This window comes from Phodopus roborovskii, unplaced genomic scaffold (assembly GCF_943737965.1).
Source record: "Phodopus roborovskii unplaced genomic scaffold, PHOROB, whole genome shotgun sequence".
Lineage (NCBI taxonomy): Eukaryota > Metazoa > Chordata > Mammalia > Rodentia > Cricetidae > Phodopus > Phodopus roborovskii.
Genome location: NW_026126407.1, coordinates 11,080,656 through 11,149,805, shown reverse-complemented (window position 1 = coordinate 11,149,805; position 69,150 = coordinate 11,080,656). Strand labels below are relative to the sequence as shown.

The 69,150-nt window shown below is 46.2% G+C and overlaps 5 protein-coding genes across 11 annotated transcripts in view; 3 read left to right on the top strand and 2 right to left on the bottom strand.

The window, feature by feature from the left end:
- Positions 1–1,648, bottom strand: part of Pelp1 (proline, glutamate and leucine rich protein 1) — a 15,093-nt gene extending 13,445 nt beyond the window's left edge. The window contains exon 1 of the mRNA XM_051180204.1: positions 1,361–1,648. Coding sequence (XP_051036161.1) covers positions 1,361–1,609 — 249 coding nt within the window. The 5' untranslated portion in view covers positions 1,610–1,648. The remainder of the gene's footprint in view (positions 1–1,360) is intronic.
- A 24,394-nt stretch (positions 1,649–26,042) lies between these two features.
- Positions 26,043–34,407, top strand: Arrb2 (arrestin beta 2). Of its 3 annotated transcripts, XM_051180182.1 has the most exons (17): positions 26,043–26,212; positions 29,159–29,189; positions 29,810–29,870; positions 29,974–30,018; positions 30,228–30,424; positions 30,528–30,587; positions 30,952–31,019; positions 31,161–31,299; positions 31,540–31,624; positions 31,920–31,992; positions 32,253–32,390; positions 32,672–32,764; positions 33,111–33,194; positions 33,279–33,358; positions 33,468–33,522; positions 33,783–33,894; positions 34,360–34,407. In XM_051180182.1, the coding sequence occupies exons 1-16, from the start codon at positions 26,190–26,192 to the stop codon at positions 33,874–33,876; spliced, it is 1,326 nt and encodes a 441-aa protein (XP_051036139.1). In that variant the 5' UTR covers positions 26,043–26,189; the 3' UTR covers positions 33,877–33,894; positions 34,360–34,407. The 3 variants fall into 3 exon arrangements, with proteins under 3 accessions (XP_051036139.1, XP_051036138.1, XP_051036140.1); XM_051180181.1 differs by lacking the exon at positions 34,360–34,407 and having other exon boundaries at positions 33,783–34,279; XM_051180183.1 differs by lacking the exons at positions 32,672–32,764; positions 34,360–34,407 and having other exon boundaries at positions 33,783–34,279.
- Positions 34,408–48,836: 14,429 nt separating this feature from the next.
- On the top strand, positions 48,837–50,445 carry Med11 (mediator complex subunit 11). The gene is made up of 3 exons (XM_051181505.1): positions 48,837–48,998; positions 49,132–49,262; positions 49,997–50,445. The coding sequence occupies exons 1-3, from the start codon at positions 48,914–48,916 to the stop codon at positions 50,132–50,134; spliced, it is 354 nt and encodes a 117-aa protein (XP_051037462.1). The 5' UTR covers positions 48,837–48,913; the 3' UTR covers positions 50,135–50,445.
- Positions 50,446–52,243: 1,798 nt separating this feature from the next.
- Positions 52,244–59,877, bottom strand: Cxcl16 (C-X-C motif chemokine ligand 16). Of its 2 annotated transcripts, none has more exons than XM_051180157.1 (6): positions 59,833–59,877; positions 59,469–59,624; positions 59,090–59,228; positions 58,775–58,857; positions 52,949–53,389; positions 52,244–52,684 (listed from the first exon to the last, which is right to left on the bottom strand). In XM_051180157.1, the coding sequence occupies exons 2-6, from the start codon at positions 59,536–59,538 to the stop codon at positions 52,638–52,640; spliced, it is 780 nt and encodes a 259-aa protein (XP_051036114.1). In that variant the 5' UTR covers positions 59,539–59,624; positions 59,833–59,877; the 3' UTR covers positions 52,244–52,637. The 2 variants fall into 2 exon arrangements, with proteins under 2 accessions (XP_051036114.1, XP_051036113.1); XM_051180156.1 differs by having other exon boundaries at positions 59,747–59,863.
- Positions 59,878–59,887: 10 nt separating this feature from the next.
- Zmynd15 (zinc finger MYND-type containing 15) lies at positions 59,888–66,218 on the top strand. 4 transcript variants are annotated; one of them, XM_051180155.1, is made up of 14 exons: positions 59,893–60,229; positions 60,682–61,285; positions 61,936–62,170; positions 62,259–62,414; positions 62,647–62,807; positions 63,577–63,729; positions 64,054–64,134; positions 64,290–64,406; positions 64,500–64,588; positions 64,676–64,774; positions 64,914–65,067; positions 65,149–65,207; positions 65,410–65,570; positions 65,930–66,218. In XM_051180155.1, exons 2-14 carry the CDS (start codon positions 60,712–60,714, stop codon positions 66,099–66,101), a joined length of 2,211 nt encoding a protein of 736 aa, XP_051036112.1. In that variant the 5' UTR covers positions 59,893–60,229; positions 60,682–60,711; the 3' UTR covers positions 66,102–66,218. The 4 variants fall into 4 exon arrangements, with proteins under 4 accessions (XP_051036108.1, XP_051036109.1, XP_051036112.1 ...); XM_051180151.1 differs by having other exon boundaries at positions 59,888–60,229; positions 64,914–65,207; XM_051180152.1 differs by having other exon boundaries at positions 59,888–60,262; positions 64,914–65,207.
- Positions 66,219–69,150: the final 2,932 nt, after the last annotated feature.

Here is a 69,150-nt window from a genome sequence, read left to right as displayed (position 1 = left end):
GAGGAAGGAAAAAGGCAGGTGGATCTCTGAGTTCAAGGCCAGTATGGTCTACAGAGCAAGATGTAGGCCACCCAGAAATACATAAACAAAGGCTAAAGACAGCTCAGTGGTTAAGAGTACTGTTGCTCTTCTAAAGGACACAGGCTCAAATGCCAGCACTCATGTAGTGGGTCACAACCATCTGCAACTCCAGTTCCAGCAGATCCAATGCCCTTCTGACCTCCATGGGCATTGAGTACATACATGATGCACATACAACCATGCAGGCAAACACACACACCTATGTAAAAGCCAGACATAATAGCAGTATAAGATCTGTGACCTCAGTGTCCCCTATGGAGAAATAGGCAAAAGCATCAACAGAAGCTCTTGGGGCTGTCTTGCGTGGCTTACACAATAGCCAAGAGACCTTGTCTACAAAAGGGAACTTAAGGACCTCACGGTTTTCCTATGGCTTTGATTTGTGCATCGTGCTACCCTCGTCCAAGTCCATCAACATGAACAAGCTCACACACCTGAGCAAGATAGCGTACAACTTTAATCCCAGCAATCCCAGGTGTGGGCAGTCACAGCTCAATGAGCTCCAGACCAATCAGGGCCACATAGTGAGACCCTGTCTCCAAAAGAAAACAAAAAAGGCAGAACTACACAGACTGCTTATAGAAGTCATCCACGTAATGAGGATGACAATGCCAGTCTACCTACCTCACCAGCCTCAACTCTACCATTCTCTTTCCTTCAACATGTAAACCCCTAATAAACAATGTCCTTATTTTCCGTTCCTTCCCACGTAAGTGTCCTCTAACATTATAACCACCCCTTCCACTTTCTTTCATTATCCAACCTCTGCTCATCTTAAACGCCAGGTCCTTTGGGGGCAATCTCAATACTCTATACCGGGTTAGGGGCTTCATACCAGATTCAATTTTGTGTCACACCATCTTGCTCATCGTCATCATGGCTGCAATTGAAGCGCCTAATAGTAGATTAGGTCCTAGGCTAAGAGCTACTAAATATTCATGTTCAATTAGTCCAGGGAACCCCCCCCAAAAAAAGTTTCACCAAAAGAAAAATGCTGAAAAACATTCAACTAGTTAAGTGACCTTGCATAGAACTGAGTCCTTTTATTCCTTTGTGCCTATCAATGACCGAACAGAAACAGGGCCTAATTTTTACCTGGAGAAACAGCAAATAATGAAACACGTGAATCTCATCCCGAATGTTAAGCGAGGACTAATCTCTACCCTCGGCTCTCCTCTCCTCCAGCTCACAGCTGCAGCTGCAGCTTCAAGAAGGCGTGATCACAGTCCTGGCTGCCTCGCCAGCCTTCCCACGGTGACCAAGCGAGCCACGGACTTACCTGAGCCCCACCCACTGTCCCATGCAGCCGCAATAAGCACATGAGCCCAGGCAAATGCGGGGCCCAGTGAATTGGGGGATGCACAGGGGCAACGGGGGACCCCGTTCGCGGCTGTAACAACCCAGAAACGCTCTCCAACAGCAGCAGACGCAGTCGTGGGCCCGACCCCACCGTAGAGAGACCCCCAGTCCCGCCAGGAGCCCCAGCCGGGGAGCCCGCGGAGGGCCCACTGAGAACGGCAGCCGCCATCTTCCCGGGCTCGAGCAATGGCGTAGCGTGATGACGCAAACATGGCGCGACGCACACCGCTCGGGGAGGGGTCTTGAGGAGGGGGCTGTGACTGCCTGAACTGGATAAATGGGGGCTGACGCCCTTGCTGCAGGAGGGAGCATGCGCAATGTATGGGGATTGCGGGCGCCAAGACAACCCCGGAGCCACTTGCCCAGGACCAGGCGCCGGAGGGCGGGGCGGAGGTGGAGCTCCGCTGGCCAGACACGTGGTCACCAGGAAAGGCGCGGAATCTGAAAGGCTTCCATCCAATTCGGTTTCTGGTCATCTTCGCCCGGGTCTCAGTAATCCTTTCTAAAGAGTCAACTCCCAAGTCTGAACTGCATTTCCAACAAAGGAAAAACAAGGTCAAACTGCACATGCCGTGAAGTAAAAAGAGAAGTGCCATTCTGTCCCCCAGGCACTCACTCCCACAGTAATGTGTGTATTTATATTAGTCTACACACAAACATAGTTTGTTTTTGCAAGAGTAGAGTTTGCCTTTGGCTTTGACCACTCACATAGGGTGGGCCTCTGCATTAATTTCATTGGCTGTGCCATGATTTAGTCATTGCATTCTTGAATACTTAACTACTGCCCCCACCTTTCTCTAATATCCTAGCCATAGACATCCTTATAACTGTGCACTTAAGTAATTGTTAGATTCAGATTCAATAGCCGTGTATGTTCTTGATTTCCTACCCAATTCTCAAGTCCTGCGATTCTGCTTTCAAAATACATTAGCTTGGACTGAGGATATAACCCAGTTGTAGTGTTTACTTCATGAGGGAATCCTTCTGTTCAATCCTCAACACCAGTTAAAACAACACACACACACACACACACACACACACACACACACACACACCCCAAATAGGGTTTTGGGTTTTTTTTTTTCCATTTTCAATTTCTAACACCACCCTTGTCTATATCATCACCCTCTCTCATGACCTCTTACAACCTCTGTAAGACCCTCAGAATGAGGAGTCTTCCAGGTTCGGTCGATACCCCAAGAACTCAATGTCCAGTCCAGTTGCTGCAAAAACGCAAGAGGCTTTAATGAACAGGAAACGTTTGCGCAAACGGGCTCCTCCAGCATGCAGGCTAGGGAGAAGCCCCCTCCCCTGGGCCCAGGTGTTTTTAAAGGCAAACCCACAAGCTTAGGGAGAGGGTGGGACCCTCTGTCCATTGAGTACCTGACCCTTGGAGGCCGGATGGTCTCGCTATTAGGGTCAGCAGATCTTAGGGCTTCAGGTGTGCTAATTCATCTTGTCTGGGCAAACCAGAGTTACAGCTATCTCTTGACTCACAGGAAAGGAGGGGCAGTGTGAATTCTTATCTCAGGGCCTTGTGAGAGGAAGCTAGCAAATTCCAAGGAACAGATATTGGTTTCTAGGTTAGTCCATCATTAACATTACTTTTTAGGTCTTTCACCTCTTCTTGCCTTCTTATCTCCCTTAGTAGTGGGCACACCACACAACAACCAAATTAGGCTTTTCTAATACAAATCATTAGTTTTTATTGTTGTTGTTGTTGTTGTTGCTTTTTGACAGGCTGGCATTAGAACTGTGGCAGTTCAAGTGCTGGAATTATAGGCAGGAGCCATCACAGCTTACTATAAATCAGTTCTTGTCATTCCCTGCTTAGAGCCCTTCAGTGGCTTCTAAATGTCAGAAGAAAATTCTGTTTTCTTACACATACAAGAATCTATATGATCTGACCTCAACGTATACAAGTATCATTTCTCCTTTCTTCCTCTAGTCTTTTGTTCGTGTTTTTTTGGCAGGGAGATGCTTTTTTTTGTTTTCTCCCCCCCCCCTTTTTTTTTCATCCTCCAGCCTTCTTTTTAAGTAGCCTCAAGCCAATCCCCATCACCAAGACTCACTTTTTTTTTTTTTTTTTTTTTTTTTTTTTTTTTGAGACAGGGTTTCTTTGTGGCTTTGGAGCCTGTCCTGGAACAAGCTCTGGTAGACCAGACAGGTCTCAAACTCAGAGATTCAGAGATCCTCCTGCTTCTGCCTCTGGAGTGCTGGGACTAACGGCGTGTACCACTATGGCCCGGCTCAGACTCACAATTTTTAAAGGCAAGGTCTTAGGTAGCCTAGGCTGCTGAACTCCCTAATTCGTTAAGGATGGCATTAAACTCCTGAATCTTCTGCCTCTACCTGCCAAGTGCTGGGATTCCAAACCTGTACTACCATGCCTAATTCATTCGGTGCTGGGGATTGAACCCAGGGCCTCATGCAAGCTAGGCAGATATTTGACCAAGTGATCCTCATTTTTGACTGGTGTGTGTGTGTGTGTGTGTGTGTGTGTGTGTGTGTGTGTTGATTGTGGTGGGGGTGGTGGTAATGATGGTGGTATGGGGGTGTGTGCTGGTGATGGTGGTGTGTGGTGATGATTGTGTGTGTGTGTGGTGTAGGAAGAGGTACATGCCACAGTGCACTTGTGGAGCTCTGAGGATAACTTTAGGGAGTTTCAGCAAGTGCTTCCTTCTCTCAGTTGAACTGGCCCTTTTCCCTTTTGTTTTTTGGTTTTTTGTTTGTTTGTTTGTTTGTTTTTTTAATAGTATATACAGTATATACAGTATATATTTTGGAGGTGCTTTGAGACAAGTTCTCTCCAAGTAGGCTGGCCTCAAACTTGCAGCAAACAACATATCAGCCCGACTCCATCTTAAAATTAGAAGCCATCTTGTTACGAGGTCAAAATAAGTTCATTCATGTTTTCTATAAAACTTGGGTTTGACTATGTCTTGACCCATATTCTGGAATTTGACTTGTTCCACACCCTAATACTCTAACCTCCACCCTGAGAAGATAAACTATTTTGCCAAATAATTTTGAAACATCCTGCCAAGTTCTTATAACCAAAAACCCTTGAAAACTCCTTAGCCTTGCAGTTTATGGGCTAATATAAGCCCAACCTCCTCCTGTGTTTGATGCTATTCCCTCAAACCCACTTTAGGGAGATAGTCTGACAGAACATAGACCTTGCTTAATTCAATTAAAAGAATTTGGGAAATGGTCTTTACTCTCATTTGGAGGGATTAACACAACCTTCCTGCTTCTGCTTTTTGAGGATTGGTGTTAAAGGCTTATATCGACATCATCTCACCTAGCTGTCATGAACCACCCCCCAACAACTCCTCAAGCAGAGTTTCAGTATAAACGCTAGTCTAGACTCGTATCAGCATCCTTAGTCCTTAACTCTCCAAGTTCTGGGATTATAAGCATGTACTACCACACCTGGCTCTCATGACCACATTTCCATATATATGAATCATGTACTCCTATCATCTTTTCTTGTCCATTGCTTCCCCTCCCCTGCATACTGGTCCCCTTTCTCTTCCCAATTCCTACACAGACTTTCTTGTCTTTAAAAAGAAAAAAAAAAAAACAGATTCTACATATTCAAGAATATGTGAACTTCAGAGTGGCTGTGGGCACGCCTTTAATTCCAGCACTCGAGAGGCAGAGACAGGCAGATCTCTGTGACTTCAAGGCCAGCCTGGTCTACAAAGTGAGTTCCAGGACAGCCTCCAAAGCTACAGAGAAATCTGTCTCAAAAAAACAAAAACGAAACAAACAAGCAGAAAAAGAAAATGAGCATGTGACCCTTATGTTCTGAGTCTGGCTTATTTCACTTAACACAATGATCTCCATATTCCTGCATGAGACATGATTTTGTTCTTCATTGTAGCTGAATATATGCTTAATTTTCTTTGTGTGTTCTTACTCGATGAGCACCTGGAGGCCATGGCTAGCTATTGTGAGCAGTGCCAGGTACCCCTTCAAGTGAGCTTAGGAGTGGCAGGGCTGAGCCATTTCATAGTTATGCTATTGCTCTCTCAAAAAAAAGTCTGTTTGGATCCCAATAACCACTGGACTGATTTACACTCCTTATCAGCAGTGTATCAGGGTACATTTATACCCTTCTTTCTTGCCCCTTCGTCCTCGCCAGCATGTGTTGTTTTCTTGATAATAACTGTTTTGACTGGGATGAAATAAATTTTTGCTGTAGTAGGGTTTTGGGTTTATTTTGTTTGTTTGGTTTTTTTTTTTTATGTGGAAAGGTAATTGGGGGAAAGTAAAGGAGCAAGGGAAGGGAAGAGAGAAAGAAAGACAGAGACAGAAAGGGCTGCCTCCTCAGAAATGGCAGAAAGAGAGAGTGTGATAGAGTTTTGATGTTTTGGTTTTAGTGGTGGTAGTGGTGATGGTGAGATTTTGTGTGTGTGTGTGTGTGTGTGTGTGTGTGTGTGTGTGTGCGCGCGCGCGCGCGCGTATGAGAGAGAGAGAGAGAGTCACATAGCTCAAGTTAACCTTGAACTTCCTATAGCTGAGGATGACCTTGGTCCTTCTGTCTCTACCATCTCACTGATGAAATGACAGGCACTCAGGACACCACTCCTGACTTTCACTCCTGTGTTATCCTAGTGGCTGAAAGAGGTTGAACATTTATTTGTGTATTTATCTGCCACTGAGAACTGTCTGTTCAGCTTTGGCTCCCTCTCCCTGGCCTTTTTTCTTTTTTCAGGATGCAATACATCCTGACCACAGCCTCCTCTCCCTCAACTCCTCCCACCACCGCCACCACTCCCTCAGATCCATTCCTCCTCCCAGGGATATCTACCGAAGACAGCATCACAAGATACAGTAAGACTGGTTTCAAACCCTCATTTCCAGGTTGGACAAGGTAACCAGGTAGGAGAAAAAGGGTCCCAAGAGCAGGCAAGAGTCAGAGACAGCCCCACTCCCACTGTTAGGAGTTCTGCAAAAACACCAAGCCAACAACCATAACATGTATTCAGAAGACCTACTGTAGATCCATGCGGGCTCTGTGTGTGCCGTTTCAGTCTCTGTGAGACCCTATGAGCCCTGCTTTGTTAATTCTGTGGGAATCGACTAAGTGATTTTGTCCTCCTGTGCCCTTGACCTCCTGGCTCCTACAAGTTCTTCCACCCTGTCTTCCAAGGGGTCTCCCCTCCAAGTTCCAAGGGGAGGGATCTGATAGGGATCTTCAGTTTGGACTTTGTCTCCACCCCATGTTTGCCTGTGAACATATTTATGTTTTGTTGCATGTATGTCTGTGCACTACATGCATGCAGTCCTCACAAACCAGAAGAGGGACTTAGATCACTTGGAACTGGAGTTACAGACATTTGTTACTCTTGTAGGTGCTGGGAATTGAACCTGGGCTCTCTGGAAGAGCAGTCAATGCTCTTAACCACTGAGCCATCTCCCCAGCCCTGAGCTTGGGGTTCTTTATGTGTGTATTTCTGATAGTAATCTATCAAATGAATATCTAGCAAATATTTATGCTCTGCTGTTTTCTTTCTGTGAGAAGCTTTGCTTGCTTGCTTGCTTACTTGCCTGCCTGCCTGCCTGCCTGCCTGATTGCCTGCTTGCTTGCTTGGTTGCCTGCTTGCCAGCTTTGAAATCCCTCACTGTGCAGAGCAGACCTGGCTGGCCTGGAACTCACTTGCTCTGTAGATCAGACTGGTCTCTAACTCAAAGAGATCCACCTGCCTCTGCCTCTCAACTGCTGGATTAAAGTTGTTTGTCACCATACCTAGCTGTGTGGAAGTATTGCAATTTAATAAAATCACTTGGTCACTTGCTTTTGTTTTGTTGTTATGTGTGATGCATGTATACATGTGTTCAGGTATATGCTTCTACAAGCTCACGGAGGCCAGAACAGGCATTCTTCTCCATCTCATTCTTTTTCAGCAAGGTTTCTCCTTGACCCTGGAATTAACTCTGCCCCCCCAACTACACACACACACACACACACGCGCGCGCGCGCGTGTCTGCCATCCAGTGAGGCCCAGTGATCCTCCTGTCCCCACAGCCCTAGGATTACAAGTATGTGAAAGATCACACCCAGATTGATTAGTAGAATCTGAACTCAGGTCTTTATGATTGTTCATAGCTTTTAGCAATCACACCAGACTTTTATTTTAAGATTTATTTATTTTGCCGGGCAGTGGTGGCACACACCTTTAATCCCAGCTCTCGGTAGGCAGAGGCAGGCGGGTCTCTGTGAATTTGAGGCCAGCCTGGTCTACAGAGTGAGTTCCAGGACAGCTAAGGCTGTTACAGAGAGAAACCCTGTCTTGCAAAACTAAAACAAAAGATTTATTTATTTATTTTATGTGCATGAGTGCTTTGCCTGCATGCGCGTCTATGCACCACATGTGTGTCTGGTGCTCACGGAGGTCAGAAGAGGGATCAAATCCTGTGGGACTAGAATTATGGATGATTTTGAGCCATCATGTGGGTACTGGGATCCATATGGATGCTGGGATCTGAACCCAGATCCCCTAGTACTCTTAACTGATGAGCCATCTCTCCAGCTCCATTCTCTTTTTGAGACAGGAGTCTCATATAGCACAGGCTGGCCTTGTACTCACTGTACCTTGAAGTCCTGCTCTTCCTGCCTCACCTTCACAAGTGCTGAGTTTAAAGGTACGAATCCCCATGCCTGCATCATTTATCAGCTCTCATTTTTACTAACCTGTTGGAGTCATATTCAAAAGCTCTTGCCTATACTTAAAAGTATCTTGAAGTGTTTTCCCTATATTTTTCTCTAGTAGTTTTGGTATATTTTGAATTGATCTTTGTTCAGGGTAAGAGATAGGGATCTAGTTTCAATTTTCTACAAATATTATATGTAGGTATCTACATATAGATACATATATATACATATTAAGTATCCAGTTTTCCCTGTACTATTTGTTAAAAAGACTTTTTCTCCAATGTATCATGTACACTTTCTTTTTATTTTAATTACTTATTTGTTTGTTATTAACTCTGTGTGTGTTGTGTCTTTGTGTAGGTATGTGCACATGAGTAGAAGTACCCTTGGAGGGCAGATCCCCCTGAAGCTGGAGTTATAGGTGGTTCTGAGCACCAACATGGGTGCTGAGACTTAAACTTGGGTCTTCTGTAAAATCAGTATGCATTCTTAACCACTGAGCTATCTCTCCAGTATGCATGTGCATCTTCTATAACTCATATCACTATAATAAACATACGTACATCTGGTGGTTATTGCCTGTGGTCTGGGCAACTTGGGAGACTGAGGTGGGAGGATCACCTTTGTCCACCAACTGAAGGCTAACTAGGGGAACATAGTGAGACTCTGTCTCAAAAAGGGAAGAAAAGAAAAGAAGTAGGGGAGGGGAGGAAGGGCTAACTTACTTTCTGCCTGATTGACGGTCTCGGTGTTTAAGATACAAATTCACAAGGAACAGAACTTAAGAAATGTATGTATGTGTGTATGTATGCAAGTATCCAGGGGATTTATTAGTATGGCTTACAGGCTGTGGCCCAGCTAGTCCAACAATAGCTATCTACCAATGGAAGGTTCAAGAATCCAGCAGTTGTTCAATACACGAGGCTGGATGTCTCAGCTGGTCGTCAGCATATGACAGAATTCTGAATAAATAGGCTCTAACTCAAAAAGAGGAATGGACTTGCTAGCAAGAGGGAGAACAAGGCAAAGATCAGAAGCATCCTTATTGCGGTAAATAAGGGTCAGGATAAACAAATAGGCCGAATAGATGTTTATTCAGGGAGAAATAACTTACAACCTAGACAGATGAACACCAGGAAATTCAACCCGATCCTCTCCTGTCCGAGTCACGCCAGAAAGAGAGCCTTCCTGGCCCCCTCCGACCTCCTTCCTCAGGTCACCTCCGCCCATCGCTCCACCCCCCAATGGGCGTGGTCAGTGCTACAGAAGGACTACCTCACTACAATTCCCCTTTTAGTCTAAAGAAAAGATTTAGGCTTAATACAAAACTATATACAAAACAGTGAATAACAAGTGTGCTCTAAGAAAAGGAAAATCGAGAACAAAATGACCTACATATCTAGTCCTAGGGTGAGGGCATAATGTAGTTTACAATAGAGTTGTCCTAAGCTGGAAAACGTAAGTCTAGTACCTAATATATCTAACTAGGAAGAGAGAATAATAGTTGTGATAGTTTAATCTTCAACCTCATCAAGACCTGAGAAGGAAAATAACAATACTAGAGTAGACAGGAAATGCGGATGGACAACTTCCAAAACGGTGCAGCAAGGACAGAAACAGCAAGCCACCTGAACAGTCACCCTAGGTCTCACAGCGACGTTGGTACACCCAGATTTGGCTAAGGCCAAGAGAACTTGACAGACCACAACAACAGCAGGGAAAATAGAATGGCTGTCTTACCCTGACTTGGCAAGGTCAAGCAGTCTTCTATATTTGTCTCCTGCAAGCACATAGGACTGCATGTCCAAATCAGTGGTCAAGGTGGGGGCAATTCTATGCCCAACAGGCCATTAGCTGAGGCGAGATTGAACTCCAGCAGGAGCAACAACAGTGTCCAACATATTTTCGGGAAAATGCACGGTGCTGTCAGGAGCAACAGTGTCTCATGTCAAAGGAGTACTAATATTAAAACATTTAAATGCCATGTTCTGCATGTCTATGAAGGATTGAAGATTAAGCATCTATATCTGACTAATCTCATAGGTACAGGAAATGTGAGTGAAGATAATCTATAATACTCGGGAACTTAGCTAAAAAGACTGATTAAAACTTTCCTGAGTAAAGCAGGAACAAATACTTAAACAATATAACTATTTACATATACCTACATGTAAATCCCTAAAATAGAGGTAGAGTATAAGTGTCAAGACAAGAGGTAGAACTATAAAGGGCAGCAAGATAAATATCCCAAATTGTATCAATATACAAAATGTCTTGAACACAAGAAAAGTATACATACATAGAATATGGTAAAAAATAATGTGCATAAATATTATAAGTGGAAACATTTAACACAATATAACAAAATATAAACTTAATTTTACATAGCTTACCACATAGGAATACATAACAATGTAAGCTGTAAAATACTATCTCATTCATACTCAAATTCTCAAGGAAATAGGCTAATCTACTTATATCCCATCTAAACCATACCTTTACCCACCATTCCCTATTCCTGTCTAAAAGATAAACCCGAGTGTATTAAATTTATTAGTAGCTTCCTCCGACCAGGAGTGGGCTGTTTCTGTTAGTTTGTTAATGCATTGTATTGTTTTTGTTTTGGTTATTGAAGTATCTGACATTAAACAAATTATACCTTTTAGCTCGCCAACGCCATCTTTAATATTTTGAATCTTTTTTTCTATATTTTTTATGTTTTGAATTTTATCATTTTTAATGTTTTGAATCTTAGTCTCTATGCTTTGAATTTTATCATTTTTAATGTTTTGAATCCTTGTCTCTATGTTTTGAATTTTATCATTTTTAATGTTTCGAATCTTTGTTACTAAGTCTCCCATAGTTTGTACAAGTTCCTTATTGTTTGCTGTAATCTCAAACCATTTCTTTAAGAATATCATGTTAATGATGAAACCCATTGTTATTACAAAATAAAAGTATATATTGGTCCAGTCATAAGTTTTTTCTGCTAAAATCCCTTCTACATATGAAGTAAAATAATTCCTAAAGTTCTGCATAGTAAAATTATCTGCCATAGTTATAGAACAATTTATCTCAGATTTTATATCAGCTTAAATTGCAAAAGATGTTATAATTACCTTAGGTGTAATTCTGCTGTCCTGGAACTTTGATGCTTTTAGTTGTATATCTCCGCTTGTGGTAGCTACGCCTGGAGGTGTGTCATCAAATAGCGCCTAGCCGCCCAGGCTCGTCTGATCCCGGTTCCTGTAAAAAGTTCTTAACAAACTATGGCAAGCAGAATTTTGTTAAAAGGGGACTTTTGGAGTTACTTGTAACACAAGACGAAACGCGTGCAAGCCGGGCGGGTGCCGCCGGGTGGGTGCCGCCAGGCGGGTGCCGCCGGGCGGGTGCCGCCGAGAGGCTCTGCGCGAATGCAAAGTCCCGTGCGGAAATGGGCAAAAAATGTTAAGCGGTAAGTGCCTTCTCAGGTCTGCTTTAGCGGCAAAGATCTCCTTTGCAGTAAGGAAGAGGCAAATGTCCCAAAGCTGTGGTGAGTCCACCTGGTTAAACCCTGCCCGTTGGGGAAGGTGGGGGAGGGGGGCGGCTTCTGCCGCCTGGGGGCAAAACCCAGGTAAATCCCACTTCTGACACCAGATATTGCGGTAAATAAGGGTCAGGATAAACAAATAGGCCGAATAGATGTTTATTCAGGGAGAAATAACTTACAACCTAGACAGATGAACACCAGGAAATTCAACCCGATCCTCTCCTGTCCGAGTCACGCCAAAAAGAGAGCCTTCCTGGCCCCCTCCGACCTCCTTCCTCAGGTCACCTCCGCCCATCGCTCCACCCCCCAATGGGCGTGGTCAGTGCTACAGAAGGACTACCTCACTACACATCCTGATCCCACATCCTTTGTATAGGCTTCCAGCAGAAGGTGTGACCCAGATGAGAAGTGGGTCTTCCCACCTCAAAAGATCAAGATTGAAAGTGGGTCTTCTTCAAATGATTTAATTAGGAAAAAAAATCTCACAGGTGTGCACAGCCACTTGTTTGTCTGTTTTTTGTTTTGTTTTGTTTTTTTAGGTTTATTTATTATGTGTGCAATGTTCTGCCTGTATGTATACTCCTGCATGTCATAAGAGGGCACCAGATCTCATTACAGATGGTTGTGAGCCACCATGTGGGTGCTGTGAATTGAACTCAGGATCTCTGGGAAGAGCAGCCAGTGCTCTTAATTGTTGAGCCCTCTCTCCAAGACACTTGTGTTTTAATTAATTCCTGATGTAGTCAAGTTGACAACCAAACATAGGCATCATGGTGGTGTGTGCTTTTAACCCCAGCACTCTGGAGGACAGAAGCAAGTGGATCTCTGTGAGTTTAAAGCTACACAGTGAGACCCTGTCTAAAGAGGAGCCCGAGGAGTGGCCAGTTTGTCTAACTTGAGACCAAAGCCATGTGAGGAACCCAATGCCCAACATGGCCTGGATAGTCAGGGTCCAGAAGCTGGATGACCCAGTGACCTAGGGTGGAACCAAACACGACTGACCTCCCCCTCCAAAAAAAAAAAAAAAAAAGTCAATGAAATGATTCCTAATGATATTCTACTATACTCATAGATTTGTACCTAGCCAAATCATCAGCAGCTGACAGGAGCAGATGCAGAGACCCACATCCAAACCTTAGGCAGAGCTCAGAGAATGATGGGGGACATCCTTCTGTACATGTTTCTCTTATTGGTTGATGAATAAAACACTGTTTAGCCAATAGTCAGTAGAGGCAGGAAGATAGGAGGGGCTAGGAGATGAGGAGAATTTTGGGAAAGATAGGCAGAGAGAGACCTCAAGAGACGTCAGGTAGATCACAAAGGAGTAACAGGTCCAGGCCTTCTCCAGTAAGCCAAGGCCACATGGAAATACTTAGATTATTAGAAATAGGTTAATAATTAAGACAGAGCTAGATAACAAGAAGCCCTAACCATTGGCCAATAGTTGTATAATTAATATAGTGTCTCTGTGTGCTTATTTGGGGCTAAGGGCAGAGGGGTTGGGTGGGACAAGATAAAACTACAAGAGAACCCTGTGGAAGAGGAGGAGGAAGGACTGTAGAAATCAGAGGGGTCAAGGACACCATGAGAACATGTCCCATAGAACCAACTAAGCAGAGTTCACAGGGGGTCACAGAGCCTAAAGCAGCAATCACAGGGCCTGCATGGGTGTGGCCCTAGGTCCCTAGCTTACCTGCTGTGTTTGGCTTGGGGTTTTTGTGGGACTCCTGACAATAGGAGTGAGAGCGTCTCTGCCTCTTTTGCTTACTCTTGGGACCCTTTTTCCTCCTACTTGGTTGCCTTGCCCAGCTTTGACTTGAAGGTTTATTTATGCCTAATCTTACTGTATCTTGTTACGCTATGTTTGGTGATATCACCGAGGGACCTGCTCTTTTCTGAAGGGAAACTGAGGAGTGGATCTGAGGGAGAGAGGAGGTGAGGTGACAGGGAGGAGGGAAGAGGGAGAAGGCTGGGGGAGGAAAGTACTATATGAGAAAAGGATGATTTTTTTAAAAGCCCATAACCACAACGAAAGGGTTCTTATCTTCACTGTTTGGGTCCCATCTGTTAGACTGTGTCTGGTACATGAAAGATGTTCTAGGGTCTGAAGAGAATGCACAGCAGTTATGGCCACTGGCTGCTTGCAGAGGGTCCAATTTGTTTCCTAGCACCAAGATGGCAGCTCACAACTGTCTGCATCCCAGTTCCAAGGGATGCCCCTGCTGCTCTCCACAGTCACTGAGAGTAGTACACTTACATGCATTCAGGCAAAACACCCATACACATAAAATAAAAGTAAACAAATCCTTATTTTTGTTTTTGGTTGTGAGCCTAGCCTTTAACGGCTGAGCCATCTCTCCAGCCCACAAATCCTTATTTTTAAAGTGTTCAATTAACATCTTTTGAGTAGCTGGAAGGCAGTGGTGGCACACACCTTTAATCCCCCAACACTTGGGAGGCACAGGCAGGCAGATCTCTGAGTTCCAGGATAGCCTGGTCTACAAAGTGAGTTCCAAGACAGCCAGAGCTGTTACACAGAGACACCCTGTCTTGGGGGGGGGGGGGGGAAGCGAAACAAGACAAAAAAGATTACCAATCTTAATGAGGACGATGATCATATTTCAACTTTCCCACTGGTGATTGTTGAAATGGAATAAGTTCTCATGTGTTTATTCGACAGCATTTATACTTCTTTCTTTTCAGGAAAGGTTTCACCATTAGGTAACCCACTGTATTAGTTGCTTTTCTGTTGCTGTGATAAAAACACCAAGACCAAGGCAACTCATAAGAGGGAGCATCTAATTGTGCTTACGGTTCCAGAGTGCTAGGGCCCATCATGGTTGGGAGACATGACAATAGCCGAGAGCTCACTTGTATGAGCCACATACAGAAGCCAGAGAACACAAATGTCTTTTAAAACCCCCAACTCCTACCCCATTGACACACTTCCTCCAAATAGGCCCCACCTCCTAACCCTTCCCAAACAGTTCTGACTGTTGGGGACAAAGTATTCAAACGTATGAGCCTACCAGGGCCATTTTCACTCAAACCACCACACCATCCTAGGCTCACTCTGTCTCCTGAGATCTGGGATTACAGGTATGTGTACCACTACACCTGGCTTCTTATGTGTTATCTTCTTGTGTTTAACCTATTTGGTTGTTTGTCTTTATTTGACTAATTTGTGGGAACTCTTTGTACATAATTTTCCTGACCCCGTGGTTTTACCTTGTCAGCTGCAGACCTACTCAATGCACCCCAGGAACCACCCTATTATCTCATTTCACTGAAAAGAGAGAGACTGAGATAGATAGATAGATAGATAGATAGATAGATAGATAGATAGAGAGAGAGAGAGAGAGAGAGAGAGAGACCTTTAGAAATTCTCTTGTCACCAAAATTGTATATTGGCTACTGTTAAGACATGTAGGCTTGTCCTACTCAGGGTTACTATTGCTATAATTAAACACCATTACCAAAAGACAGTTTGGGGAGGAAAGGGTTTAATTTGGCATAGGGTTCCACTTAATAGTCTATTATCAAAGGAAGTCAGGACAGGAACTCAAACAGGGCAGGAACCTGGAGGCAGAAGCTGATAGAGGAGTGCAGTTTACTGGTTTTGCTCATCATGGATTGTCAGCCTGCTTTCTTATAGAACCGCCCAGGGATAGCACCACCCACCATGGGCTGGACCCCCCTCTACCAATTGCTAATTAAGAAAATGCCCTACAGCTGGATGATGGAAGATGTCATTATATATATGTTTCTCATACTGGTTTAATGAATAAAGCACTGTTGGCCAATAGGAAAGGAGATAGGAGGGACTAGGAGACAAGGAGGAAAGAGGAAGAAGTAAGCAGGGTTAAAGATGGAGAGTCTGGAAAAGCAGAATGCGGCCGGCCGGCTCCCCAGTAAGAAAAATACATAGATCAGCAGAAATGGGTTAATAATTAAGGCAGAGCTAGCCGATAAGAAACTAGAACCAGGCCAACAGAATTATATCAAATATACAGAGTCTCTGTGTGTTATTTGGGGCTGGCGCGGTGGCGGGACAAGACCAATGGGGGGTGGGCGGAAAAACCGTACTCCTTACAGCTGGATCTTATGGAGACATTTTGCTCAATTAGATAACTCCAGCTTGTGTCAAGTTGTCATAAGGTTAGCCAGGACACCCTGCATCAGGAAAAACAGTATCTGAAAAATGAACATTAGGGCAGTGGCTGAAGAACAGAGAAACATGAGCCTTGCTCACAAATCAAATCCTCAGCAGGGCGTGGTAGCACATGCCTTTAATCCCAGCAGATGGGAAACAGAGACCGGGATCTCTGTGAGATAGAGGTCTACAGAGAGAGTTCCAGGACAGTCGGGACTACAGGACAACCAGAGCTACATAGAGGAACCCTGTCTTAGATACACAAATAAATAAATAAATCCTCAACTCCAGGGAGTTGACAGGTTACAGACATTTGATACAGATATTGAGGGAGAGAGAGTGCAAATAAAGGTGGGGAATATTCTTTATCTTTCCGAGAACGGGTGGAGATCTTCCAGGAACTCATCAACACCCCCTTTTGCTGCATTTTGAGTCTGGTGTTTTCAGTTTTGTTGTCTGTTACCTTTAACCTTTGAAGGTGTGAGAGACAGACAAGGTAAGTCTAGGTCATGTTACCCTTGACTTACAGTTTGGGACAAAACATTTCTCAAATGAACAGCATGTTTACGTGAAAAGCTGAGTAGGCGCTCACCCAACAGTTAAGACAGCAAAAGAGACAGACACTATGAGGGCTAAGTGTTTCATCCCATCCTAGCTGCCTTTGCTTGCAGGTCCAAGTGAACATTTGGTATTTTCAGCACAAACAGCCTTGAGTTAGTGAAAGGTAACCTAGGCAACCGTTATCATCTTAGTCCACACATCAGAGGTGTTATCAAAAGCAATGTTAGTGGGAGACTAATGATGTTTTGGCCCAGCTTTGTGACCTACAAAATTCATGATTTTTAAATCAACTAAGTAAATGAAGTCTATTTAGATTTTTTTTCCCTTGATAACAATATGGGGCATTATTCTGTTACATGTTGCAAGGGTACTCTACCAAATTGTCTTCCCTTTATTATTATTTTTTTAATGCAGTCATTGTTAAAAGATTTGTTTTATTTTTAATATTTTCAAAAATTTAACAATTATTTTAATTTTTGTCATCCTCCAAACTGTCCCCCTTTATGTAAAATTCAGTATGTGCACATGGGGATGGGTAGTTACATTTATTATGTGAGTAACAATGCTGGTGGGATTTAGAAGAAGTGTCAGATCTCTTGGAACTGGAGTTACAAGCATTCACAAGCTGCCAATAGGTACCAGACCCAAACTCTGGTCCTCTGCTATCTAAAGGAGTATGTGCTCATCATCCTTAAATAAGTCATTTTGAAGTAAGATGCTGTGACTAGGAAATGGTTCTCACACTAGATTCTGGGGTTCATACACCAGTTTTAACTCCTACTGATTGTGACAATAATTTAGGCTATGCCCAGTCAGGCTATACAGCAGTTACAAATTGTCCCTTTTTACTTTTTTAAAAAAATTACTTATTATGTATACGGTCTTCTATTTGCATGTATGCCTACAGGCCTGAAGAAGGCACCAGATCTCATTACAGATGGCTGTGAGCCACCATGTGGGTGCTGATACTTGGAATGGAACCCAGGACCTCTGGAATAGCAGCCAGTGCTCTTGACCACTAAGCCATCTCTCCAGCCTGTCCCTCTTTACTTTTGTGAAGATTGTTGTGTTCTATAACTTCTTCAAGCTCCATTTGAGCATCCGTTAGGTGCCTGGTGGAAGAATGACATTTTTTGCCTACTTAACTTTAAGTAAGTCTGGTTATCACCGGGATATATATATATCCAGGTGTCTGTTCTTATATTCCCTGAGTGGCTGCAGTTTTTGTAACTTTATGGTCTCCAACTGTTGTAATCCAGGCAAAACTGGTCCCGCCTCACCCACCTGCGCATGGCAGGTGTATGTACCCCGGATCTTTAAAAGAAAGGTCTACCCACTTCTGCTCTCCTCTCCCCCTTTCTCTGTTGGCCAGACAGGAAAGGTCCTGTCATGCCCCCCTCACCTCTGCCTTCTCTTCTGTCTTATCTCTGTGTCTCTTTACCTTATTTTCCTACCTTCCCCTCAATAAAACTTACAATATGAGTCATGTCTACAGATCCCTGTTTCCCCATCTGCCGGCCCCAGGACCAGGATCTTTGAGGTCCCAGCACAGGACTGGGGACCTGCCACCTGCAGTCCCAACCCATGCTGCATTATTTCTAACACCAACCTTTTACTCATGAAAGAAGACAGCCAAGGTGGCTGGGCCCTAAGAGGGACAGGAGCAGGACTGTTACAAAGGAACACAAAAATCAGAAGCCAGGTGATGTCTGGTATCTTAGTTACTTTTCTATTGCTGGGATAAGACACCTTGACCAAGAGTTTATTGAAGGCTTGGTGTTTCAGAGAGTACTTGATTGTCATGGCAGAGAACATGGCAACAGGCAGGCAAGGATGCCATTGGAGTAGGAGCTTGAGAGCTTACATATTGAAACACAATCATGTGGCATTAGCGAACAGCATAAGCTTTTTAAACCTCAAAGCCCACCTGCAGTGACACACCCCCTCCAACAAGGTCCTAACCCTTTGGAAACACTTCCAACAGCTGGGGACAAAGTATTCAAATTTCTGAGCCTATGGGGGCCATTCTCATTCAAACCAACACATCTGGCAACACTCAGCTATGGGCTGGGCATGAGTGGCTGATCTTGAGTCTGCATTTTTTTTTTTCTTATATGACTTTTCTGGTGTTTACATTAAAATAACAGAATGTTAGCTGTCTGTCATTGTGTCTGGGCAATTAAAACATATCTTACATGAAAAGATACCAGATACTTAAGCCTAAAGTGTTGTTTTGTTTTGTTTTTAAATAGCATTATACGCCAGATGTGATAGTGGATACATGTAACCCCAGCTCTTAGAGGATTGAGGCAGGAGGCCGTCAAGTTTGAGGCCAGCCTAGAATACAAGGCAAATTACATTATACACTGTAAGAATGAAAAGGATTGTCAAAGCCAGAAAGCATTAAATTAGATAAATCATGAGAGGGACCTCTCTTTTCTTGTAAATGTCTCCATGGGCTGGGCCACCAGAAAAGGCAACATAAAATAAACATTGTATTGTCTGTGTCTCTGTGCCCTACAGAGTCTGGAGTGACTCCTGCCATGCAGTTACTTGGTAGAGGTAACTTTGCCATATATTTTTTTCTGGATCATTCCATGTTGTCTTTCATTCTAAAAACTGTTTCCATTTAAATAAAATTCAAGATGTAGACCTTAGTGACTCTGTTATCATGCTCAAACTGGCTCAGTTAAAACTTGCAATTTGAGCCAGGTGGTGTTGGCTCACATCTTTGACCCAGCACTCAGGAGGCAGTGGCAGGAAGATATCTGGGTTTGAGGCCAGCCTGGTCTACAGAGCGAGTTCCAGTTCCAGGACAGCCAGGGATATACAGGGAAACCCTGTCTCAGAAATTCTGCCTTCTGATTTGTGCAGCATCTTTCATAATAGTTATTATCAAGCATTCCCTCATAGAATTCCTTTATAATGCCTCTCATACTTTTTATATTCTCTCTTGTCTTGTGAGAGCATCTTCAAATCACAATCAAATGTCCTGTTACTGAGTTCGGGTTGCCTCCACATCAAGGATGGACTTGTCCCAGTTGTCAGTCTATTTTATAAATTATGCTATTATATTATTATTTATTAATTTATAAATTTCATTTATAAAATTCACATGGCCCCTCCCTAAGAGTATATGAATAATGATTGCCTGAAAGCCCTGAAGACAGTTCTAGGGAGAACAGCTTTCCTGGGTTAACAACCCCTGCTTCATGGGCTTTTCTGTAATGTAGCTACCATTGGGTCATCCCTGTTTTTATAAGGAATCCCAGGAAACTCACCAGTTCTCTGGGCTGGTCTGGGTGGAACTGTTACTTCGGTCTGTTGGTGTGACCTCTATGCTGTGAATAGATATTTCTTCATGTCTCCCCAGGAGAAGTAACATGGCGATCACTATCATCCTATTTAAAACTCAATGTGAAACAGATCCACTATCTAAAATAAGATCTAAAACTTTGAAACTACTAAACTAGCACAATTCAAAAATATAGGCATAGGGAAAGACATTCTGGAAAAGACTTCAACAGCTAAGGGTATAATAACAAGAATTAACAAATGAGATATGTGGAATTACTCAAAAGAATGAGAGAAAAGTCTTTACTAACTACACATAACTGATGGATTAATATCTAGAATCCAAGAATTCAAGTATTTAATATAAAATAAAAGAAACCATCCCATCAATAATGGGCAAATAAAATGAGCATGCAGTTCTCAAAAGAAGAAATACAAATGGTCTATAAATATATGTGGAAAAAGAAAAACCTCAGCAGCCTTACCTTGCAGGTAAGTGCAAATTAAAACCATATCAAGACGCTAAAGAACTACTCAGTAAAATGCTGGTCATGCAAGCATGAGGACATGAGTTCGATCCCAGCAACCAAAGCCAGGCATAGTGGCAGATACTTGAAATCCTAGCCCTTGGGAGGCACAGATGCATCCCTGGGGCTGACTGGCCAGCAGCTGAGCCCAATCAGAGAGCCCCAGGTTTCAGTTAAAGACCTTATCTCAAAAAAGAAAGTAGATGGCTTCTGAGAAACGACATCCAAGGTTGGCCTCTGGCTTAAACACACACACACACACACACACACACACACACACACACACACACACGCATGCACGTGTGTGCGCACACGCACGCACACACGTATGCTCAAAGTATTGAGATTCCATTTCACCCCTCTCAAAATGATGCTCATCAAGAAAGTGAGTGACAACACAACTGGTACGATGCAGGAGAAAGAAACCTTTACCTGCTGGTGGTGGGGTGTGAATTGTGTAGACCCTATGGAAATTGCATGGAGACTCCTCAGAAAACTAAAACCACAGCTATCATATGATCCAGACATACCCCTTCTGGGCACATCCGTGTTTATTTGCTGCAGTAGTCACAATAGGCAATGTGGGGAACGAACCTAGGTGCTCATCAACTGATGAATGGATAAACAAAATGTAACACACACACATATACAATGGTACTTTATGCAGCTGGAAAGATCAATTCAATTAATGTAACTTGCAGGAAAATACATCAAACTGATATCACCGTTGAGCAGTGGTTCTCAACCTTCCTAACACTGCAACCCTTTAACACAGTGTCTCAAGTTGTAGTGAGCCCAAATCATAAAATTATTTCATTGCTACTTCATAACTATAATTTTCTAGTGTTATGAATTGTAATGTAAATATCTGATATTCAGCATATCTAATATGTGACCTCTGTGAAAGGGTCATTTGACCCTAAAGGAGTCACAACCCACAAGCTGAGAACTACTGATTTTGAGTAAACTAAGCCAGATGCAAGAAGACAAATATACTTCTCTCATAGGTGGCATATGTATTATGTATGTGTATGTATGTATAAGTGAATGTGTATATGTACATGTGTATATGTATATATGTGCACATAGGTATGTGTGTCTATATAATGACATGAAGGTAAAAGAAGACCTGTATGTAGAGGGAAGGGTAAAGGGAAGGGAGAGGGGAAAAGAGGGTGATAGGGAAGAAAGATGAATATTGCAGATTTGCTCTCTTATGCCAAATCTAGACTTAACAATATAGATATATAAAACATGACAACAGAAGGCACAGTAATAGGAGAAAGTGGTCATAGGGATGAGGCAGGGGAACACAAGGGAGAGTAATGGATACTTATGCGTGAAAATGTCATACACATTCTTTTCTTTCTTTTTTAGTTTTATCAGGAATTTCATTAGAGCACACCTTTAGTCCCTGCACTCAGGAGGCAGAGGCAGGTGGATCTCTGTGAGCTCGAGGCCAGCCTGGTCTACAAAGTGAGTTCCAGGACAGGCTCCAAAGCTACACAGAGAAACCCTGTCTGGAAAGACAAAAAATAAAAAGCCTCTAGGAATGGGAGAGTCCTAGTTAGAGTGTGGGTGTCCATAAAGATGGCTGCACTCCATCTTGGCACAAGGACAGAGAGTTCAAAGCTGTCAGCAAGTCACAAGACCTAAAAGTCAAAGGTGTGGCTACAGAAGGATGTTTCAGCCATCTTAGTCTAAATAACAACAGACCCGAATCTGAGGTGTGGCTACTTCTGACCTTAAGGCTAGGGAAGAAGTTGGATCTAAGGTGTGGCTACTGAACCCTTAGAATGAGAAAGGAAGAAAAGTCTGTTCCATATACATGATACTCATGGCATTTCAGTATTGACTGATCTGCCCTCCTGACCTTTATTCTGTCTCTCTTTCTTTATTATCTATAGCTAGCCTTCCCCTCATCCACATTCCCCCACTCAGGTACTTGGGGCCGCTCGGCTGGCTCCGATTGCAGCCCCTCAAAAACCGCTCCCAACATTAGAGGGCACAAAAGCCCATGCAGCCTCCTCAGATCTCACAGAGTCTGTGGTAGGATCACTTCTTTGTTCCAGGGACAGTATTAGAACGGTACTGCTTAGCTCCACAGGCTGGTAGGTGCGCAAAGTTTCCTCACCCAGAACATGAAAATCATGAAGGCCATGAAGCCAAAGAGCTGTTTACTCGTGACATTCCAAGAAACAGGTGAAAGGGACATGTCCATGTGATCCTGACATACAAGTATAGGTCCCATGCGCAGGTTCGTCACAGTCCACCCTCAGTGGTGGCAGCACCTTTACCTCTAAGCCATCTCACTGGTGTTAATCTTAGTATTTCTTGTTCTGTTTTGTCTTGTGTTTGTTTCTTGAGACAGGGCTACTCTGTGGCTTTGGAGGCTGGCCTGGAACTAGCTCTTGTACACCAGGGTGATCTCAAACTCACAGAGATCTGCCTGCCTCTGCCTCCCGAGTGCTGGGATTAAAGACGTTCACCACCACTGCCCTGCTAATCTTAGTCTTTTTATTTATTTATTTTTTTTATTTGGGAATTTGGGCGTCGTTCTTTCCACACTACTTCCTGCTGGTAAGGGGCGCTGTAATCTTAGTATTTTTAAAGTCAGGTTTTGTAATTAGGCCACAGACTCTGAAGCTAGCCTGTTGGGTTCCAACACCAGCTCTGCCTCCAAACTACTTGTACTAACTACACTCCCATTTTTTTTTTTAACCTGAAAAATGGTTATAGTGATTGATTTCAATTACCAACTTGATGAGCTCTACCATCACTTGAGAGGTGGGTCTCTAGGCATGACTATGGGAGAATATTTTTATTAGGTTGGTTGAGTTGAAGACTCTTCCACCATGGGTGTTATCATTCCCTAGGCTAAGATCCTGAGCTTTGCTGTTGTTGTTTTTCAAGACTGGGTTTCTCTGTGTAGCTTCCGATTGGTACTCTGTAGACCAGGCTACAAACTCACAGAGATCCCCCTGCCTCTGCCTCCCAAGTGCTGGGATTAAAGGCGTGTGACACCACCTCCTGACCCTGAGCTTTGTTTTTTAAATAATGTTCATTGTGTATTTGGGTAAGAGAAGCGTCCTTGCCATAGCATTTGTGTGGCCATCAGAGGCCAACTTGGGGGAGTTGATTCTCTCCTTCCACCATGTAGGTTCTGGGGATTGAACACAGGCCATACCTGCCTTTACCCAGTCAGCCACACAAATTCCATGTCATGTAGACCATTACCTTTCTCTTTTTTTTAGTTTGTTCTACTTTATTTTATGTGCATTGGCGGTTTGCCATAGATGTCCGGTCCCCTGGAACTGAAATTACAGACCGTTGTGAGCTACCATGTGGGTGCTGGGAATTGAATCTGGGTTCTCTGGAAGAATAATCAGTGGTCTTAACCTCTGAGCCCTCTCTCCAGCTCCATTACCTTTCTCTTTACTTTTACCAATAGCTCTTTATAACTTTGTCAATATGTTGTTAGTTATTGTTACATTTTGTTAGTGTGTGTGATATCTGTGTGTTCGAGACAATGTTTCAAGTAGCCCAAGCTATTCTCAAACTTGATATGTGCCTGAGTATGACACTGAATTTTTGATCCCCCAGAAACCACCACAGTCAGTTTTACAAAAATGCCAGGGATCTAATACAGGGTTTTTGTTTTGTTTTGTTTTGTTTTTTTTTTTTTTTGTTTTTGTTTTTGTTTTTTTTTCTCTGTATTGCTTTCTGTATTGCTTTGGAGCCTGTCCTGGGACTAGCTCTTGTAGACCAGGATGGACTTGAACTCACAGAGATCAGCCTGCCTCTGCCTCCTGAGTGCTGGGATTAAAGCCCAATACAGAGTTTTTATGTATAATAGGCAAGCATTCCATCAACTAAGCTACGTCCCTTGCCCTCAAATACCACTTTATAGGTAGCCTGTGTTACCTTTGATCATGACCTATTTGGCATGGGTCAAACTTGAACAAAAAGCCATTCGTGAGTCAAAAAAAAAATATTAAAACCTTAGTTGAATTTGGTGTTTCATAACTTTAGTCTTAGCACTCAAGAGGCAGAGGAAAAGGGACCTCTGTGAATTCAAGGCCTCCCAGATCTACACAGCAAGTTCTAGGCCAGCCAGGCTTATGTAGTGAGACCTGTCTCAAATAGTCAAATTGGGGCTAGAGGGATGACTCCATGGTTAAGAGCACTTGCTGTTCATACAGACGACCTGAGTTCAATTCTCAGCACCCACATGGAAGTTTATAACTAACTCCAGTTCTGGGGAGTCGGATGCCTTCAACCTCCACAGGCACTATGTACACAAATGGTGGTGAACATACATACATGAAGGCCAAACTCATACACATAAAATAAATTTTAATAATAAAAGAGCAAACTGAAAAGATGATGATAGAATGGGGGGGGGGCGGGTGATGAGCAAGGCCTCTGTTTGAAAATTAAAGAGGATTTGAGGTTTGTGTCTCATGTACATTGTCTTCATGTGGACAAGAGAAAAGCACAAAGGTATTCCATTTGGGGAAAACGGGGAAGAGTACAAAAAGACCAAGAGGAGAAAAACCTGTCTAGAAATATCAGCCATCCTTCATCCTCCCCCAAACCAGGCAACATCACCCCAGAAACGAACCTTTAATATGGCCCCTCTTTTCTCTTCCACTCCATCATTCACCATTTTCTCTTGGCCAGTTTATTTCTATCAGTCCATGCTCCATGTCACCCCCAAAACAGAAATTTCATCACGACATTCTTCTGGTGAAAAAATAAAAGTCAAATCACTCCTGGGCTGGGGATAGGGATATAGCTTAGTGGTGATACTTGCCAAGCATGTTTGAGGCCCGAGCAGAAAATTTAAATTAACAGGACCGGTTCCTCGGGCTCTTTCTTTCACCTGCTACACAAAGTCTCCACAAGCCCTTCTTGTCCTCCGCAGCTCTCCTCCTCCTGCCACCTAACCCACAAGCACTTTAGCACAGAATGTACTTTGCCTTATGCAGTCTTTAGGACGTCCTTCCCTACTTCTGCCCATCCTTCAGAACCGCTGTCCTCAAATTTCCTATCTTCTGGAGCGACTGACTGCACTCAACAACCCCCCCCCCGCCGCCCCCGCTGGCCAAGCGCTTTTAGTTGCCTGATGTTCTGAGTCATACCTCTATTACAGCATTCCTGGGAGCATAATACCTGTCTTCTGTGTCTCAAGGATCCCAGGAAAGTTAGACCATTGTAATTCATGTGCTATCCCGATGGCTTGGCACACTAACACAAAATTGAGAGGAAGGGAAGGATGGATGGATTGGGTGGATGATAGCTGGGGTAGATAGTAGAGGAGATGGCAAAGTCAGAGAAAATTTTAGACGTGATCCTGCAAAAGTCAAAGACAATAACACCAGGGGGAGCTGAAAGACTACAAGAACGCGGGAAGGAGGGCCAAACAAGGCTGCAAGCTCAGATGAGCAGCGCACACCGAGGCAGGCATCGTCGTGCAGCTAATACGGTTCACCCACGTGTGCAGTACCGGGTCCTCAGACCCAGACAGTGTTTGAGCTCATTCCCACCGCCCCCACTACCCCGTCCCTCCACCGCCACTGTGAAAGCAAACAAAGGGGAGGGATCCCTGAAGGGCTATGGATACCGAAAGCCAATCAGATGGCTCTAATTGCCTGGAAGTCAGCCGCCTTCATTTAAAGGGGCCCAATCTGGTTCCAAGGGGTTGAGGAGAGGAGGCGAGATGGGCGGGGAGAGCGGGAGAGGGACCGCGAGGAGAGGCGTCCCGGAGGGAGACCGAGGACAGAGGCGTGGGGCGGAGCCAGTTCGGGGAGGGCGGGCAGCGCCGCAGCGCGCGGGATCCGGCTGACGCAGCTGGCCCCGGCTCCCCGAGACCCAGACCCGAGGGGAGGGGAAGGAGGAGAAAGAGAGAGGACGCGCGTGCGCAGTGGCGCGCGGGGGGGGGGGAACCTGGCAGTGGGCAAGAAGGCTGCGAGCGAGCCGCGAACCCGGCAGGCGGAGGGCGGCGAGCGCGCGCGCACCATGGGGGAAAAACCCGGGACCAGGTAAGGGAGGTGGGGCCGTGCTGCGGGGCATGGGCGGCGGCTCATGGAGGGTGACAAGATGATCCTCAGACAAGGACACCGGGCAAGATACCCGGGGGCCGGATGCCTGGGTCCCTGGAGGGTAGCGGTCTGGGGCCGCAAGCCTAGGTCCTTGAAGATATTGGGGCTGGGGTGCGTGCTTGGGCTCTTGCAGAAAGCAAGAGCTGATAGGGATCTGGAAACCCACGCCTGGGTTCTCGCAGAGATGTAGGAGTCGGACTACTGGGTTCTCTGTGCAGGCTGAGATGCAGGGGCGGAGGAAGGAGGAGCAGGTGGCCGGCCCCGAGGGGTTGTGTGCAGGGAGACTGGATGCTGGGAAGGGATTCCCCTAGACTGGTGCCTAACCAATGGAAAGCCTCCTGTTCAATACCCCATAGTCTGGTTGCTCCCACCTGTCCCAAGGGCCGGATAGCTCTGCTATCAAACTTCGGTCTTCTCCTAGGTTGCTAGGAGCAACAGCTTCTTGAGGGAATAGAGTGCTTAGGGACCCTGGCTGAAATTGAGCTGTATTCCTGTCCCGGGGAGGGGAGAGGTAGTATCTGCCCTGGGCACACACATCCTCTCCCCGGATGTTTTCTGTGCAATCGAGGCTCCTTCCTTCCACAGATATCAGAGTTCTCTTTTTGGTCTATAGCAAAAATCCACTTCCTGTTGTAACCAAACACCGGGGTGAATACTTGAGTTCCAAGGGAGCAAGAGCAAAAGAGTGGGTTGGGGTTCCATGCCTCAAACCAGAGAGGACTGAGAATAAAGGCCTGATTCTGAACAGTCACTTCTGCAAAACACAGGGTCAACCCTACCACTCCCACTGCCCTTGGGGTGTGAGAACTTAGGCTTCTAAGCATCAAGAGGACCTATATCTGAGAGAGATGATCAGAGGGACTGTTGGCCTCCTGGATTTGGGGTTAAAACACCCCAGAGAAAGGGGAAGTCGCTTACTTGGGGGAGGCCCCCAAATTTCCGTTGCGTGGTTCAGGAAAGGGGATAGATGGACCAAGGAGAGACTGCTGACTTGGCATAATTCCTTACAGTCTCATCAAATTTTGGGCCATAGGAAATGGAGAGAATGGCAGGAAGTACAAAAGGGCATCTGCCTTAGCTACCTCCCACAGCTGGGCACCTCCCTGCTAATTCCCTTACTCTGCCGATTTGGCCAGCCTCAGTATGTGTACGATTCCCCTCCCTAACCTGGCAAGAGATGGCTGGATAAGATGTAGACGGCAGTTGCCCTGTAGTTACTCCAGGGTAACTAACGGAGAGGCACACTGTGGCTGTCACAGCCTTCTGCCAGGGATTCTAGTGGGGGTGGGGATGGGGTTGCACAGGACAGAGGGAAGACAAGTAGAAGAGAGACCAAGCCTAGGTGATGTACTAGCTGTCAGCCCTAATTGGATAGAAATTAGAATTATTCTTCTAACTGCTACCATGTCCATATGTGCCTTCATTGCTTTGGGATACTCAGGTGTACCCTGTGAGTTTGTCATGTGATCCTATGTGTCACATGAGTTGAAGGAGGGATGGAACATTGGGCATTATTTCAGTTTGTTCTCTGGGACCTTTTCTAGGAATTGCTGCTGAAGCAAAGTGCATCATTAGAAGAGGTAGCATGGAGCTTCAAAATGGCCAGACCCCTGGGGTCACTAGACAGCTCCCTATGCTCCCAGCAGTGAGTTGGGGTTTTTAGACAGCTTCCTGTGCTCCCAGCATGAGTGGAGTCTAGGCTTAGATTATTTCAGTGCCTGTATAGAAAACCCCTTCAACTGGAAAAATTGTCAGTGACAGGCTATTTTAAAAATTTAATGGTTGACAACAGGGACTTAAAGCCAGAGTTGCCTTCCTTAAGTTTACCTCTGAGTTCCACTATTTACATTGTCTGTGACCTTTGACAAAATTCTTGATTTCTCTATGCTTTGGTTTCTTCTCTCTAAAACAGGAATTATTTCGACTTCAGTGGGGCTGTCAGAGTAGTCACAATCCAATTGGAACAGTGCTAGGACCAGAACAGTCACCCAGTAAAAGTTAGCCAGCATCCTCTTTGTCACATGGATGCTACCGAGTTGGGACACTTCAATGTACAAGGTCCCAAGGGTCACAGCCTAAGAGCTGTCGCCCTTTGTGAAATCACAAATAAAATATAAACAAGATATGCAAGGAACAAAGGGAGGTGTGCTGGTGATTAAAGTCGAGGCTGAGTCTTCAATCTGATGAAGATGATGTCTGAGTTAAGCCTTGAATAACAAGTGGGTTTTTTGTTTTTTTTTTTTAAGCTGCTGAGGTCAGAGATGGGGATGTTGGAAGTTCATGAAATAGTCAGATATGGGTGTTGCCTTCAGTAGAAATTGAGGGACAAAGTCAAGGCATTGCTCCAGTGGTCGCCTCAGGGGTCGTTGAAGCTAGAGGTCAGTTGAAAAGTGGCTAGTTTAACTGAGTGTGGTGGTTCATACTTTTCATCTCAGCATCAAGGAGGGAGAGGCAGGTGGATCTCAGAGTTGGGGTTAGCCTGGTCTATATATCAAGTTCCAAGATAGCCAGGGTTATATAGTTTGACCCCCATCTCAAAAAAAAAAAAAAAAAGTGTGTTAGGTCTGACCCAGACATTGTGTAGCCATCCAGTTCATATCTCCTTCTGGGGACTGTCCCCTTGGGAGAGTGTAGATGGTTCCCGGGGCAACCAGTGGCCATTACTGTAGAGGTGGATCAAACCAAAGGGGCAAGCATTTGCCCTGACAGTTGGCTTCAAGGGGCTGCCATGTGGAAAATACTGGGATTTTGTAAAAAGATGTGGGAAGGGTAGAGCAGGGATCCAGGGTGAATTCCACTTCTCGGGCTGGGGTGGGATGAGTCCTGGTGTGGTGGTCCCTGCTGAGTCTAAGGGAGGCAGTGGGGTCTCCCTTTCTGTTTTGTTAGGGTCTTCAAGAAGTCGAGCCCTAACTGCAAGGTGAGTCACCCACAGTGCTTATCCTTGATCCTCCCTGGGCCCTATCAAAGCCCAACCTACCCCCAGTTGATCCCCAACCCTTACCTCCCCACTTCCTGTGACAGCTAAAAGCACACTTCCTTTCCTCCTTAAACCCTTGCCACAGTCTGAAGAAGCCACAGGGCTGGGTGGAGACCGAGCTAGGTTCCTAAGCAAGCTTGTAACTCTCTTAGGAACGAACCCAGGGTACATGGGGCTAGGAAAAGTTAATAGTTCCCCAGTCTGTGGCCTGTTTATCTCAGGGCCCTTTGTAGGGAGAGCTGCTAATTGCCTTGCCTGGCTGAGTGCTCCCTGAAGACATGGGAACACACACACACACACACACACACACACACACACACACACACACACCCCTATCCTTGCTTGGTGGGTGTTGGTATGAAAAGTGACCAAAGGACCAGATCAAAGCTTTGTTGAATAGTCTTGAAACCCCTGCCACTCGCACCTTCCAATAACACTGGGAGAAACTCCTTCCTCATAACCCAGCCAAGGGGAGCCCAGGACAGGGCCGCCATCTTTGAGGGCTCTGGTGGCTTGCCACCATCCTCCCCAATTTTGCCTGTGACCCTTGACATTCTCAGCTCACAGTGTACTTGGGCAAGCGCGACTTTGTAGATCACCTGGACAAAGTGGATCCTGTGGGTAAGTGTGCCTAGAAGGGGACAGCTCATCCTCCAGGAGGGAAGAGGTTCCTGCTTCTGGGGATGGGGAAAGGCCGCCTTCAGAAAGCGAATCCCTTTCCTAGATGGCGTGGTGCTCGTGGATCCTGACTACTTGAAGGACCGCAAAGGTACTACGCCCAAGTCCAGGAGCTGGAGGGGAGAGGCGGGAAGAAGAAGAAATTTGATGGGTTAGCATTGGTAGGGTATCCCAGAGAGATGGAAGGCTGAGGCAGAAGCAAGGGGTAGAATTCAGGGAAGACTGTCATGCTGAGGAAGGGTGTGGGCAACACGAAGGATGGGGTAACTCCTGATCACCCCACCTTGCCCTCACTTCCAGTGTTTGTGACCCTCACCTGCGCCTTCCGCTATGGCCGAGAAGACCTGGATGTACTGGGCCTGTCTTTCCGCAAAGATCTGTTCATCGCCACCTACCAAGCCTTCCCCCCCATGCCCAACCCACCCCGGCCCCCCACCCGCCTACAGGACCGACTGCTGAAGAAGCTGGGCCAGCATGCGCACCCTTTTTTTTTCACAGTGAGGATTCTCCCCATTCTCTGGAGGGTGTGGGGCCGTGGGATCAACATAGCATAAGGCACCTGTTACCAGGGACTGAAACCCCTCCTTTTCTCTGCCACAGATACCCCAGAATTTGCCTTGCTCTGTCACACTGCAGCCAGGACCAGAGGACACAGGGAAGGTAAGGGAGGGACAACCGTCACAGTATATGAACAGAACTGGGCTCAGCAGAAGCACAAAGTACAACTGAACTAGAGGGTGAAGTTCAGGGGGTCCCGAAGACAAGGAGGTGTCTCCATGGTCACGGGTGTGGTCACTGCATCTGGAACATGTACCTGCGTATGGGGTTCCTCCATGCACTGCCATGAGCCAGCCTGTCAGGTGCCAAACTAGAGGGAGGCTGTGGGTCAAGAGGGTCCCTCTTCCGTGATGGGGCAAAAGTCCCCACCTAAGGGGAATGGAGCAAGGAGGAAGGAAGGGGTGTGTTGGAAGTGGCAACAGGATCCTGCCTTGGGTAAGAAGTGGCCTTTCCTCCCCTTTCCAAGGCCTGCGGAGTCGACTTTGAGATTCGTGCCTTCTGTGCCAAATCCCTAGAAGAAAAAAGCCACAAAAGGTGAGAGAAACTACTTTGTCTCTGGTTTAACAATTCCCTGCCAGCCTCATGGAGCCCCAGGCCCCTGTGGGAGGTAGGAATCTGAGTTGGAAGTGTAGTGTCTCGGAACTAACCCTTCCCCTCCTCCAATCCCTGATGCAGGAACTCTGTTCGACTTATCATCAGAAAGGTACAGTTTGCCCCAGAGACGCCTGGCCCCCAGCCCTCAGCAGAAACCACACGCCACTTCCTCATGTCTGACCGGAGGTCCTTGCACCTAGAGGCTTCCCTGGACAAAGAGGTGAGGTGTGAGAGGGTGAAAAAGATGCTAAAAAGCAGGCCAGAGCCTGGGGGAGGGGCGAAGCCACTGGCAGGGCTGTGGTTTGGGATTTTTTTTTTTTTTTTAAAGTGGTTGCCTCACTTGGGTGGAGGTGCTATGGGCTGGGGTTGGGGGTGGGGCACAGCAGCCTCTGTCAGGGAGATACCCAAGTTGGAGCCAGTAGAAGCAAGTGCAAGCTACGTAATCCTCTCATTTCAAAAGCTGTACTACCACGGGGAGCCACTCAATGTCAACGTCCATGTCACCAACAACTCCGCCAAGACCGTCAAGAAGATCAGAGTCTCTGGTAGGAGGTGGGAGGTGGGCATGGGCGTGGGGAAGGCAGTCCCTGCTTACAAGGGGCTTCTGCTGCCATGTCAGCCCAGGCCATATCCCAGTGTGGGAGACCTGCCAGGGCATAAAGATTTAGCCTGTTCCCAGATGATGCTCAGCCCTAATGTTTATTATAGGAGGGCTGTTGGCCAGGGGTAGGAGGTGGGGGTGTGCTGCCCCCCAGGTGGGGTTCACACCATGTGGGCTGGAATTGTGGTTCAGTAATAGTCTATAATTCACCCTAAGACACTTGGTCCCCTACCCCACAGTGAGACAGTATGCCGACATTTGCCTCTTCAGCACCGCACAATACAAGTGTCCTGTGGCTCAGCTTGAGCAAGAGTGAGTACGAGACAGGTGTGGGACCCAAACTTAGGGGCGAAAATGAGAAGGCAGAATTCTTCTTCACTGGTCTCACTTCTGAGGGTGTCCCTCTATAGCCTGGGGGCTCCGGGCTGGTATTAGCTTGAGTCAGAGCCTACTCTCCCTCATAATCTGCCCAGATGGACAGGGAAGGAGGAAGTACTGCCTGAGGGTGGTAAGATGAACCTCCCTCAGCCCAGTGTCTCCAAGAATCTTGTTCTCTTGTTCCCAACCCCCAGTGACCAGGTATCTCCCAGTTCCACGTTCTGCAAAGTGTACACCATAACCCCACTGCTCAGTGACAACCGGGAGAAGCGTGGCCTCGCCCTGGACGGGCAGCTCAAGCATGAAGACACCAATTTGGCTTCCAGCACCATGTGAGGGCAGGACAGGTGGACTGAGGGACAAGGGGACAGGCTTCCGTCCAGTGCAGTGCAGGCTGTGTGCCAGGCTGTGTCCTGGGTGCCAGGGAGGTATCAGTGAACAGAAGTGACAAAAACCTGTCACATTCTAAGGGAGGGAAGGCAGACAATCAGATAAGTGGTAAACTAGATAGCATGTTAGGAACAAGTGCTAAGTGGGAAAATCGAGCAGAGCAGGAGGGATAAAGTAAAGAAAGGGTCAGGCTGTGTTGATTGTAAATACATTGGCCAGAAAGGGTGAGCAGTAAAGGACCCGGAGGAAGGAGGCATTGTGGATGTGCAAGCAAAGAAGGCTCCAGGCAGAGAGATCTGCAAGCTTCAAGGCTCAGGTGGGATAGTCCCCAGAGTGCATGAGCAATTGTGATGTGTCACTATGACTGTGGTCGCCCGTGGCCCTAGATGGCCAGACCTTCACCCAGTTGTGCTTCTTTGCTGGGTTTCACCCAGTCCTGCCTTTTTGCTGGGTCCACACTACAGCACCACACAGGCCCATGGTGGTGAGAGGGGACCACAAAAAGAGAAGTAGGCGAGAGGAGCTGCACACAAAGTGCTGCAGATCAAAGCACCCCGGTGCCTGGCAAACATGAGGCCCCAGGAGGGTTCTGCATGGAGGAATGCACAGCTGATGGCTGCGGGAGTTCTGGATCCCTGACCCAGCTCTCCCCCCAATTACAGCGTGAAGGAAGGAGCCAACAAGGAGGTGCTGGGAATCCTGGTATCCTACAGGGTCAAGGTGAAGCTGGTGGTGTCTCGAGGCGGGTGAGTACAGTGGGAAGCCTGGTCACGTGGTTGTCTAGTGTTTGTGGTGGTTGTTCTCTTCATTCAGCCCCTCCCTCTCCTCAGGGATGTCTCCGTGGAACTACCTTTTGTTCTCATGCACCCCAAGCCCCATGACCACATCACCCTTCCCAGACCCCAGTCAGGTGAGCACTCCCCACCCCCTGAGCCCCACAGTGAGGGATTGAAGCAGGGCCAGTGGAGAAAAGATATTCCTTCCAGTGCCCATCCACCCACCCCCTCTCTGCCCTTCAGTCCCCCAGGAAACAGATGTCCCTGTGGATACCAACCTCATCGAATTCGATACCAAGTAAGGAACCCTCCCTGCTGTCTTACTTTGATCCTCTAGGACAGAGATTCCCATATCATTCAGATCCACTCTCTTACCTTGTGGGTGTTCCCTTCTGGTGGGAAAGATTGGTAGAAGTATCAAATCAGATGACTCAGCCTGTTGAGGCTGCCACTTAAGTCCCTTGTCTCCTGTGAGATGGGGCGCGGGAGGGAAGCAGAGTGGGAGGCCCAAGGAACGGTCAGAAGCCCTCACCTCATCTACTCCTTATTGTCACCAAGCTATGCCACAGATGACGACATTGTGTTTGAGGACTTTGCCCGGCTTCGGCTGAAGGGGATGAAGGATGACGACTGTGACGACCAGTTCTGCTAGGAAAAGGGGCTGGGAGAGGTAGGGGCAGGACCAAGATCCCACTGTCATTTCGGGTGGGAGGGTCCCAGCCTCTCCTCCTAACCCATCCACCCAAGATAACGCACTGGACCCATCACTTGTTGAAAGTGGGCATTAATCTTTTGACTTCAGCTCTGCTGCCTTAGCCCTGCTCCCCAGGTGGCAAGCTGTGTGCACACCTAAAATTTCGGGAAGGGAACCCTGAAAATGAGGAGCGATAGCAGAGAAAAGTAGGAAAGACTCCCACACTTGGCCTCATACCAACCCACCCCCAAGTCACCACTTCTGCCTCCCATTCCTCGAAGATGAAACTTTGGGCGGGTTGGGGGGCAAGGCCATTTCTTTGTTTCAGAGCATAGGGAAGAAATAAACCTTTGAATAGGTATGAGTGTGTATGTGTTTTCTCAGCAGAGTTTAAGGGGTGTACAGGGTGCCCATCTATGATGCGTTTTCTCTACATCACAGGGTACCTTACATGGGTTATCAATAAATGTTTACTGGATGATTGTGCTACGCCTGTGTCCCAAGGTAAATACTGAAACTCGAATTGGTGGCTGAATACTCCAGGGTAGAGCCATAAAGTAAGCTTAGTCATCTACAGGGAAAATACTAAGTTCCCTGAAGCCTGATGGTCCTGGGAACTGGGCGGGGCAGGCTCCTCTCTGCTGAGGCTGGCAACACATGCCCATATTTTAACCTTGTTAGGTTTGTGAAACAGTCTGCTTCTGGGACTCTGTAACCACATCTGCATACTTCACCAGACAGATGTCATGCAAGCAACATCAGTAAGGTTCATACTGTGGGCAAAAGGCTGGGTGGGAGGGAGTCAGCGACACTCTACAGACATTTCTCACCTCCCACATCACCCACTGCAACTTCTGTAGGTGACCTTTTTTTAGTTAGTGCTACTATTTCTGTGATGAAACACCATGACCAAAGGAAGTTGGGGAGGGAAGGGTTTATTTGGCTTAAAATTTCACACCATTGCCCAACATTGAAGGAAGTCAAGACAGGAACTCAAACAGTAGGAACCTGGAGGTAGGAGCTAATGCAGAGGCCATGGAGGAGTGCTGCTGACTGGCTTGCTCTCTGTGGTCTACTCAGTCTACTTTCTTACAGAACCTAGGACCACGTGCCCAGGGGTGACACCACCACCCACCATGGGCTGGGCCCTCCCCAGGTGATGACTAAGAAAAAGCCCTACAGGCTTGCTTACAGCCTGATCTAATGAAGGTATTTTCTCAGTTAAGGCTCCCTCCTCTCCAGGGACCCTAGCTTGTGTCAAGTTGACATAAAATTAGCCAGGAAACTTTTCTAGAGGCTCCATCCCATGAAGAATCTTGATCTACATCCCTACTGTGTGCCGAGCATGCTATAGGAACATACAAGCAGTAAGTCATTCCCTGGTAGCACTCCCTGGTCCCCAGATGGGAACTGAGAGTTGGTGTATCGGTGTGATGTAGGTTGGGGTTGGGGGATGATTTCCCTAGAGGAAGTGAACTTCAAGCAGAGAACTGAAAATGAGTTAGGGGATGTACAAGGATAACCATTTGGGACCATGGCAAAGGTGAAGGCTGGAAGGGGCTGTGTATAAACTCAGGCCAGGGATTGGAGCAGCCAACAAGAAGTGAGGTAGGTTTCGTTGAGGCCAATGGGAGCAGCTTGCAGGGGTCTGTGTTGAATCTCATGAAATTGTAATTAAATCATTTATCCACAGTCTTTGCTTATTCTATCCCAGGCCATCTGCCCTACCACTGCTGGATTTGTCACAAATGGAACTAGCCCCTTTTAAGTCTTTGTCTCTAGTGTCCCTGATTCCTGTGACCCTGCTCCTTGACCTCTAAGGCCATGGAGTTAACTTCACCAGGAAAATCAGCATCCTCTGGGAGGCAAGATAAAGATCCAGAATTAGGCTCTCCAGTCTCAGGTTCTGAGTCAGAAGATCCAGAGGAAAAACCCCTAACTATGGGTTGGGGAATGATGCCTTAAAAAATAAAGGGGAAAAAAAAAAAAAACATGTTTTCAGTGCCATTTAGAAGACAATCCATGAACATGGCTTTAAAAAGTCTGAATAGTATAAAATGGTAAATAGTGAAAAAGCAAGCTCCCTCCTGCCTGTTCTCTGACCCTGATTTCTCTTTCCTACCAGCCACCACTATCCTTGTTTATTCAAAGACTGTTCTTTGTATTGAGTCACACATACACAGGCTTTATGTACTCTCTGCCTCATCTCAAATACAGGGGGCAGCAACCGTGAACTCATCTGCGTCTTGCTGCTTTCATTTGATAGTGTTACCCAGAAGAGGCTTCCTGAAGCCCTGCTCATACCCATCCTATCCTTTTAAGGAGCCGTTTCTGTTAGTTACTAGATGTCATTTATGTTTACTGGTTTCCTAATGGGCATTCTGAATGTCCATTTTTTTTTTTTTTTTTTTTTCAGTTCAAACAGTTTTGCAATACTTATCCCCTAGAGGTCTGTCTTTTGGATGTGAGGGACAGAGCCCTGAAAGGAGGGCTGCAGGCTGGAGAGATGGCTCAGCAGTTAAAGAGCATGGGCTGCTCTTGCCGAGGATCCAAGTTTGGTTCCCAGTGCCCATGTCAGGCGGCTCACAATAGAGTAGAGCTCCAGCTCCCAGGGATCCGATTCTCTCTTCTAGCCTCCATGGTACTTGTGTTCATGTGCACATAACCTACACATACACACACAGACACACACTAAATCAGACATTTTTAAAGAAGAGTTTCTGGGTCAGAGAGGGTGAACATATTTCTAATCATGTCCGTGCAGGTGAAATACAGTATTACCTGTCTCTTATCTATTTATTTTGGTGTTTTGGGGGGTTTTGTTTGGGTTTTTTTTTTGTTTTTGCTTTTTAAGACAGGGTTTCATTACATAACCCTGGCTGTCCCAGAACTCACTACGTAGACCAGGCTGGCCTCAAACTCTCAGATCTACCTGCCTCCTGAATTCTGGGATTAAAGGTGTACACCACCATCCACCATGCCCATTTTTTTTTCTGTTAATGTGTATGAGTGTATCGTTGATATGTGTATCTTTGTATCACATACATGCATTACTCATGGTGAGGGTGTCAGATCCCCTGTGAACTGCCAGGGAGGAGTCTGAGAATCAAACCTAGGTCTTCTGAAAGAGCAATCATTGCTCTTCACCTCTGAGCCATCTCTCCTCCCCAAGTATTACCTATCTTAATTTACATTTCTCTGCTTATGAGTGAAGATAAATCCAACTTAATGAGCAGATTTTTTAAAATTTCTTTTAGGGGATCAGATAATTGGGGCAATGCTAGCTATCAAACACAGGGCCTTGAGCATGCTAGGCAAGTGTTCTATCACTGAGCTGTATCCATCCACAGACGACTTGGATAGGGTATAGCAAAATAGGATGGGAGAAGTGGTGCAGCGGGCAAAGGTGTTCATTACCAATCTTGAAGACCCAAGTGCAATACCCAGAACACACAAGGCAAATTGTCCTCTGACCTCCACACATGAACCATGGCACATGTACACACACCCTCACATGTAATACAGATTTTTAAAGAATACAGCAAAATCATGCCATGCAAACTAAGTCCCAGATGAGCACTACATGTTTTCTCACACATGTAGAACGGTAGCATAGAAAAAGGACTGATAGCAAGAAGAAGGGATCCATGGGGAAAGAGGGTAAGACAGTGAATATGGTCAAAATACATCATATATGTGTACGGATGTTGTAATGAAACCCATTATTTTGTACAAAAAAATACACTAATAATCTGGGCATGATGACATAAACCTGTAATCCCCATCCTTGGTAGTCAAAGGCAGGAGAATTGCCTCTAGTTTGGGGCTAGGATAATCTATGTTTCAAGTTCCAGGGCAGCCAGAAACACATCACAGTGAACAAATAAGTGCCGGGTATGGTGGCACACACATTTGATTTCTGTGAAGAGAGGCAAATCTCTGTGAGTTCAAGGTCGGCTAATCCTACATAGGGAGATCCTGTATCAAATGAGTAAGTAAAAAAACTACACAAAAATAAATGAAAAATAAAATGAGTGCACTAATAAAGGCTGGAGTATAGCTCAGCCAGAAAGCACATGCTCGGGCTGTGTACATCCTGGGTTCAACCCCCAGTCCCAAGGAAAAGAGCAGGCAGGAGGCTGAGTTCCTTAGCTTATTGGTAGAGTGCTTGTCTAGCATGCCCAAAGCACAGGAAAGGAAGGGGGGGTGGAGGAGGAGGGAGTAAACCCTTTGTAGTACATGGTATTTTCCCGACTTGTTACATCTTCTGCTCTTTGTTGTTTGTTTTTTTTTTTTTTTTTTTTTTGAGACAGGGTTTCTCTATGTAACAGTCCTGGCTGTCCTGGAACTCACAGAGACCTGCCTGCCTCTGCCTCCCTAATGCTGAGATTAAAGGCTAGAGCCACCACCACCTGGCTGCATCTTCTGCTTTTGTATCTATTTATTTTAGAGCACTCAGTGTGACATTGTTTATCTCCACAGTGTTGTACAGCTTTCACCTTTATCTAGTTCCAAAACATTTCTGTTGTCCCTTTTGAGACAAGGTCTCCACTCTAGCCCAGACTGGCTTGAACCCTTGAGCCTAAGCATTCAGAGTGCCGAGATTGCAGCAAAACACTTACTTCTACTATTGTTAATGTATACACTTTTATTTTGAGGTAGACCTTTACAGTCAGTTTCTAACTGGCTTCTTGGTTCATTCTGTCAGGAAGCTTTTTACCCTTCTGTTTGCTCATGACTTGACGCTTCATGTTCTTTGCAGTTCACACACTAAGTTCTTATCAACCACTATCTCATTGGTACACTCCTTTCACAATTCAAAGCTCACCCCCAGATCAATCACCTACCCCCACCTCTTTGCTGTAACACCAGGGCAGCGGCTGGTTGGTGTATACTGCCAAAGACAGGAATCAAATGACCACATTTATGTGTCCATTCAACAAATATATTTGAACACATAAGTTCTGACACTGTGCTGAGCCCTGAATAGAGATCTCGGACCACTGAATACTTAATGGTCTCTAACTTTGACAGGGCTTTCAACACCTAATGACTCCCTGCTACCTCTCTCCCCTGCCCCTATACTCCTAACTTCACTCATGCTCATGCTCAGTGACTTCTCTCCTTTTTTCCAGATTAAGAAAATAATAAATAAATAAATGCATGAGTGATCTCAGCATCCTAGCTCCTGCTCCCATACATTCATTGATCTAGACACCAGTCCAACACAGGAAGGCTACGGTGCATACCTAGGGCAAAGCCAATCTGTTACGAGTAGTTTTCCTCCAGCCTGGTCCCAATGCTGCACCAACCCCAAATAACACACAAAGATGCTGTATTAGATGTAAAGCTGTTGACCTGTTACTAGTGTTTCTTATTTGCTAGCTCTGTCTTAAATATTAACCCGTTTCTATTAATCTAAGTATTTCCATGTGGTCTTGGCTACCGGAGAGAAGATCTGGAGTCCTGCTCTCTTGGTCCTACATGTTGAATCTTCCTATAACCTATCCCCGCATCTTCCTTGTCTCCTAGTCCGGCCTACCTTGCTCTCCTGTTGGCCAACAAGGCTTTATTCATTAACCAATAAGAGAAACATATTTACAGAATGACGACTCCCATCACCAATTGCTCCATTTCTGCTCACATTTTCCCTCTCATCTACTCTTTGGTCTCGACTCATCAAACCACCCACTTTTCTTCAACCTCTATCTGCCTCTACTGGCTCTTTCTCAATGGCAAATAAACCCACACCAGTGCTTTCCGGTCTTACTTTTCTCTGACTTTAGTCTGGTTTGATTTTTTTGTTGTTGTTTTATTTTTTAACCTTTATTTTATATGTATGGGTAGTTTGTTTTTGTGTATGTCTGTGTGCCACATGCATCTGGTCCTATGGACATGAGAAAAGGGTGTTGGGAGAAAATACAGTTGGTTGTGAGCCATTATATAGGTGCTTGGAATCGAACCTGGGTCCTCTGGAAGAACAGTCAGTATTAACTGCTTAGCTATCTCTCCAGCTTTTTGATTTGGGTTTTTTGAGACAAGTAGATAAAGCTGGCCTTGCACACTCCTTCCTCCTACTTCTGCCTTCCAAATGCTTGGATTTATTATCGAGCTTGGTTCTTTTCTTATATTTTCTTTTTATTTTCAAAGCAGTAAGTACATACGTTTTAAGGTGGCAGATAAGGGCTGGAGGTCTATCTTAGGGGGTAGAGGGTTTGCCTAGCACATACAAGACTCTGAGTTTATCCACAGCACCATATTCATACAAAAAAAAGAGAATTATATGGTGCTGCAATATCCTTTTGTGTAGTGTGGTAGTTGTGTTTGTTTGGGTTTTGGTTTTGTTGTATTTTGTTGTTGGGTTTTTGTTTGCTTGGTTGGTTGGTTGGTTGGTTTTGGTTTTTTAAGACAGGACTTTTCTATGTAGCCCTGGCTATCCTGGAATTTGCTCTGTAGACTAGGCTGGCCTCAAACTCACAAAGATCCAGCTGCCTCTGCCTCCAAAGTGCTGGGATTAAAAGCATGAGCCATATTTGGTGTTTTGTTTTTGGAGGGTTTTGAGGGGGAGGGGTGATTTAGTCTCTCATTATGTAGCCCTTACTCTCCTGGAACTCACTACATAGACTAGGCTAGCCTCAAACTCACATATATCTGTCTGCTTCTGCCTCCTGAGCTCTGGGATTGAAGGTGTGCGCCACCACATCTAGCAGCTGTAAGAATTTTAAAGTAGGTCCCTGATTTCCTTCTCCTTCCAGGGAACAGCTCTTTCCACCTCCTTCAAATGTCTCTGAGGACATCCACCCCCATCCCATCCTTCTTGACTTCCAGATTCAACATCATCTAGCAAATGCCCAGCTATGACACCATAACACAATGCTGTCATCACAAAGCTCGTGCTGCAGACTATGCTGTAACTGCAAAATTGAGTTACAAAAGAAAAACTGATATATATGTATGTATATATGTGTGTGTATATATATACATATACATATATATATACATAAACACACACACATACATACAGTGATAGCAGGAGGAAAGGGAGGGGCAAGATTTTCTTTTAATTTTCATAATGGCTTTGTAGGCCACATTCAAAGATGAATTTATAGATGCAGGCCACAGGTTGGACAAATCTGGCAGAAAATGAAGGTTGAGCCCATCTTTGTCCCTCCAGATCATCATACAGTGCTTTTCATCCTGCCCAACCCCTATTTCCCTGACTATTGTCAGATCAATATCCGGTATTGAATTATGCCTCTGTTAACATTTATAGTGGACCATGTGGCCCTCTCTCTTTTTATACAACTTCGTTTTCCCTGATAATGGCCATTTGAAATTTGCTTATTCTCCAAATTCATCATGAATTCAGCCCTGTACTCTCATCTAAGAGTCTGTATTTCAGTTCTTTCAAAACTGAATATATTCATCCCTTTCGTCTCCTTGAAGGCAGATCTCAGAATTTTCCTATTGAACCAGGGTTCATGGTCACCTCTCATGAATGACCTCCATCTCAGCTCATGGATGTTGTCACTGCCTCTTAACTGGGGAAATCTGACAATCTGCACAGACCAAAATGTCTCTGTTTTCCTGTTTAGCTTTGTGGATCCCTACACACCCCCTTAAAATCTTCTCCTGAGGTGACATGATAGCTGGCTACCTAGGAAAGACCCGTGCTTTCCAGAGTAGGTGATAACATATGGCTAAGTTTCCTTTAATGACATATGAGCCACTTCCCAGCCAGGCCCCTAACACAGGAATCTCCCCATCTTCCTCTTTTCCACCAGCCCCAGGGCAGGGGAAATGGTCTCACCATGCATGTACAGTACACTTAGGCAGTGCTTCTCACATTTTCTTGTGCATACAAGTCACCTGGGGATCTTTCAACACAAGCTGTGATTCAGCTGGCCTGGGGTCATTGCTAAGACTGTCTTTCTAAAGAGTCTAGATAATGCTGATACCCAGGAATACAGGCTTACACATCCAAGACCTTAAAGGGCAACTGCATTGCAAGCCTTGCTCCTTGTGTGACTTGTGGAGTACTCTGAACTAATTGCCTGCACTTAACTGTTTTATGAGAAAATAAATTTAAAAGTCCACTGAGAAAAATAGAATATTTTGCGTTTTTATTTAGCTGTAGGTTTCCTGTTCTGCAGCCACTCTCAAATAAACACAGTGAGGCTTATATTAATTACAAATGCTTGGTCAATAGCTCAGGCTTATTTCTAACTAGCTTTTACATTTCACACGAGTCCATATTCCCTCTTTATGCTCTGCCATGTGGCGGAACCTCCTGCTCCCTCTGTGTCTGGCTGGTGACTTCTCTGTCTCTGCCCTTCCTGATCCTGTTGTTCTCAGTCTGGCTCTCCCACCTAACTGTGTCTTGTTCAGCAATTGGTCAGTCAGCTTGTTTACTAAACACAGTGTATAGAAGGTTTGTTCCACAGCATAAGCCTTTACCCCAAAGCAGCTGGGGCATGGAATTCTGGATCTTGAACCAGTTCTGCCTCAAATGTTGAAGCCTTACTCCTGTCTTAGGGAATGGAGTGTTGCTGTAAAGAGGTACTGTACCATTTGAATTGCTGAGCATTTACATGGTTTTCTTTTTTCTCTGGAAGCTTCCCTGAGTGCCTTTTTGTTGAGCCTGGTGTTCTGATATGTGGGTCTGTGTTCCTCCTCAGTTACACAGGGCACTTGATAGGCTCTTACATTCCTGAAGCACAGTTCTTTTTTGTCTTCATTCTGTAATCTCATCCAGAATTTAAGACACCTGGGCTGCCTCTCAATTGCCTTTTCTTGGCTACATTTGTTTTCTTTCTCCCCCCCCCCCTCTCTCTCTCTCTCACACACACACACACACACACAGAGAGAGAGAGAGAGAGAGAGAGAGAGAGAGAGAGAGAGCATGTCTCACTCTGCAGTTCTGGCTGGCCTGGAACTGGTTAGTGCTCAAATTCTCCAGTACCAGGATTAAAGGAATGTGCTATGATGCCTATCTGCTACATACCTTCTTTTCATTTACTTTCCCTGCAGGAAGAGTTCCTCAGTTTCTCTTTCATTCCTTGATCCATTTTTCTTTTCTTTTTTTCTTTTTGAGACAGAGTGTTTCTGTGTAGCCCTGGCTGCCCAGAAACTTAATATACAGTCCAGGCTGGCCTCAAACTCACAGAGACCCACCTGCCTCTGTTTCCCAAGTACTGGAGTCAACCCTGTGTGTTTGTTTGGAAGAAGAGACAAGGAGCATAAACAACATACAATACCCTGTCCCAGAAAATAAATAAATTAGAATAAATAGGGACATTCTTGCTATGTTGCCAAGGCTGCCCACAAACTCCTAGGCTTGAGTTATCATCTCACTCCAGTCTTCCAAGTTAGCTCTGACCACAGGAATCTGTCACAGTCTAAACTGTAAGGATTCAGACATTATGCTGGCCTGCCCGTGTTACCTGGCAGAATGCACTCAGGCAGTGCCCTTGCCAGCCCAGGGTTCCATGGTGGCATAGTCTGCACTCAGGTGCAAAGGATCCGTTTAAAAGACAGAGCCTGCTCACTTACACTCTCCCACTCTCTCTTTTCCTCTCTCTTTCCTGCTGATCCCTGGGCAGACAGGACTTTTCCTGTCTCCCTCTTCTCTTCTGTCCTCTCTCTGTCTCTGTGTCTCTTTACCTCTGTTTCTCTTTCCTTCCCCATTCTCCTTCCCTTTCTTTTTCTTTCCTTCTTCTTTTGTTTTTTTTTTTTTTTTAAGACAGTGTTTCTTTGTGGCTTTGGAAGCTGTCCTGGAACTAGCTCTTGTAAACCAGGCTGTCCTTGAACTCACAGAGATCGGCCTGCCTCTGCCTCCCAAGGGCTGGGATTAAAGGTGTGAGCCACCAACGCCCAGCTTCCCTTCCCTTTCTAATAAAACTTCTCACTAAATTCTGTTTGCCTGGCATGTCTGTCCCTCCCACCCACCCACACACACCTTGGTCAACCTCGCTCGCTATAGAATCTGCCAAGGTCCCCCACACAAGGTTCCATAACATCAACTAATAATCATACATATAAAATCTCTTATCTGAGCCCACTAGGATTTGTTTTTCCTCTGCCTATTGCTTTCATGCTAAAAAGTTCTTCAAATATATAGAAATCCTCTTCTGCCTGGTCATATTCAAAAGGGAAGTGGTAGTGTGAATTTATAATCCCAGAATTCAAGAGGCTGAGGTAGGAGGATGTGCAATTTCAAGACAGCCTGAGGTGAAAAGAAGTTGACTAACTATTCCATGTACACAGCTGGACCTTACCAACAATGAATTTCAACATGGTGTGGTCTGGCTAAGGACTTTGTTAGAAACCTGGTGTCAATTAGATCCTTTCTCTAAGTAATCAAGTTCCCCACGGAGCATCCGGGAATCTTGAATCAGGAAACTATAAATTTGGCTGTTAAGTGTAGAAACCACAACCCAGTACATCAATATTCATTTAATTTGTTTTCAGTGCCATGCTTTTGGCCTCCACTGTACCCAAGTACCCACTAAGCAAAAACCCCTGCTTTCCATCTCCAACAAAGGTATGGTGGCACATACGCACCTCCAGTACGTGGAGGCAGAAACAGGACAGAAGCAACCTTGAGGACACCTTGATCAGCATAGTGCTTTACAGACCAGCCAGGTACACAGCAGGTCCTAATGTTTTTGTTGTTGTTTTATTTTATGTTAATGTGTGTGTTTGCCTGAATGTATGTGTGTCCACAGAGGTCAGAAGAGGGCATCAGACAGAGCCCCTAGAACAAGAGCTACAGATGGTTGTGAACTACCACGAGGGTGCTTGGAATTGAACTTTGGTCCTTTGCAAGAGCAGCCAGTGCTCTTAACTGCTGAGCCATCTCTCCAGACCCCAAAGGTTCTAATCTTAAAAAGGAAGGAAGGAAGGAAGGTAGGAAGGAAGGTAGGAAGAGAGAGAAGGACAGCAGGTCATTCGTTCAATGGCAATGTCGGAATGCTTTCATTGAGGGCAAAGAACGGGCTTAAATACTGACTTACAGCACAGTGGAAAATTACGGGAATTTTAGGCTTAGCGCCTCCCTACAAGGTATGTGTTGTCACAGGGTGTGTTGTCATGAGGTGTGTTGTCAAAACGGGAAGAGTACCAACAACAGCCTTGGGGCAAGGAGTTCCAGCCAACAGCTTCAGGCTTGCTCAAGGTGCCTCAGGGGTCCATGCAGGGCCCTACACTAAACCAGTTACCACTCAGCCTCTGTTCCCCAGCCATTATCCATCTCCATCCCTTTCTCTTTGGTCATTTTTCTTTTCAGTGCTGAGGAGAAAACCCAGAGTCCCAGACAAAGTTTCTAAGCTACAGTGTCAGAATTTGGATTTTTGAGAACTAGTACTTTGGGTTAGCCTTGAATTTGCCGTTTGTGGCCCCTAGTGTTAAGGCTGCAGGAATGCACCATCACTATTTGTTTCTTCAGTTTGTTTTTCTTTTTTACAGACAGGGTCTCATTGAGCACAAGCTGGCCATGAGCCCACTGTTTAGCTGAGGATGACTTTAAAATTCTGATCCTCCTGCCCATGCCTGCCCAGTGCTAGGGTCATAGGCATGTGACAGTGTGCCTGCTTTTCCCATTCCACTTTGTCATTTTGTTTGTTTCTTGAGATAGGGTTTCACTATGTAGTCCTGGCTGGCCTTGGAACTGGCTAAGTAAACCAGGCTGGCTTTGAACTCCTAAATGCAAGAAGAATTCCCCAATTTCTCTTCCAATATCTTGGAGACTTCTTTGTAGGAAATGAAAATCAGAGTTTTCACCTTGTGGGTTCCTAGGTACAGTTGAAGGGGCAAAAATGACATGGTGGTGCATGCCTTTAATCACAGCATTTCGGACACAGAGACTTGTAGATTTATCTCTATGAGTTGGCCATGCTTATGACCCTAGCACCGGTAGGCAGAGGCTGGCTTCTCCATGGGTTCTGGAGATCCAAATTCAGGTCCTCACAAGTTTTCGTAGCAAGCATTTTCCAACAGAGCTATCTCCTCCGTCCCTCAGGACAAGCTCAGGCTGGTTTTGAGCTTGCTGTGAAGCAGGCCAGGGATGAACTTGAACTTCTGATCCTCTTGCTTCTATCTCCTGAGTGCTGGGATTACAGGCACACACTCCACACATGTCCAGAAACCCAGGGCTTCCTGCAGGCTAGGCAAACATTCTGTCAACTGAGTTACACGCTTGTCCCTTAAACTCAATCTTTATTGTTGAAGGCATTTGCCACCAAGTCTGACAGCTTAAGCTTAAGTTCCAGAACCCACGTGGTAGAAAGAGAGAACTGACTCTTTCCAGTGGTCTCTGAGCACCACATGAGCACCATGGGCAGATACACCTGTTTGTGAACTCTTTGCAACCCCCACCCCCCGCCACTAAATGTAACTTAAATTAAAAAAAAAAATCTTCGTTATTTTATTAGGATCTAGAAAAGTAAAAATCTGAATGCTAGATCCATCAAGTATAACCAACTTGTCATTAATATGCTTACCCTTGCCAGGCAGTAGTAATGCACACCTTTAATCCCAGCACTTGAGAGGCAGAGGCAAGCAGATCTCTGTGAGTTCGAGACCATCCTGTAGAGGAGCTAGCTCCAGGGCAGGCTCCAAAACTACAGAGAAACCCTGTCTCCAAAAACCAAAGGAAAAGAAAAAACAAAATATGTTTAATCTTTGCAAACTAATTTTGTTACTGTTACTTTCTGTTTTTTAGGCTGTTCAGGTTGTTGTTTTCAGCACCTCCTACACAGTAGGTGAGTGCACTACCATGGAGCGATATACTTGTAGCTCTACTCACCATGTAGCCCTGGCTTGACAAGTACACCAGGCTGGTCTCAAGCTCACAGAGATTCACCTGCTTCTGCCTCCACAACACTTGTATTAAATGCATGGACCACCACAACCAGCAATATTTTTATTCTTGACCTCTGTTAGTCACACTTTCTTCAAAGGCCCCAAAATACCTTCACAATTCTCTCATTTCTGAAACATATTTTTATTAATTCTTTGGGAATGTTGTACAATGTATTTTGATTATATTTACACCCATTCCTCCTTGGTCCACCCTCCAGCTTTTCACATTTTAAATTTACTTTAGTGTGTGTGTGTGTGTGTGTGTGCGCGCGCGCACCCTCAAACACACTCGTGTGTGCCACATGTATGCAGGTACCTACATGCAAGCCAGAAGAGAACATCCCATTTCCTGCAGTGGGAGATATAAGCAATTGTGAGCCCCCTGATGTGGATGCTGGGCACTGAATTCAGGTCTGCAAGAGTAGCCAGTGCTCTTTGCAGTGCAAGCCATCTTTCTTTCTAGCATCCCAGAATAAATTACTTAGCTTATGAGTCTTTTCCTGATCTCCCTATTCCAGCTTCATGTCCCCCTAATCACTAGTAACATTCCCCTCCCACCACATAAACAGATCTCCTTACTGGACTCCAACTATACCAGGCCCCTTCATAGCCCCATCTCTTGGAGGATACCATTCCTCCTTTTTCTGCTGTTACCTCTCATCCACCTCAACAGCCCTTTAGAATTTAGCTCAAAAATCACTTCTTCCAAGAACCTGTTTCCTGGGACTGAAGGGAAAAAACCCAGTGGTTAAGAGCACTGGCTGCTCTTTCAGAGGACCCTGATTCAATTCCCAACACCCACACCGTGACTCAAAACTGCCTATAACTCCAGTTCTAGAGGATCTTATGCTCTCTCTGATCTCCATGTGCAATGCATGCAAATCATGCACAGACACACCTGCAGGCAAAATATCCAAAGTCATAAAATAAGTCTTTAAAAAAAAAGGCTTTGCACCTGCACCAAGAAAACACTGGTGTGAGAGAACATCTTGTTCATCTTTATATCCCTAGAGCCTAGCACCTAATTGATAACCAGAGATAGAAGGGCGGAGGGAAGGAGCCAGGACCTGAGAGCCAGCTGGGCTCTGGATCAGGAGGAAGCCTTCGGGAGAATAGCTGAACACTCCAAGTCAAGCTTCCCTTGGGAGAGGTTGGTCAGCAAAGTGCCCATGACTATACTCAGTATGGAAAACACACTCGAATTTCCACCATAATCACTTGGCAAAGGGCCAATGCTAAATCAGTTCTTATACATTCAGTAAGTCCACCAGACAGTGTCAATTAAATCTGACAGGTCTGAATGGCTTTGGGCCACAGGGCTGTTTCACTGGTTACTCATACCTTTAACCCCAGCATTAGGGAGGCAGAGGTACCGTTATTCAACTTGTGGGGGCTGTGTGTGTGGGGGGGGGGGTGAGCAAAACTGTGCCCAAGTCATGTCTGGCCACTCACTTAATAAGCCAATTAAAAGTGGAAAGCCAAAAGGAGACTTAATATGGCCATGTTGGGCAGAGGGACAAAGAGATCCAGCAAATCCCTCAAGTCAGTCTTCAGGGTCCTGAAGTAACAACAAAGTTTAAATAGAGGACTAAGGATGTATGAGTACATCTAAGTAGTACCAGTCTACTGGTACTACCACTGACTGATCATTATATGGGTTCAATCTCATTCCATAATGCGGTTTGCAAGTTGTTAGAACTGTGTGGAATCTCTTTCCGGAAGACAAATCCCTCCTCTGGATGGTGCCCTTTCCTTCTCCCAGCCTGAGGTTCCAGGAAAATACCTATTTCTTTGGAGCCCATTGTTTCAATAGTCTGATAGTCAGAGTAAAGAGACAAGGGTGTCTGTTTAGAGTATCTTCGTCTCTGTGAGTTCCAGGCCAGCCTAGTCTACAGTGAGACCCTGTCAGAAAACAAGTTAATACTGCCTGTTTCTACCTGCAATGCAGCCAGGCACTAGAACCCTGGAAGTCATACTAGACCAGGTGAACCCGGAAGGGCGAGGACGCGCCGAGCATCCTGGGAATTGTAGTTTTCGCTGCAGGGGCTTCTGCGCAGGCGCACACTAACAGGCATTTCCGGGCCTTGGTACCACCTCTCTAAAAAGACAGTCTGCAGGACTTTCCACGGGAACCATGGCTACCTACAGCCTGGCGAACGAGCGGCTGCGCGCCCTAGAGGACATCGAACGCGAAATTGGCGCCATCCTCCAGAACGCAGGTTTGGGAAGGGAGGAGCGGACCGGGCTGCGAGGCCAGCCGGGATTCCGCGCGTAATGTGGGCGGGACCTGAGTGCGAGCCTCTGGGCGGATCTACGTCTCCAGCTCTGTCTAACTCCTCCCCGCCCTGGCAGGAACGGCCATCCTGGAACTGTCCAAGGAAAAAACCAACGAGCGGCTTCTAGACCGGCAGGCGGCAGCCTTCACCACTTCTGTGCAGCACGTGGAGGCGGAGCTGTCGGCTCAGATCAGATACCTAACCCAGGTGGGTGTGTCTAGAAGGTGCTGGGCGGGGACCCCAGCTCTACTGCAACCCTAGCCTTAGGGATTCCCTGAGCTTTAGCTGGATCTTGCTTCTTATGCATTTTCATTACTGGAGAGGTTTAGTCCTCTAAAACCTAGGGATTAAAATTACCTAGGGTGTCTAAACAATACCTAGCCAGACCAGGTGGCATAGGCCTGTAATGTGAGCCACTCAAGATGCTGACTTCCGAGGATCACAAGTTCAAAACCTGTATGGGCCGATTTAGACCCAGTAGGTTTAAAAAAAAAAAAAAAAAAAAAAGAGGGCGGGGCCCCGTGTTAGAGCTCTTGCTTTACCATACAGGAGGCCTAGTACTGAACAAAAAATAAAATTGAAGCCACTGAACTTTGTTCCCAGAAACATGGCCTGATGTCGTGTGTGAGGCCTCTTATGCTTGGGGACCAAGTAAGAGACAGCACTAGATGGCTTCCAAAATCCTTACTCTTAGCTACAGTATTTACTAACATTTGTTATGTGCTGGGCACTCTGCAGTGTCTTAGTCTCTTAACTCTAGGAAGTATCAGTGCAGTCTGCATTTCACAGATGCGGTTCACATGGGTTGAGTCGATTGACTTAGATCACTGGGCTACCTCTCAGCTAAAGTGGATCAAACTCAGGAAAGAAATGAGACCCGAGACCTGATGTCTGGTTGTGGGAGGGGCAGTGCTCCACTGATAGATCTAACTGTCCTGTAGGTGGCCACAGGACAGCCCCATGAGGGTTCCAGCTACTCTTCCAGGAAGGATTGTCAAATGGCGCTAAAGCGAGTAGACTATGCCCGCCTTAAGATCAGTGATGTGGCACGGACCTGTGAACAAATGCTGGAGAACTAAGTCAAGATGATACAGAGTATGACCTGCACCTTGGGGCAGAACCCACAGACCGGTAGGATGGGAGCAGAGTGGTACATGCATGCCCTACTGGTCAGGGCAGACAAGGTCCACGGGCCGAAAGTAGAACTGGAGACCCTGAAGCCCAAGTGTGCACTCAGATCTGTTCTGGCTCCTCCCGCAAGATGGTCCTGCTTTCCACTATGCAAGGTCAGACAGGAGTTGGAGAGACAACTGTCCAACCCACTTCCTCATGCACACCCTGCCCTAAGGTTCCAGAAGACTTGGCCCAATAAAAATCTATTTTTATTTTATTATAAGTATGGTTATCTTCCTTACATGTATGTCTGTATACCACATATATGCAGTGCCTGTAGAAGCCAGAAGAGGGAGTTGGATCCCCCTTAGAAATGGAGTCACAGAAGGGAGTTAGCCACCATGTGGGTGCTGGGAATTGAACCTGGACCCTCTAGAAGAGTGGTCAGTACTCTTAACCTCTGAGCCATCTCTCTAGTCCCTCCCCCATAAAAATATTCTCATAAGCAGGCATGGTGGCTCACACCTGTAATCCCAATACTTGGGAAGGGGAGGTGGGATCATTGCTACAGTTTGAGACCAACTGGGGCTAAGTACTTAGCAGGACCCTTCCTTAAAAAGAAGTTGTGGAGCCTGATGGCGGCTTTATCCTAGCACTCAGGAGGCAGAGGCAGGCAGATCTCTGTGAGTTCAAGGCCAGCCTGGTTTACAGAGCAAGTTCCATGACAGACAGAGCTACACAGAGAAACTCTCTCAAAAAACAAAAACAAAAACAAAAAAAAACAAACAACAAATAAATAAATGAATAAAAATAGAGAAGCTCTTTGGAAGAAAAAAAAAGGAACTATTTTAATAATAAAAGCTGTAACTTTTTTTTTAAATAAAGATCCCACTCTCTCTGGGTGTGTATGAGTGATCCAGGAGATTGAGGAAGTGAATCCAGCCTGCATAGAATCAGAGCAGCAATCAGAACAACAGCTGCTAATAAGGGAGAGAAGCCCAGGCTTTCAATGTGGGGCTGGAGAACAGCTGATGTGGTGCAAAGGGAAATTGTGGCCTGGGGACACCATCAGCACTTCTAAGGGGACAAAGACTTGAGCCAAATCTGCAGAAGTCAATCATTCTTTAAAAAAAAAAAAGTTAGATTTATGTGTCTGAATAATGGTTTGCTTTTGTATGTATATGTACATACCTGGGGATGGAAGATAAAGCCCTGTTGGCCAATAGGAAAGCAAAATAGGCGGGACTAGGAGACAGGGAGGATCCTGGGAGATGCAGTAGGGAGAGTCAAGATGTAGGATGTGAGAGAAGAAGGTCCGGACCCTCTCTCCGGTAAGATAAGACCACGTAGAAATACTTAGATTGATAGAATTGGGTTAATATTTAAGAAAGAGATAGCCAATAAGAAACACTAGTAACAGGCCAACAGCTTTATATCTAATACAGCATCTCTGTGTGTTATTTGAGGCTGATGTGGCTGTGGGACCAGCCTGGTGGGAAAACTGCTCATAACAGCCTGGTGCCTGTGGAAGTCAGGGGAGGGTTATCAAATCCCCAGCTACTGGAGTTACATATGGTGGTATCCAGCACATGAGTCCTCTGCAAAGAACAATTGCTCTGAACTGCCAGGTCATCCCTCCAGCCCTCAGCCTAACTCTGAAAGCAATTTTTAGTATTATAGGTAAAAACATAGAATTTGTTCAGTTTCTTGTTATACAATGTATGAAACAGACATTTTTAAAAATTAATTTATTTGTAGTGAGAGGGCTCTAGAACTTTACATATGTGAGGCAGGTACTCTATCAAGGGACCGCACTTCTAGACCACACAATTTAGAGTATTACATTTTATTAGCAGCAGGGGAGAGGCCTACTCGTATATAATTAGTCACTAAAAATAGTACACACCTTAAATCCCAGCACTTGGGAGGCAGAGGCAGGTGGATCTCTGTGAGTTTGAGGCCAGCCCGGTCTAGAGTGAGTTCTAGGACAGTCAGCACTGTTACACAGAGAAACCCTATCTCAAAAAAAACCAAACCATCTCCTTCTCTCCCGCCGAAAAACAAAAGAATGTTCCTCAAGGGCCAAGTGCAGTCCTTTAATCCCAACACTGTAAAGGCAGGCAGATATTTCTGAGTTTTATGACAGCCAGGGCTGAATAGTGAAATCCTGTAAAAAAAAAAAAATGTTTGCAAGTATGTAATCCCAGCACTATGGAAGTGGAGACAGGAGACTCAGTAGTCATCCTCAGATACAAAAGAATTTGAGGCAACATTATTTACATAGGAAAATTAGGGCTGACACAGGGAACGTCTGTGATCCCAGAACCTAGAGGAAGAGGCAGAGAATTGGTAACTCTAAACTGTCCTGGATTATGAGATGAGTACTTTGTATGATCGAAGGGACAGTTTATTGATGGAGCACAGTCTACTGCCATCTCCCAAGCCTTCTCACAAGCTCCCATTATTGCTTCAGGCCCTGGAGTCTTGGTTTACAGGTGCGTAATGGAGCTGTAGATCTGGAAAGGATAAAGACATTTTCAGATGAACTCTGTGATGAATGAAGGAGAACTGAGGCAGGACAAGAATTGACTTGGGGAACCAGACTCGCAGACATTCATTAATCCTTAAGACCTCGGATAGTCTGGCTGACTCTTCCCTCACGTCCCATGGTGCTGACTGCCTGCCCTACTCTCCCTATGCCTCTGTTAGCAGTACCAGGGCGGGACCCTGGCCAGGACTGCTCTGGGTCCCCGAAGGCGAGGTTTAGGAGTCTGGCTTACCTGCAGAGCTCTGCTGTCTCCCTCTCCTCCTGTTGCACAGCATATAGACTATGGCTGCTGTGAGAAGGAAAACAATGACCAAGAGGGACAGCACTGGTACCAAGGCTGATGTGTCAGCTGAAGCTTCTGGTTTTTCTTTTTGTTGTTTGTCCTCTTGCTGATTTTTATTTGCCTCAGCCTCAGGTCTAGCTTCTGGATCGTAGCCTGACGTGACAGCAGTGGTTTTGCAGCCTGACGTGACAGCAGTGGTTTCACTGTGGTGGGGGAGCTTTTCGTTCAAGGACAGTGCCCCAGATGGAAAAGTGGACTGCTGGGTACTCCGAATCTGTGCAGGGGTGCTTGTGTCTGCAGGCGTCCCCTCTGTGGCCTTGGGGATCTGGGTGCTAGCACGAGGCGAATGCTCCTGGTGGTGGAGACTCTTCCCATGGCCATTTCCACACTCTGGAGAGAAAACAAAGGGTCAGGGTTACTGCAACAGCTGGAGAAGTATTTTCCTCACCTGTCTTCAGGGCAAGGCCAATTCACACACGCACGCATGCACGCACACACACACACCCACACCCCACTGCCAATAAGAAAAATAAGCAGATTAATGGGAAAAGCAGAACAAGTTGAGTCAAAGTCTGATGGGAACATATTCTATTGTGCTTAGACTGAATGAGGAATGGACAGTGTGCAGAAGTAGGATTGGACAGGAAGGGTTCTGGTTAGTGGTAATGAACAAGGGGTGGGGTAGGGTGTACAAAACCCTGGATTAAATCTCCAGTCCCTACCCCCACTCCAGGGTAATAGGGATGGGACCAGTAAGGCCTTGCCAGATTCTTTTTGGCCTCAGTCCTGGCTAGGACTCCTGTAGCATGAAAGTTATGCCTCAGTTCCAGGTGACATAAGTCATAGAATTCCTTTGTGGCCAGCTGGCACAGAAAATGGTGGAGGAAAGTCAGGGTGATTTGCTTTGTTGGATCTCTGTCAACTGCTAAAATCCCCTATTTGAGTGTCATGCTCTGAGCCCAACAGAGGGAGGGGATGTGGAGCATCCAGGGGACAATTGAAGAGCAGTCAGTGTATACAGCCCAGGTGAGGTCCTGAATTCGTTTCCAGTACTGAACAAAAAGAGATTTGGGCAGGGCAGCTGAAGGCCATGGGAGGAAGACAGTGGCAGAGGAACAGACAGGGACAAAGAACTTCACAAACCATGAGACACAGTCACGGGGCAAGCAGGTGTGCTACACTGCATTGGACCCTAGAGTACTTTACCCCTCATCTATAGCTGTTCTGGGACTCATGTCATGGTAACAAGGCCCAGGGTATCTGGGAGAGTTGAAGGAAATAATCTAGGCCTCTAGCCTGAAAGGCAGTGTGAGTACCATTGATACCAGGTAGACTATTGAAGAACATTTCATATTTTAAGAGTTGTATCTTTCTTTTGTTTGTTTGTTTGTTTGTTGGAGACAAGGTTTCTCTGTGTATCCCTGGCTGTCCAGGAACTTGTTCTGTAGATCAGGCTGGCCTCAAACTCACAGAGATCCATCTGGGCTTAAAGGTATATGCTACCATACAAGAAACATACAAGCTTTTAAGTAATCTGTTTGAAAACTGGCTTATGCATACTTAAGATCTATTCATTTAATTGAGTTTTTTTCTTTTAATCTTGGAAGAACAAAAGAACAATAAAATATTGAACTCAGAGTTGGGCCTTTAGCCCCAGTCCTCAGGGAAGCAGAAGCAGGCAGATGTCTATGAGTTCAAGGCCAGCCTGGTCTACAGAGCAAGTTCCAGGATAGCTAAGGCTACATGGAGAAACCCTGTCTTAAACAAACAAAACAAAACAAAAACTGAACTCAGTAAAATACATGCTGAAAATGTTTGGGGATTAAATACAATAATATCTGCAATATATTTTGAAAAACATTTTTAAAAATAAAATGAGTTTAAATGGAGAGTGGTGGTTCATGCATGTAATCCCAGCTCTTGTGAGGATTGCTTCCAGGCATTGGTGATGGATAGATAACAGAACCAGTTTGCAATAATGCAGATGTAGTAAAATGCTATAGAACCAATATTGTAAATATTACTGATTGCATATTTGCTTTATTATCTAAATAGATAAATATAAAACTGCAAATCAAATATTATAGAATGCAGTTGATGTTCATAGAGGCTGTTCAATGTATAATTCTTTCAACGTTTTGTTTTATTTTGCTTTGTTTTTGAGACAAGGTCTCTCTATATATATGGCCCTAGCTATCCTGAAAATCACTATGTAGACCAGACTGGCCTTAGATTCACAGAGATCTACATGCCTCTGCCTCCCAAAATGTTGGGGTTAAAGGTGTGCACTACCACAGCCACATAAGTTCTTTCAACTTTAATGTTTACTTTCATCATTAAATATTGAAAAATGAAAATAGTACCTTCAAGTGATTTCAATTAAAATACAATAGTGGGAGTCAAGATGTAGGATGTGAGAGAAGAGGTCCGGACCCTTTCTCCGAAAATGAAAAGCTGTGGATTCCTTCCAAACTAACATGGTTTGATCAAGCAAGACCCCCTACAACAGTGTCCCAGGTGATCCAACATTCAAAACAGCTGGGACAAGGCAGTCCTGCAGACTACAGCCAAGATTTCTGCATTTTCTTATGATTCCCATAGTATTACAGCAGCCCCAAAGAGCAGGAAGCAGTTTGGAAAGAACAATGCTCACATTCTCAAATATTGTCTATAAATGTTTGTTTTCATCTAAATGGGGTTGGTTATAAATCTCTTTTAAAGGTAAAAAGAGGATAATGGTATAGAAATGAATAGTTTGTTTTAGGATGGATTTTCATTTATTGATATAAAGTTAAGGTCAATTTTGTGATAAGTATATTTCTCCTCTTGTTTAGGTATTGTGTTTGCATAGCTCATTTAAAAATGTAATATATAATTAAGTACAGATTATATGTACTTACCTATGATAGTCAAATCTTATAGTTAGGTTGGTTAGGTTTTCTAGATAGAGAGATATATTTGAGATGGGTAAATATTTTTCAAACCTTTCAAAGACCTACAGAATATGGCATTTAAAATGGTTTAGGGTTTTTCTTAACAGTGAGGTACAACTGCTCCTGGCAACACCACCTGCATCAGAAAAGAAGACATCGAAGAAACTCATTATGGAGTTTGCTTCCAATATGGCAGGACTAACCATTTGGGCAAGATACTGCTCTTGTCTAGATTGTTTAACTATGTGCTTTATAAAGTAGACATGCAGGACCTACAGGAAAGTGACTGCTCAAACAAGATGGACAGTGCTACAGGGTTTCTGCTTCATGGAAGAGTCTGCCAGACATTCTGCAGGATGCAGAGAAAACTGACTGACAAACTGCCAATACAGGTGGACAGTTTAAAGTTTCCTGCTTTGCTGAGGAGTCTGCCAGATACACTTTGGCCTATGGGCCAAAGATGGATGCGCCAATTTACGGAAGAACTTTGGGTGACTCTCCAGGTAGTGAGATGTCTCTGTCATTTCTAGAGTTTATATATTATCCTTCTGTGGTCTTTGATGGAGTTGAAAACAGATAGTTATGGTTATAGTTTTCCTTAGGATTAAAGATAAGCTACATGTGAGACTTTAGACTCACAAAGGTAGGATAAATGATAGAATATTTTCTTTAAATCTTGCTAAATAATGGGCTAATGGGCTAAATATTGTTAAGTATAGTTCTTATTTGATAACTGTTTTGTTATAGTTTTACTATGTTAAAGTTAAAGCCCTTCTTTTTATTTAGACAGAAAAGAGATGATGGGAGATGTCATTCTGTATATATGTTTCTCTTATTGATTAATGGATAAAGCCCTGTTGGCCAATAGGAAAGCAAGATAGGAGGGACTAGGAGACAAGCAGGATTCTGGGAGATTTAAGATATAGAGACTAGAGGGAAGAGGTCCAGACCCTCTCTCCGATAAAATAAGACCACATAGAAACCCTTAGATTGATAGAAATTGGTTAATATTTAAGACAAAGCTAAACAATAAAAAAATACTAGTAACCAGCCAATGGTTTTATAATAAAAAAATAAAAATAAAATAGCGAAAGCCAAACCTGTCATAGAGACATGTTATCCCAGCTACTAGAGAGGTTGAGGCAGGAGGATGACAAGTTCAAGATCAAGTTGAAAGGAGGAGGGAAAGGGAGTGGGGGAATTTATAGCTCAATAAAAACAAGTTAAAAAAAAAAAAAAAAAGAACGCAAGGGTGTTCAGAGTCCATGGTAGAGTGCCTCTCCCAATGCTCAGGAGGCTGAGCTGAAATTCCGTTAAGATGAGTGGGAACCTGCCTTTCATTTTATTTTCAAGTCTCTACCTTTGAAATAGCTCTCATAGAAAACACTTGTGTCCTTCATCTAAGGAAGAATAGGCATCAGGTCCAGAGGTGGACATGGGAGGAAAATGAAGCGGGAGCTATGGGCAGCATACACTCAGCTACTACACAAAGCTACCAGGGTGTAAGAGTCCACTAGAACACTTTCAGCTCAATGATTCTTTAGGAAGATTCTTTGGCCTCAGCAGCAACAACTAAGAGTTATCACAACAAAAATGACACAAAACAAAGTCAGCGGGGAAGCTCCTGTGGACCGAGGGCAGAGGACACCTTGCAGCCACTCCTGAAGTACTCCCAGTAGGGAACCTTGGGGCATGGTATGTGAGCAGGGATGAACTAAAGGAAGCTAGCTCAGTGACCTCACTCCTCAGAGTTTTCACCGGAGAACTCTGTTTAACACATATGAAAACTCTAGACTGCAAGAAGTAAGTGAATACTGCACACACAGTTTAGACACAGTGAGCAGAGTCTTCCATGGGCAGCAGTCTGGCTCAGCTAGACCACACTAACCCTTCTGAAACCCAAGAAACCACACTCCATTGCAGCTTTTGCTTGGGTATTCTCTTTATATGACTTTAAAAATACTATGGTCCATTATTTTTTTTTAAAAAAAAAAATACGAAAAGAGAACTACCCACTTTCTTTTGCCACTAAGGATTTTTCTCTAAGGTCCCAAATCAGTTTCCCTTCTCCCCTTTCCTCAAGAGGGGAAGTCAGTTAACTAATTACTAAATTTGGAAAGAATAAATAGGCATACTTGCCTCAAGCACCCTCGGGGGTTGTCTCAGCTTCTGAGCACTACCGTTTTCCTTCAAGATAAGGCCCATTCAACCCAGTACCTTGTACATTCTGAGGGCCAATCTTATTCAGGCTAAGATTCCCCTGTCCCAGCAATAAAGGTAATTTTTACACATAAATAAATAAATAAATAACAAGTTCAAGCCCGTCCTGGCCAACTTAGCCAAACCCTGTCTGAAACTTTCTAGAATGCAGGGTGATAGTTCAGCAGTAAAACACTTATTTAGGATGACCAATCTCTAGTACACTTAATAATAGTGATTTCAAGAAAATACTAAGTAGGGCTGGAGAGATGGCTCAATGGTTAAGAGCACTGGCTGCTCTTCCAGAGGACCTTGGTCCAATTCTCAGCACCCACACAGCGGCTCACAACTGCATGTAACTCCAGTACCAGGGGATTCACCACCTTCACACAAACATACAAGTACACAAAATATGAATGCACATGAAATAAATTATATAAAAAGAAGATATTAAATAATGGCAAATATGGTAGAACAAATTGGCTGAAACCAGGAAGATGACAGTGGTATGGAGAAGACACAAACTTAAGTGAAAGTACTTCAGCCAGTTAGAAGCTTCTAAATAGGAAAGTGCTGCGTGGTGTGGCAGAGGCAAAGGAGACTGTAAGATGGTGGCCCACTGGAAGAAAGAAGAGGCTCTCACCTTTGTTCTCAAAGCAGCTTATCAATTCACCGACCCACTGGTCTTGGCTTCTCCCACACACACTTATGGACTTTAAGTGGAACCTGTAAGAGGATCAGTCTAGTCTCCCATGATCACTCCTTCCCCTCCCTACTTTTCCTCATTCCAAAGGTGTGAAGTCACCCTAGGTAAGACCTACTAGGGCAGGAAATCCCCAGATAAGTGAAACTGGTAAGGAGCTAGGCTACCCCACCCGGACTGGGTGTCCTGTAACTCCCAGTGGCCGGAGGGTGGGGAGCTAGAGGGTGGGGGATGGATGAACAGATGAGACAGTACCTGGTAAAGAATGGACAGCGGTCATACGCTGTCAGCTGTTTTCGGATATAAGTCAAGGTATCAGCAGGTACCGGGACACCAGAAGGAATCCTCTTATTACAGGAACAGCTTCCAGTGACACTGCCCTGGTTGCCATCACCTAAAGGGGAAAGAGGGATCAGCCTTGGTGTTCAGACTCCTTGGCTTCCAACTCAACTGTCTCACTCAGCCTACCCTACCCTCCTACCCAGTGTAATGCCACCTCGGCCCAGGGGTCCCCAGTCCTACCCCAGACACCCTTTCCCTTGTCCTGGCTCTGGACTGAGTTCTTAATCCCTCAGTTCTTGTGCCCCTCTACAGTTTCCATTCCGGCCCCAGTTCCGCCCGCCCCCTGACTAACCTGGCTGGGTCAGCACAGCCAGCAAGAAGAGAAAGAGCGCTAGGGACAGGGGTCCGAAGCTTCGCCTCATCTCCGGACTCTGCGGAGCTTGTGGTTGCCAGGCCACATCCAGCTGATCCGCTTGCTTTCGATTCTTCACCCCGACTGCCTGAGGTTCTGCGGAGGCACTGCGGTCGGTGCCAAGCTCAGAAGGGACGGGGCGCGAGGTGGCGGTGCAGTCCCTCCCCTCTGTCCCCTCGCGCGCACTGTCCCGAACCGACCGACCGCCTGGTCAGTACCGGGGAGCCTGCGCTGCGCCCAGCTCCCACGTCGGGGAACCCCCCCCCCCCGAAGGCGGAGCTCCTTCACCCGACTCCAGACTCACAGCCAGGCCTGGGGGCAGCCAAGACTGGCAAAACCGAAAGAAATCTCAGGCTGTGGAGCCAGAGGAATCCGAGAGGGCAAGCAGTAGCCCCAGAAGAATGACTCGGTTGGCTTGGGGATGTCAGCCCTCTCGGGGGGGTCGCCTGTCTGTCTGTTGGTTTGTAAAGTAGATGACCTGCTAGATCCTCCCTCCCGCTCCAAGATGCTTTCACTTCCCTGGTCCGCTGGGTTACTGTGGATCCAGTCACAAGGCCAAGGTAAAGCAGTCAAGCAAGTCACCAGGCCTGTGGGAGTGCGCACGCACTGGCCGGGTGCAGCCAGATGCCCTAAGCGTGCCACCCAAGTTATGAGCAGTGGGCTCGGGCAGCTCTGACGTCACGACGGTCCTCCAGCACGAGGTATTTACCTTCGAAAAGTGGTGGCGGCTGCAGGTACCGGAGGAGAGGAGCGGCCAGAAAGAGGGTGGGCTTATTGGGGCTCACACCAAACTGATCCTCACCCAAGAGATGCCTCAGTTCTTAACTCTGACTTCTATTCCCACAGACCAACAGACCCCAAAATTTTCCCTTCTCAGCAAACCTTTCCCCATAGGATTAGCCTTACCTCGTGTCTTCCCTTAATTCAAATCTCACTTTAGGATCAGAGTCATTGAGTTTTGTACCTCAACTATGATTTCATCACTCACTTTTAAATATCCACTTTCCAACCTAGCCTCCCTCCATCCTTATCCCTGCAAATCCTATTCTCAGCTCCTACGACTCCTCTATAGATTTTACCTCAAGCCCACCCCCTTCTCCCTTTTGTAACCCAGACCAAACCTGATCCTTACCTTACATCCCTTTCTGCTCAGTCTGGGTCCAGGCCCTGTGCATGTGAAGACATGGAGTTTGTGTCTGGATATCGGGACGAGTTCCTTGATTTCGCAGCTCTTCTCTTTGGCTGGTTCCGCAAGTTCGTGACAGAGAAGGGGACCATGGGAACCAACCTTGAGGGCCGATGGCGTCAACTGGAGGCTCAGATAAGGAGGCTGCCCCAAGACCCTGCCCTCTGGGTGCTTCACGTCTTACCAAACCGTAGCGTGGGCATCAGCCTGGGACAAGGTGCAGAGCCAGGTCCTGGGCCAGGCCTGGGGGCTTCCCGGCTCCTGGGAGATGAGCCTCCACTCCACCTTCGAGACCTGAGTCCATATGTCAGTTTTGTCAGCCTAGAGGATGGGGAAGAAGGGGAGGAGGAAGAAGATGAAGAAGAGAATGGAAAGGAGAGCTCAGGCACGGAGAAGGCAGAACCACAGGAGGGTGGGGAGCCAGCTCCTCCAAGCAGGGAATGCCCCCAAGAAGCAAAGCCACCAGCCGAGTCAGAGGTGAAGCAACAAGAGGCAAGCTGTGATGATGGCTGCCGAGAGGACAGAGGAGAGGATGAGAGGGCTCCTGAAAAGAGGAAAGGACGGAGGAGTGGTGAGAACCCAGGGCGGCCCTGCCCTGCCCTGTCCCCTGTCCAGACACCTTTCTGAATTCTCATGTCACTCAAACCCAATTAGGAGTCACAACTTGGTCACCTTCATGAAAATCTGTTGCCCAAAGTTTATCTGCCACGATGTGGTTTTGTTTCTTAGTTTGAATCGGCATCTAAGCACTGTAAAGAATGAAAGTCCAGAGGCCTTGCAGCTTAAGAAAAATTCAGGTTCTAGGGCTGGAGAAACTGCTCAAAGGTTAAGAGCATTGACTGCCCTTCCAGAGGTTCCAGGTTCAATCCCCAGCACCCACATGGTGGTTACCTACCTTCTGTAACTCCATTTCCAAGGGAACCCAACACCTTCCTCTGCCCTCTGCAGGGACTGCATGTGCGTGATGTGGAGATAATACCCATACACATAAAATAAAAATAAACCTAAAGCAAGAGAAGTCCAGGTTTTGATAAGGTGTCTGTGTTCCTTACATTCTGGCCCTGTGTAGCAGCTGCCCCCATTTAGATGGGGACCGCCTCTTTTATCTAGTCCCTTCTACTCACTGCAGTTGTCTGTCCCCTCAAGACATCGAAACTTGGTATATCTGACTATGACTATCTGCCCCTGTCTCTATCACCCCAAATTTCCCTCTTTCCCCAGAGGCTGCCCCCCTGCATCTCTCCTGCCTTTTGCTGGTGACAGATGAGCATGGCACCATCTTGGGCATTGATCTGCTAATGGATGGAACTCAGGGGAGTGTGGGCCAGAGCCCAGGGACTGAGAATCTGGCTCCTCGGGCCTATGCTCTCCTTTGCCATAGCATGGCCTGCCCCATGGGCTCTGGGGACCCCCGAAAGCCCCGACAGCTTACTGTGGGAGACGCCCACCTGCATCGGTACAACTATCTGCAATCAGAGAGTGGGAAGGTGTGGGATCTGAACTCCTGAGCCCTTTAGCCTGATGCCATCTTCATCTCCATGCAGAGACCTGGAGAGCCTTGTCCCAAGGTTAGGTGTGAAGTTAGCAAAGACACCAATGCGGACATGGGGTCCTCGGCCAGGCTTTACTTTTGCCTCTCTTCGGGCTCGAACTTGCCATGTTTGTCACAAGCACAGCTTTGAAGTGAAGTTGACACCCTGGTGAGCACCCCAAGGCTGGAGTCAAAAGAAGATTCTAACAGTTAGACAACCAAGTAGAAAAGCCAACCAGGCCAATGGAGGGGGTGCGGGGGTCCCAGCGGACATAGGGGGGGGCCCCAGGAGGTAGGAAGGGGTAGGGATGCAATACAAACAGGCTGAGTGGCATACCAACAGATTACAGCCCACAGGACCCATGAAGATTGATAGGTGCTGATTACCCCTGTGTACCCAGCCCCCAGTGCAGTGCCGTCTTATACTGTGGAGAGGCTTGTCTCCAGGCTGATTGGCGCCGATGCCCAGATGATGTGAGCCACAGATTTTGGTGCCCAAGACTTGCTGCTTTTATGGAGCGAGCAGGAGAACTGGCAAGTCTGCCTTTCACCTACACTGCAGGTACCATAAGAAGGTCAAAGTGGCAGGGAGGGAATCCTATGACCAGGTCTTTGGGACTGCATCCAGGGCTTGAAGAATGAGTGTTTGATTGATGTCTACATCCTTGGAGTAAGAGCTGGTGCTGTGTATTTGGTGTTAGGGATCAGAGACAGAGCAGCTGAGGCAGAATGGCTGGATCCCTGAGAGACACCAGGGCATTTGTGGGCATCAGTTCAAATGCTTACTGCCCATCTCTGCACTGTCTAGTGGCATGACCTCAAATGTTTCACTTAAGCCAGGCACGGTAACACATTCCCAGCACTTGGGAGGCTGAGGCAGGAGGATCTAATGTTCTAGGTCACCCTGTGCTATGTAACACCTTGTCTCAAAAACAAGACGAAACAAGAGCTGGGCCCAGTGAGGCATACCTGTAATCCCAGCATTTGGAAGGCAGGGGTTCAAAGCCATCCTCTGCTACATACTGACTTTAAAGGCAGCCTGTGCTGCAATGAGACCCTGTCTCAAAACAAACAAACAAACAAAAAAATTTCCTCTTCAAACCCAAGTTTCCTTGTCTGTAAAAGAGGAATACGAGCAAATGTGAAATCACGTTTAATTATTTCAAGGATTATGTAAGCTCTTAGTATCTGGAACATGGTACACACCCCAAAAAGAAAATTCCCTCCCTAGGTAGACCAGGCTCAAAGTCAGGGTCCTTAGGGATAGCAGAGGACAGCTAAAGTCCTGGGACCTAGCCACCAAGCCCTCAACCACACTCCTTCTCCTGCAGAGGTGACCAGTGAAACCTTTAATAAGGAGGCTTTCCTGGCCTCTCGGGGGCTCACTCGTGGCTATTGGACCCAGCTCAGCATGCTGATTCCAGGGCCTGGCGTTCCTAGGAGCCCTTGGGGCAGCACACCATCCCTCAGCCGTCTTCTCAATGGTACATGAGGCCTCTTGCCAGGAATGGACTCTTAAGCCTAGAGAGAAGGTTGAGGGGCTGGGGGAGTGGATCGGGTCCCATTTAACCATTCCGTATACATACCACCCCTGTTCTAACACCATTAGGACTATTTTAAGTCTATCCACAGACCTCAAAGGAGCCATTTCTGCCTGATCCATCTAATAACCTTGTCCCTAGGCTAATCCCAGTCCTGCTACATACAGCTTCAGGCCTCTCCCAGGGTGCACAGCTCTTCCAGGAGGAACAGGGAGCGGAGGCAGGTAGGGGTTTACAGGACCTAGGCACTGCTTCTCATCCACTCAGGTGATCCTTACCAGCTTCTGCAGGGAGATGGGCCTGCCTTGATGCCTCCGGTGCCCCTAGACCCACCCAGGAGCCTCTTTGGTGAGCTGGAGGGATCCTGGAAGAAATGGGAGGTTGGGACATAGATCCTGGAGGGGGTGGCAGATAGAAACCTGGTGCCTGAGAAGGGGGTGGGGGAATTAGAGATTGAGGCACAGGCCTGGGGTCAGCCCCCCCCATTAAGGCACTCTCTCCAGGTTCATGGCAGGATTACTACACGTGGCGGGGCCTTAGCCTGGACTCCCCCATGGCTGTGCTTCTTACCTACCCGCTGACCGTGTACTATGTCATCACCCACCTGGTACCCCAGTCCTGTAAGGAGTGCAGACAAGACAGAAGGGTGGGGGTGGGAGTTGGGGATTGACAGTAAGGGAGCCCGTATCTTTAATGAGTGAACATCTCACCAGTCCCTGAGCTCAACATCCAGAACAAGCAGTCGCTGAAGATCCACGTGGTGGAGGCCGGGAAGGAATTTGATCTTGTCATGGTGTTTTGGGTAGGCTCCCACTTGAAGAGTATGCATTGCCAAGATGGAAGTGGCCATAAGGTAGGGCCCCGAGCTGACCTTCTCTCTGTCTCTAAGGAGCTCTTGGTCCTTCTCCCCCACGTGGCCCTGGAGCTACAGTTTGTGGGTGACAGCCTACCACCTGAAAGTGACCAGCAGCATTTTACTATGCAGAGGGTGAGAGCTAGAGATGGCCTGCTTCTCCAGCCCTGCCTCTGGTAGCCCCGTGGGACCCTCCTCCCCTCCCCCAGTTTTTCCTGGTACTCCCATTACCCGGACTTCCAGTGGCTTCCCCACCCCACTCCTGGCCCCACAGGATGGCCCTGAGGTGTCTGTGCGTCCTGGTTCTGGGGTATCAGCACGGCTCAGCTCTGGGACTAAGGAGAAGGGAGGGCGAAGGGATCTGCAAATCAGGGTGTCCACCCGGCCCTATCACCTGCTCCAGGGACCCAAGCCTGACCTGGTTATTGGTAAGAGCCTGTGTCTCAAGGACAGGGATCTGGGGAAAGTAAAAGGACTCAGTGGACACCAGTGTCATCCTCTCTTGGCAGGATTTAACTCTGGCTTTGGCCTCAAGGACACATGGCTGAGCTCTCTGCCCCGATTACAGGTGGATAATCTCATTTACTCAATTTCTTTTCTTCTCTAAAGGACTGGGCTTGCACACCCCCAACTGCTCCACAGACTTGGGGAGTACCTCTCCAGCATCTTTGTCTCTTCTGGGGCTTTATCTATCTGGGAGGGTGCAGCTTGGGATGTATCTGGGCGAAGGAGCCTCCCAGGGAGTGTCTGAGAGCCTACCCAAACCTCAGTCTCTCCGAGTGCCAGCTTTCTTCACCGAAAGCAGTGAGTATGGCTGTGTGATGGATGATCAGACCATGGCGGTGGCCACAGGAGGGGGCACCAGCTCGCCACAGCCCAACCCCTTCCGTTCCCCATTCCGCCTCAGAGCTGCTGACAACTGCATGCCATGGTAAGGGCCCACGGCTGCCCATTGCTCTCCTGACCCGTGATTTATATACTCTGTAGCCTAGAAGATCTCTACTTCTGGGACTCTCTTCTCCACAGCTTTACATGCCTTCATCTCTGTCCTCATTTCTATCTTTGCTGGTCTGTACAACCCCCCAATACAAACAGCCTTTTAAATCCTGCTCACAATAGCTCTCAACTCCTCGCCCTACTCCTGAAAAGACTCCTTTGCTCCGTTGTTTTTTCTGGAGATTGAACTCAGGGGTCAGGCTGAGCAGCCCTCACACCACCACCACCTTGTTCTTTACTGCACCTGGCCCTAAACTGGGCCAGGTCCTGTCCCTGACCACGCCCTCGCTGCAGGTACTGCAACGCCTTCATCTTCCATTTGGTCTACAAGCCTGCCCAAGGCGGCTCGGTCCGCTCAGCGCCCGGCCCTGCACCTCGACCCCCAACTCCCGCTGCTCCTCCTGTCCCTGCTAGAAGGCGCCGAGGAGAAAAGAAAGCTGCGCGCGGGCCCCGCCGGCGCAGATGAGTTGGCAGCCGTCCACTCCCTGCCCAAGTGTGCTTCCTAAAGGAAAACACCAGGGAAAAACCCGGGGAGGACTGAATGTCAGGACACGAAAGGTTAAATAAAATTCCTTGTTTGAAACCTCTGAGTTATTGACCTGTTGACTTCACCCACATGATTTGTTCATTATCCTGGGATAATAATAATCCTTCTAGAGAAGGATTTAGGGGTGACTTTCTCCACGCCCTTTCACTCTGCTCTCTAACTCGGGTGAGGAGTGGGGTGTACAGCATTCCCTGGTAATCCTCTCCCAGTTTATATGTTGATAAGACGTTTTTCTCCCTGCTAACATCTGGGTCTCCTGCCAAGACAATGAGAGACAAAACAGCAGAAAGTGGCTTCCAAAAACCGGCCTCCATGGGACACAATCCACACGTGGTTTAGAGTAAATGAAAAGGCTCAGGGTGCAAACTCTACCTTCTCTCATTCTTCACAATCCCATACATCCAGAACCTAGACCTCCCTGCCAATGTCCCTTCAGGGACCTCTCTTTCTTACTCCCCCTCCCCCTTCCCGAACCCAGCACCAGTTTAGGTTGGAAGTGAAGTTTGCTAGACAGAAAATAGGAAAGCAGTTATAACTGCATGAGGACCAGAGGCTGATGTGGTTGGTGAGCTGTGTTACAACAGGACCATGCAAACCTAGCCTGGCTTTTCAAGGGTTCTCCAAGCCAGTCAAGAGCACTGGTAACTGTCCTTTGATATAATGGCATCCCCAGAGGCCAGCAAGATGGCTCAGCAGGTAAAGGCACTAACCTCGAAGCATAATAAAACCTGAGTTCAGCCGGGCATTGATGGTGAACACCTTTAGTCCCAGCACTCGGAGGCAGAGGCAGGCAGATGTCTGTGAGCTCAAGGCCAGCCTGGTCTAAAGGGCTAGTTCCAGGACAGGCTCCAAAGCTACACAGAGAAACACTGTTCCCCCCCCAAAAAAACAAACCAAACAAAAACAAAAAACCAAAACAAAACAAAAGCCCGAGTTCATTCCCCAAGAAGAGAAGCAGTTCCTGCTAGATGTCCCTCCCACCTCACAGGTGCAGGCTTCAATGTTGACAAGAATGACATCTCTAAGTCCTTACCTTGGCAGAGCTGATAACTCCCCAAGCCAAGTGTGATGGCTTATCCTGCAACCCCAGCACTCAAGGCTCTGACATAGGAGGATTGCCTTCAGTTCAGGGACAATCTCAGCTACAGACTAAAAACAATATGCCTGGGGTGTGGTTTTCTCCTTCCACCATGTGGATCCTAGGAAAGGAACTCAGGCATCAGGCTTGGGTGGAAGCACCTTTAGTTAAGGAGCCATCACACCAACCCCCGTAGTTTCTTAATACAATGTCCTGCTCACATTTAAATTCCCCCAGTTATCTCAAATATGCCTTTAAAGTTGGTTTATTCTGATCAAACAATAATGAGAGCCGGTATAACGGCTGATGGCTGTAATCCCAACATCTGGGAAACTGAGGCAGGAGGATCTCCATAAATTCTAGGCCAGCCTGAACTATAAAGTGAGACCTCACCAAAAGAATGACAGAGGGGGGCTGGAGAGATGACTGAGGGGTTAAGAGAATTTTTTGCACTTGCAAAGAACCCAGGTTCCATTCCCACATGGTGGCTCACAACTGATTAACTCCAGTTTGAGGGCATCTGATGCCATCTCCCACCTCCCTGGGCACTAGGCACACAGGCAAAACATATACACACATAAAATAAAATTAATGAATCTAATTTTTAAACTTTTTTTTTAAGAATGAGAGGACTGAGATTTGCACACTGGCTTTGGCTATGACTCTTAAAGTCTCTATTATTCTATGACAGACCTCTGCCTCCTCTCTCTCACTTTTTGCAGTACATATTCAACAAGAACCTAAAGGAAGCAGCTCGTTCCCTGGAATGTTCCTCGTTTTGAAACTGGCTGACTGCTTCCTTGGGTTTATTTGTCCTTCACTCATGTGTTTAATTTCCATAAACAGGCCATTAGACCTAGATGGTTGTGTTTTCATATTATCCTTGTCAGCCTCAACCAGCTGAACTCATGACTTCTAGTTCCTCTGTCTCCTTGAGCCAGACATCTCTAAATAATGCTATGCATTCTGTCATTACAGAATTACCCATTTTCTTGCTCAATGACTGTTTCACTTCCTTAGGGGTATGAGGCATTTCCTGCTTCATACTTGAAAATGAGACAGACATATCCCCCAAGCCCTGAAAACACCTTTTATTTCTGTTTTCTCACATTCATCATTCCTAGTCTACCCTTTCAGTTACACACCAGCAAAGGGTGGACACTAAATCTGTCTCTAAAGGGCTGGTGGGGGTTCAGGCCTCGGAACTCATCATACTCTTTATCTAATTACTCCCACACATTCATGCATTCCACTCTCCTTATCATCTCTCCTCAGCTTCAGCCTCTGCAGCCAGAGGGGAGAAGCTTGGTTTCCGGGTGAGCTGAAGAGAAACAAAACGTTTCAGTGCTTTATCACTAGCCAAAAATAACCTCCAGATTCCTGACCAAAAAAAAAAAAAAAGTAGGAAAGGGTATGCTATCTGCAAGTCATTGGGGCTGCCCAAGATTTCTTTGTTCAGGAGGAGCTAACAGGCCCCCAGACTGATAGCTGTCAATCCAGCATGGGACTGACTCAGGCCCCCCTGAATATGGGTCTCAGCCAGAAGGACTGAGCAGTCTAAGGGACCTCAGACAGTGGAACCAGGATGTATTTCTGGTACACAAAAGGACCTTGTGGACACATTCCCCCATGGAGGGATAACTGCCTTAACCTAGAGACAGGAGAGAAGTCCTAGTTCCTACTTCAAATGACTTGACAGATTTACATGATCCCACCTGGATGGCATTGCCCTACATGTGGAATTGGGGTGGGGCGATGGGAGGGGAGGGCAGTCAGGGTGCATGTGAGAGGGGAGAGAGGATAAGAGGGAGGGAGAGAGGGAGAGGGAACTGGGATCAACATGTAAAATTAAAAAAAATAATAATGAAAAAAAAGATTTCTTTGTTCATT

Coding starts and splice junctions, on each gene's coding strand:
- Med11 (XM_051181505.1), top strand. CDS start 48,914: ATGGCTACCTACAGCCTGGCGAACGAGCGGCTGCGCGCCCTAGAGGAC. Junction 48,999..49,131: donor CGCCATCCTCCAGAACGCAG/GTTTGGGAAGGG, acceptor CCGCCCTGGCAG/GAACGGCCATCCTGGAACTG. Junction 49,263..49,996: donor AGATCAGATACCTAACCCAG/GTGGGTGTGTCT, acceptor ACTGTCCTGTAG/GTGGCCACAGGACAGCCCCA.
- Arrb2 (XM_051180182.1), top strand. CDS start 26,190: ATGGGGGAAAAACCCGGGACCAG. Junction 30,588..30,951: donor GACCAGAGGACACAGGGAAG/GTAAGGGAGGGA, acceptor CCCCTTTCCAAG/GCCTGCGGAGTCGACTTTGA. Junction 31,625..31,919: donor CAAGAAGATCAGAGTCTCTG/GTAGGAGGTGGG, acceptor CCTACCCCACAG/TGAGACAGTATGCCGACATT.
- Cxcl16 (XM_051180157.1), bottom strand. CDS start 59,538: ATGAGGCGAAGCTTCGGACCCCTGTCCCTAGCGCTCTTTCTCTTCTTG. Junction 59,229..59,468: donor GGCTGTGCTGACCCAGCCAG/GTTAGTCAGGGG, acceptor TTTCCCCTTTAG/GTGATGGCAACCAGGGCAGT. Junction 52,685..52,948: donor GAGACAGCAGAGCTCTGCAG/GTAAGCCAGACT, acceptor TATCCTTTCCAG/ATCTACAGCTCCATTACGCA.
- Zmynd15 (XM_051180151.1), top strand. CDS start 60,712: ATGGAGTTTGTGTCTGGATATCGGGACGAGTTCCTTGATTTCGCAGCT. Junction 65,208..65,409: donor GCTCTCTGCCCCGATTACAG/GTGGATAATCTC, acceptor CCCAAACCTCAG/TCTCTCCGAGTGCCAGCTTT. Junction 65,571..65,929: donor GCTGACAACTGCATGCCATG/GTAAGGGCCCAC, acceptor CCCTCGCTGCAG/GTACTGCAACGCCTTCATCT.